Source organism: Panthera tigris, chromosome X, assembly GCF_018350195.1.
Source record: "Panthera tigris isolate Pti1 chromosome X, P.tigris_Pti1_mat1.1, whole genome shotgun sequence".
Lineage (NCBI taxonomy): Eukaryota > Metazoa > Chordata > Mammalia > Carnivora > Felidae > Panthera > Panthera tigris.
The window spans coordinates 82,279,372-82,351,460 of NC_056677.1; the positions used below are offsets into that span (position 1 = coordinate 82,279,372).

The 72,089-nt window shown below is 38.8% G+C and overlaps 1 long non-coding RNA gene, 1 other non-coding gene and 2 pseudogenes across 2 annotated transcripts; 2 read left to right on the forward strand and 2 right to left on the reverse strand.

Moving 5' to 3' along the window:
* The first annotated feature begins 2,199 nt into the window (after positions 1-2,199).
* Positions 2,200-2,354, forward strand: LOC122235603. The gene has a single exon (XR_006213645.1). It is a non-coding gene; the product is annotated as a small nucleolar RNA SNORA62/SNORA6 family (small nucleolar RNA).
* Positions 2,355-11,941: 9,587 nt separating this feature from the next.
* Positions 11,942-29,821, reverse strand: LOC102966958 (annotated as a pseudogene).
* A 3,133-nt stretch (positions 29,822-32,954) lies between these two features.
* Positions 32,955-33,228, forward strand: LOC122235534 (annotated as a pseudogene).
* A 21,881-nt stretch (positions 33,229-55,109) lies between these two features.
* LOC122235446 lies at positions 55,110-58,067 on the reverse strand. The gene is made up of 3 exons (XR_006213526.1): positions 57,834-58,067; positions 56,481-56,590; positions 55,110-55,512 (listed from the first exon to the last, which is right to left on the reverse strand). It is a non-coding gene; the product is annotated as an uncharacterized LOC122235446 (long non-coding RNA).
* Between the last annotated feature and the right edge of the window lie 14,022 nt (positions 58,068-72,089).

Below are 72,089 nucleotides of genomic sequence, written 5' to 3' on the forward strand. Positions count from 1 at the left end.
ATAATCTGTTAAATGATAAATTTTCAAAAATGGAAATGCTGAGACAGAGAATATACTATTTTTTTAGATGAAAAGAGTGTTGACAAACAGGTCTTTATCGTATACTCCACAGTTTTATAATTTTGTTTCACTTGACATAATCCATTAGAATTTAAAATGCTTATATCATTTGTATAAAATTTAAAGTGTTTATATCCTGGGACCACTGTGTGACTCAGTTGGTAGTCTGACTCTTGGTTTTGGCTAAGGTCATGATCTTGTGGTTCGTGGGATTGAGCCCCACATCAGGCTCTGTGCTGACAGCATGGAACCAGCTTGGGATTTTCTCTCTCCCTATTTCTTTGCCCCTTCCCTGTTCATGCACTTTCTCAAAATAAATAAACTTAAAATTAAGTGTTTATATACTTTGAGGAATATATGGCATAGAAGGAACCACAGGTTGCTGATGAGGGCCCATCCCAGAATGGGCTCCTTTAGAATCTCTCCTTATGGCTGGTATCCCTGCTCCCATTGACTCAGCTGATGTCAAGGTTTGTGGTTAACATGTTTCCAGTGTAATGATGAGAAATTCTACATTAACGGTTCTGTGCAGAGGTTGACACTCAGACGTAGCTCCACATTTATATGTTTCTTTTTCTCAAAGCCTCTGTCTTCACATACTTTTCCCTGTGTGCCTCTTGAGTTTAGAGTTCATTCCATAACTAGTTCCCTAGATTTGTAGTAGCAAAGGACATGGCTTTATTGTCTTGTGTGTGAGCTGACTCTGCTCTGTGCACTCACTGAAACGAAAGCTCCTGTCAGACTACACTAAGATACTCAGTTTATGCCTCCCTTATAGACACACAAACACGGCTAGAGATACAGAAGAGACAAGGGGTATAATGCTTGAAGAAGGTGGAGATACATGAATGGTGGTCCAGATATCTATTGGAGAGCTTTGATTGTGACACATTTCACATATCACAGCCTGCACCCAGTGGTGGTTCTAACACTTACCTTGCTTCACATGGAGTTGTAAATGAGAGTTTTAAGCTCAAGAGAGGAGTGAGCTGGGCAACTAGTGATGTCAGGGCCTGGCATTTTAGATGATCAAGTTCATTAAAGCTGTTAAAATTTCTGTGTGCTCTTCCTTGAATTCTGGAAAGAGCAAGCCATTGGCTTTTCTGCCTGGAGATGTAGGGTGCCATTTAATTGCAAAGATTGAAGATGATTTCTGCTGCAGTGATGTCTTTAGTTGACAGAGGCATCATTAGGCAAAGTTTGTCTGAATACTTAGGAAAGTGAAACAAATAATAATTAACAGAAACACTGCTCATATTTCGATTCTGACAGAAGTGACCTCTGGACCTGAAATATCAAGACTGGCTTCTTAACATACAGTGCACTGTCTGCAACATTGCAAGAAGTGCCCTTTGGCTCTAGTCTCCATTAGAGAAAAATCCGTTTGCATGAGTATGTTCATTTGAGTCTGTGTGTATGTGAGAGAGACAGAAACAAAGAAAGAGAAAGAATGAATAAATGAGTGAATGAATAAATGGATACCACTGAGTACACTGACCAATTGGCAGTATTAACCACAAATAACCTGCTATGCATCCCCCAACAGGATTTATGTTCCATCTTACCCACACACATAAAATCACATATATTTGCTACAAAACTCCTTTTTAAATATATCATTTTAAAGGTTGCTTCCAAAGTATATTCCTTTATGTGAAAATAAAAGCTTCTAGGTTTGAGGCACCTGGGTGGTTCAGTCAGTTAAGCGTCCACCTCTTGGTTTTGAGTCCAGTCATGATCTCATGGCTCATGAGTTTGAGCACTGTGTTGGGCTCCGTGCTGCCTGTGCAGAGCCTGTTTGGGATTCTCCCTCTCTCCCTCTCTCTGCCCCTCTACTGCCTTCACACACACTCTCTCTCAAAATAAATAAGTAAACTCAAAAAAAAAGCTTCTAGATTATGCATGTTCCCCATTGCCATCTCAGGTTGGCTACCTGGAACAAGTTAATGTTCTCCCAGTTTCTTGAAACCAAAAACCCACTTATATTCCTGTTTTTGTTAGTAATGTCAGTACCAAAAATATTTCTACTTTTTTACAATTAAAAAAGAGTAATAGATTGAGTATTGGCAATGATAAATAGAAATGAGCACTCTGCTCAATTAATGAATAAAATCCAGAAAACAGAAATTAAATTAATAGCCTGCACATTATTGCAGCTTGGAGTTGAGGCCACTAGCTGGCCAATGAACTAACAAGTGTATGTAGTGTGTTACATGAGGGGCATGTCCTTTGCTAACACCTATAAGTGTCTCTGGTCCAATGAGTGGAATTTGATAGTAATTATTGCTACAAGTATGAGGCTTTTAAAACAAAAAAAAAAAGAGATTAATAGCATAAACAAAACCAATTTTATTTTTTTAATTTTTTTAATGTTTATTTATTTAGTTTTTGAGAGAGAGAAAGCTAGGGAGGAGCAGAGAGAGAGAGAGAGAGAAAGAGAGAAAGAAATCCCAAGCAGGCTCCACACTATCAGCACAGAGCCTGTCTCTTGGGGCTCAAACTCATGAACCGTGAGATCATGACCTGAGCTGAAACCAAGAGTCAGACAATTAACCAATTGATCCACCCAGGTGCCACAACAAAAAACAATTTTAAATCATGCTTTTAAAAGTTTTTTTGATGTTTATTTTTAAGAGAGAGAGAGAATGGGGGAGGGGCAGAGAGAGAAGGAGACACAGAATGTGAAGCAGGCTCCAGGGTCTGAACTATCAGCACAGAGCCTGATGCGGGGCTCGGACCAACAAATGGTGAGATCGTGACCTGAGCTGAAGTAGGATGCTTAACCGACTTAGCCACCCAGGTGCCCCTAAATCATGCTTTTTACAAAGAACTGGGAGACAGAGATAATAGAAAATATTTAATTTGTCTTAAGAATTCAGCTGTCAATGAAGCTGACAAAAATTGAAAACAAAAAACTATAAGTATCAAAAAATATTCAGTGATTAAAAATAGCAACAAACAATAGGACCCTAAAGGTGTAATTCAAATTCCGGTCTTGGCTACTGCCTTAAAGGACCTTCTGATGATTGGATAGTGCTTTTGATGGACGCTGATTCATTGTCCATACTCTCCCTTTCAATTAAGGAAATGCTGCTCCACAAATACTGGGAACACTGTCAGCAGGCAGGCTCACCACTGTAGATAGACACCTTAGACCTTGTCAGGTTGCTTACATTTATGACTGACCTTATCCCAAGTAGAGAGTACTCTGAAGAACCATTATAGCTCCAGAGCTTCCTGTGGGTTTGATTAAGGCTCTTGTTGGATTTGCATGACTGTTCAACTTCTCTGTCCACTACTGCTTCCTACCATTTACTTCAACAGGTATTGATATCAAGGACTGTCCTTAATGAATACCTTGTATGCTAGCATCCATTAAACAGATTGATTACAAGGAAACCTACACCCATTGTGTGATAGAGCTTCACAAATTATATTCTCTCATTTGACTCTCATAAGCTTCTGTCAGTGAGAAATAATCACCCCAAGTTTATAGCTCAGTTAATGTATTAGTTGGTTACTGCTGCATAACAAATTACCTCAAACTGTAGTGGCTTAAAAATAAAAGAAAAAACTTATTACCTTATAATTTGTGTCAGTCAGGAATTCAGGAGTGACTTAGGTAATTCTGGTTCAGTTTTTCTCACAGGTTGTAATCAATACATAAGCCAAATCTGCATGTTATCTAAAGGCTTTCCTGGAGCCTTAAGATCTGCTTCCAAGAAAGCTCATTGACATGGCCATTAGCTGGAGGCCTCAATTCCTTGCCACATAAGACCTCTCTATATATTGTCTGAGTGTCCTTACAACACAACAGCTATCTTTCTTTAGTGAAGTGATCTGAGGGCTGAGATGGGGCAGGGGGACAGAGACAAAAAGAGTGGAGAGAGAACAAGTTCAGGAAGCCATAGTAACTTTGTGCCTCACTACAATGCGTAAAAAGCCCAACTTTGACTACAGATGTGATTCTGGTATTTTCCTGGATAAAGAACGATGATAGCAGGATGGTCCTGAATTGGTTAGCCACACCAGTTTGACAATGCAGCCCTTTCACAGCCCTTTTCCTAAGCCCTTTCATTCCTTGTTTCTACAAGTATCTGGTATCCATGCTGAGCAAAGGTCTATTAGGGACAGAGACTACTGCAGATACCTATGTCAAGGAATAGGTAGATTGTGTGTGATATGGTATAGAGTGTGATATGGGAGGACTGATTAGGACAGAAAACAGCAAATGGAAGTGCTGGCCAGAAGGGTCCAGCAGCAGCTGCTGTGTTAATTTCCCTGATCCTTGACACATTTTATTTAGGGATAGGGTGGTAGGGAGTCTGGGGCTGTGGGACTAATGTGGAATCAGCTCTGCAAAGAGGCATTATTTCCATGTTATTTTTTTTTCTGACCCTCAGGCACAAAGGTATCAAAATACCTGGATACTTCCAAAGAGGCACAGTTCTTACATGGGTTGCTGGTGGTGGACCCCTCCCTGTCCATCATTAGGGCCCAGGATCCTCTTCAGGGAAGGTGCCCCAGAAGCAGCTGCAGGCCTTCAGAGGAGTGGCTTTAGTTATGTCCTTTTCTATCCCTCACCTCCAATTAAATTATGTGTCTTTCCTCAGAATATCTCTGGTTCTTAGTATTTTGTCCTATAACTTGTCTCTGAATTGATACCCTTATTCCTGGGATCCCGGACTGTAGTCCCCACCTCCAGTCCTAGTACATAACTCTGGAGTCTATTGATCCCACTCAGTTTCTTATAAGACTTTAATGGCATCATGCTCTTAATGATCACAGAATTCCCCTCCAGGCACTGCTGCTTGTGATCCCACCACTTTGTAACCTCTGTACCAGAGAAAGCAAGTGGTTGGATATAAACACTTCAGTAGCCATATCCAAGGGCAAAAACTTCAAACCTAGAAAAATCAATGTTATACACTGTCCTCCACCCTAACCAAAATAAAATAATGCAGGGTAAAAGGGTGTCCAGATGTTCTTAGCATCCTAACCTTCATCAAAGAAAGGAGGTAAAGTAATGGTAGGGGAGCACACTTTCTGGAGGTTGGGGAGGACAGTCATAAAGACGTGGCCTAAGATAGACCAACAGCCAGGGAATACCAGGACCCTCTATCTCCCCAGGAGAATGTCATTGTAGAGCATTAAATCCACAGAATTGCCTTATCACCAGTGCTCTGGCTGGCACCTGGTGGGCATTTAATGATTGCTCAATGCATGAATGGAGCTTTAGCTATCATCCAGTTTAATAATTCTGTATTTGGTACTATATTATTTCGCCAGGTCTTCCATAACAATTACCACAAACTAGGTGGATAAAACACAGAAATTTTGTTTTTCACATTCTGGAGGCCAGACGTCCAAGATCAAAGTGTCAGCAGGTTTGGTTTCTTCTGAGACCTCTCTCTTCTTGACTTGCAGATGGCCTCCCTATTGCTGTGTCTGCACATGGTCATCTCTCTGTGCTTATTTATCCCTAGTGTCTCTTTCTGTATGTCCTAATCTCCTCTTCATATAAGGATATCAATCAAATTGGCACACCTTAACAGACTCATATTAACCTAATTATCTTTTTAAAAGCCCTATCTTCAAATACAGCCACATTCTTAGACAACAGGAGTTGAGGATTCAACATATGAATTTGAGGAGAAAACAATTCAGTTCATAACAAGTGGTGCCACTCAAGTACAGAGGATGGAAGGAGCTCCCAATGATATAGTAGCAGAAGGTTTTCCAGCTTCTAGAAAAGTATCTCCTAAGTCTTGCAAGGCCTTGATATTGCCCTGACTTCCTCCTTATCAACACGTTTCCCCTATTTACCAAGCTTTCCATCTGATAGCTTTTCTGAAATGCCCCCCCCACCATTTTCCTCTTGAGGATACCTATGCCTTTCTTGGGAAAATGTTTTCTGTCCTCAAATTTTTACTTCAGCTTGTTTGTGGATACCATTGGCCTCTCTGAAGAGGGATCACATCCTTACACCCCACAGTGATTTGAAAGAGAAATAACGACAGAACCCATGAAACAAGGATGCCCTCTATTCTGTGTTGAATTGTGTCCCCTCTCAAAATTTGTATGCTGAAGTCCTAACATCCAGTACCTCAGAATGTGGCATTATTTGGAAATACAACTTTTGCAGGTGTAATTAGTTAAGATGAAGTCATACTGGAGTAAGGTGGACTCCTGTCAGATATGATTAATGTCCTTATAAAAGGGAGAAATTTATACACATATTCATACAGTGAAGATGATGCAAAGAGACACAAAGAGATGATAGCCATCTATCAGCCAAAAAAAAAAAATGTCCTGGGATATATTCTTGCCTCACAGCTCCCAGAAGGAATGAATTCTGCCAATACTTTGATTTCAGATGTCTTACCTCCAGAAATGTGAAACAATAAATTTCTCACTTGTCTTGTGTTAGTGAGGTTGGGAATACAGGCTTTAGTAACAGAATGCCGCTGTTTGATTCTGACTTCTTCTACTCACTAGCTATATGATATTGCACAATTTAGCTTCATTCTGTGCCTACATCCTCATCTGTGAAAACGAGGATATAATATAACCAATCTCACGTTATTTTAAAAATTAAATGGGGGTAATTTAATTATAGATCATGTAATCGTAGCTCATATTGTCAGTGTAATTTGTTATCTAGATGATGCCTGTGCCTGTGCTCTTTGTAGGTGTATGTGGACAAGACAGACATTTAAGAAAGGGAAGTAGCTCCTAAATTCCAGATTCTATTGGTTTTTATGCTTTACCTCAGTATCTAACTTGTGAGATCATCCTGAATTTAAGACATATATTTAAGATGGCTTATCAGCTAGCCCTGAAGGCCCAGAAATCCAGGGCAATGAGCATCTCTGCAGCTGGGAACTCAAAACAAAATCTCCCAAACTAGTGCTGAAGATTCAAGTTGGCATTAAGAAATAAACAATACATAGACCCCAGTCACCAAGACTCTCTAGTCCCTCTCTGACTCTGGTATTTGAGTTCTTCAGGTGAGGTTTCATGCAAAGAAAGTCTTCTGACACTTTCAGACAGCTTGCTTCTCAGAGAAACTGCCCCCTTAACTTATTCCACTATCCAGGTCCTAGCCTTGGGAAGACAAAGTATACAGTTGTCAGCCCCAGTTCTCTCCCTTGCCTGGCTCACCTCAAAGCTAAGGCCCCCTGAGGCCATAAGGAATATGGCTCACAGAGAAGCCATTGGAAACATAGATTCGTGGTTGCTAGGAATGGAGGCAATAGGGAAATGGGACTGACTGGTAGTTACAGAGTTTCTTTTAGGATGATGGAAACGTTCTTGAATTAGAATGTGGTGATGACTACAACATAATGAATATCCTAAAAATCTATTAATTTTAAAATGGGGGAAATTTATGTTATATAAGGTGTATCTAAGTAAAAAAAAAAACATAGCAGAAGGAGGTGACTTGCGTGACATAGAAAGCCTAGGTCACTTTAGAGAATACCTAAATTATCATAAACTTTTGATAGAAATATAAATGTTAAAGGCACTGCCGGTGAGAGTTCAGAAGGAAATAAGGAACATGTTTTTAAAAACAGGAGAAAAGGATAACCTTGTTATAAAGTGGTAGATAGCTCAGCTTAATTGTGTCTTCCATTTGTGTAGAAAGCAGAATTTGTAAGGAATGAACATGATATTTTGAGGAGAATGCCAAATAAAATGTTAAAGGTGTAGCCTTTTTTCTCCTTGCTGCTTATAGTAAAGAAGAAGGAACACATAAACTGAAGGAAGAATGTTAAGAATAAAAAACCCTAGACTTAATTATTTGGGAAATTCTGAGCCTATTCAAATTGTAAAAGATGCTAAAACTAAGGGATTCACTATGAGGAAATCATTCCCTAAAGAGAAAGCAATGGGTATGGCTGAACAACCTTTGTTAGAGCTTCTAAAGGATGAAAAGATCAAAGTATTTATTCATACAGAGGGCCCTTTGAGGAGATTAAACATGTGACTCATGGATCCCATCAACTATCTCAGCAGATTCCAGTTACAAAAATATGTTTATCCAGGAAAGATCTGTGAAAGCTCTTCTGGTCAAATGCAATGAATATTTGACATATAAACAGTTGACTCATAAGGTTTTTGAGAATGTTATATCAGCAGAAACACTGCCAACTTGAACTGAATGGGAAAAAGAGAGGATCAAATGAAGGAAGGCTGTTGGACTCCCAAAATTCTACAGGCAGGAAACAGGCTGATAAAAGTACTCAGCTTCAAACATGTATTATCCTTCAAGGAAAATGGAAGGATAACTCTGAGGACAGAGCCTTGGATATAAAGGGTGGAGCCTCAGGCATAGAAGTCAGAGCCTCTAGCCATAGAGAATTATTCCTAGGCCTTTAAGCCTAGTGAAGCTTGTCTGGTTGGATTTCAAAATTCCTTGGAGCCAATAACTATTTTCTTTATTTTCTCACACTTGGAGTGGGAATGTCTGTTAATTATCATATTCCTATCCTACCACTGTAATTTGGGAAGAGGTAATGTTTTTACTCCCTCACAGGCCCACTAATAGTTTTTCCCAAGGGAGTATCATACTCAGTTTCTCACGTATCTGATTAAATGATTTACAGTTGATATTGTGGACTTATATTGATATGTAATGTGTTAAGACTTTGGGGGATATTGGGATGAGGTGAACACATTTTGCATGTAGAATGGATATAAATTTTAGGGGGTCAGAAAGCAGACTATATGGTAACCTGAATAATAGCCTGTAAGGATATCAATGTCTCAGTCCCTGGAACCTGTAAATGTTGTCTTATATGGCAAAAGGGACTTTGCAGATGTAATTAAGTTAAGGATCTTTAGATGGAGAGATTATTCTGGTAGGCACTAAATGTAATAACAAGTATCCTTGTTAAAAGGAAGGGAAAGGGAGATTTGACGCAGAAGAAAGAGGCAATGTGATGACTGAAGAAAGATGCTATGCTGCTGGTTTGGATGATGGAGGAATGGATCACAAGCCAAGGAATACAACAATGCAGCTCTAGAGGTAGAAATAGAAAGTCAACAAATTCTTTTCTAGGGATGCCAGAGGGAGGCTCTGCCAATACCTTGTTTTTGACCCAGTAAGACTGATTTCGTACTTGGACTCCAGGACTATAAGAGAACAAGTACATGTTGTTTTAAGCCACCAAGTTTGTGGTAATTTGTTACAGCAGCCATAAGAAAATAGTACTGGAACCTTTAGAGATCATCTAGTGAAGTGGTTTGCAAGCAATCCTCAAAACTACTTTTTACAGCTCTGCTTCAACTCAAGGTGCCTAGTTTTTATCTTATTCATGTCCATCTGGAAAAATTTCATTTTTTCGAAAAATGAACATATAGGATATTTAAAAATACAATCACTGATTTAGTCTAATACACAGTTTTATAGATGAAGAAAAAGAAAAATCCCAGAAAGTGAAAAGATTTTCTCATATTCCAGAGCAGACAAACAAAAAACACCAAAACAAGTTCCAATTAGCGTTTCTTCTGCTACACTGCACTAGAACTGGAAAAATAAATTGGAGATAAATTGTAAAGGAGTAAATCATATATGTAGAGAGCATAGAAAAGTGCCTGGGACATATATGCCCACAAATGTTATAATATGTACTTGAATTTGCAGAGAATATCTCTGGAAGAATACACAAAAATCTGGCAACAGTGGTTTCCTCTATGTAGGAGAAATGAGACACAGGAGTGGGAGAGAAATGGATTTTTCACCATATGCTTTTTTTTAATTTTTTAAGTTTATTTATTTATTTTGAAAGAGAGAGTAAGAGGGGTAGGGGCAGAGAGAGATATGGGAGAGGTAATCCCAAGCAGGCTCCACACCGCCAGCACAGAGCCCAATGCGGGGCTCGAACTCACAAACCATGAGATGATGACCTGAGCCCAAATCAAGAGTCAGATGCCTAACTGACAGAACCACACAGCCACACCCACCAAATGCCTTCTTTAACCATGTGCATATACTATCAATTTCTCTATACATAGAATCCCTAAATTGTGAGAAGAATTAAATGAAGCTATCTTTCCTTGTTTAGAATTAGGGTTCCTATCTCCTCCATGTGGAGATATGGAACCAACTCAGAATCTCTAAATTAGTCATGCCAAATTGTACTTATAGAGTATAATATAGCAAAGGTTCATTTCAGTCCAATGTCTGTATCCACCAGTCATCTCTACAAAGATACCTTCAGAGCACATTTTTCAAAGACAATTAGACTTCCAAAATTAAGATTTTTTAAAAAATTTTTATAAATATTTGCAAATCATATTTGAAAATCCAACTAGACAAGGTTCACTACCTGCTTATTACATACACCATATTCACCAGCCTTAGTCTCTTTCCTGAGACTTAACTAAGTCACAAGAATAGACTCCTTGAATGGTCTATTCCCCAGCTCCTCTGTGTTTCCTATATCTAGCCAAAGTAAAATTATTACTCCAATCACCTAGCTGTGTTACCCATTTGGGATCCAATCTCTGGAGAAACTTCCCTGGGACTAATGGAACACAGATCCCATCTGTTATATTTCTTGGGTTAAGTAAGTTATCCTCAGCTCTTTCCATTCCCTGAAATAGTGAGGACATTGGATAACCCAGTTATAATGTCCCATTGGTGAATTTCTATTTTCCCCTGCCCATTCCAAACAAGTCAAATTCCAAACTGAATTTTTTCCTTAATCTCCTAGATTGCTATTGGTCTGTTGCAGTTGGCCTAAGGGATGAATCTCCACAATCTCAGAAAACAAGCCCAGGTCCTTGTGGACCTAGAACATTTGTCATGTGTGATTCCAACTGAGTTTACAATCATAACCTGGAAGTTAGAGTTCCAGAGTGCAAGTGAGAATTATGGTGGCTGCTTCCACCCTTGAAAACCCACATCATTCTGTCAAGAAGAATGGGTTGTTCTAATCCTAGAGATGTTGAAACAGGATATTAATTCAGCTACAGAACAGGACCAAGGATGAACTTCATACAAGTCAGTCACTGACTTAACTGCTTTCATTTGGTGTTACTACCAAAGACTCCAAACCTCACCCTTATGATCACTTGAGTGACATGAATCCTATAGAGTCTGAGAACTGTCCTCAACTGAATGCTTGTTAGCAGACAATATCAACTTTCATCCAGTCCCCAGTTTTCATACTGCCTCATTCCATAGACCAGAACAGGAGGTGGGGGCTCTTACTATTGCTACATCCTTTAAAATTATAGGGAAGGGCACCTGGGTGGGTCAGTTGCTTAAATGTCTGACTCTTGATTTCGCCTCAAGTCATGATCCTAGGATCATGGGATCAAGCCCTGTGTCGTTCAGCGTAGAGCCTGATTAAGATTCTCTCTCTTTCTCTTCCTCTCTTTCCTTCTGTCCCTCTCCCACACTCACACACTCTCTCTCTTTAAAATAAAAATAAATAGGAGCACCTGGGTGGCTGCCAGTTAAGCGGCGACTTCAGCTTAGGTCGTGATCTCACGGTTCATGGGTTCAAGTCCCACTTCAGGCTCTGATTTTCTGACTTGCCTTTATATTCATACTCTGGATAATTCCATTCCAAAAAGGGTTTTCATAGCCCTCAAGGAAATTATTTTCCATTATACAAAATAATGTTAGCACCTGATGCCTTGATTCCTGCTCAACCACTAGCATACTCTGAAGGAAAGCTGAGGGTTCACTGGATTCTCAGCTAGTTAGGATATAAGGGCACAGAACCCATAATCAGTTGCAAAACAAAAGGAACTAAAGTTTTCTTGCAGCTCAGAAGTTTATTAACTGAGGTTGGACCACTTGGTGTTACTTGCTTGACCTTGCATCTCTGTGTCCTGGTTGTAGTGAGGAAGAGGACTAGCTGCTCTATTGACCACAGGTGATGTCATCCCAGGAACATGGTGAGCCCTCTCTCCTGGTTCCCTGTTGCCATATCTGGGATCCATCACTATCAGACCCCACTTCTGTTTCTTGTGCCTGAGCTGAAGGGATGATATATTGTTTTTTTGTTGTTGTTGGGTTTTGTTTTTGTTTTCGTTTTTTAGGATTTTGGCATAGTAGGGGCTAAATACTTGCTGATTGTGATGCATCAGATTGAAAAATTTCCAGCCTAGTTCTGTCAACTCCCCTTTGATGAGAATAAAGCCTCCAGGAAAGTCTAGCAGAGACTCCTGCATGCCATGAACCAAACATTTGAGAAACAAATGGATTGATTCATTGATCTGTAAGCAAGATAAAACAATGAAAAGAGGAAGATCAAAGAGGTTTCAGAAAAAAATTCACAATGTCCTTGCACTTTTTGCTCACCAAAGATTAAGTTAACTGAGATATTCACTGACCTACCCATTCATCTGGATAAACTGTATAAATGAGAATTATCTACTTCATTTTTGAGGAGGGAATGCTATCAAGCTCCCAAAGACAATGCATGTTCAAAATATGTTGACCTAGCAAATTTCTGGATATTCATAAGATTATATGGTTTTAAGTGAGTTCCTTGTATGCATTGACCTACCAAGAGGATCCCAGATATTGTAGATGAAATTATAAAGGCATGCATTGCAACAGTGCACAAAATTCAGTCCTACACATCCAAATCAGTTGATGTTAAGATGCAAAAGTAGAAGCAAGCTGGCCAAGTTTACTGCTTCCATTGCAGCATGGAATATGTCCTACAGCCTAAGTCAGTATTAGTTCCTTGGAGGTGAGTAGGAGCCCACAATGTAACTTTTAAAACATAGGCTAGAGGAAAGGTCTCCCATCATAGATCTTGGACTATATAGTTAGGAAAATGACCAGGGATGACTTGGTAGGGTTGATGGGACAGTATTTCATACCTGAAAGTTACATATCTTAGCTATGGGTCCACTTTAAAACCATACAATCACTCTTCAAACTGAAAGAGATCTATTTCAACCCTGCATATTATAGATGAGAAAACTAAAGCCAAAAGTCTTTCCCAATGAGCATGCTTTTCTATTTTTAAATAGTTAGCTAACTGGCTTCCAAGGTTATGTTTATCTCTTCATCTTCCACATTCTTTTTTATTTAGTTTATTTATCTTTTTTTTTGAAATAGAAAGATAGAGCATGCAGGAGGAGCAGAGAGAAAGGGAGGAAGAGAGAGAATTCCAAGTAGGCTCCATGCCACCAGCACAGAGCTGGACATGGTGCTTGACCTCACAAACTGTGAGATCATGATCTGAGCTGAAATCAAGAGTCAGACACTTAACCAACTGAGCCACCAAGGTGTCCCTTCATCCTCTACATTCTTGGCACCTCTCCCTATCACTACTATGGGACTCTTACCAATGATGTTATGAACACAGTTCTCCTTGGCAATATTCTGGAGTTAGCCTAAAAGAGATGCCATGTTTTATCTTCTCAGGGCAGTAAGGTCCATGTCTTTGAGGCCTTGATGGATTTCCTGAGACACTTGTTCACTCACACTCAGCATAGCCTCTTGAGGCCTAGATAATGAAGGACAGAAAGCAGAGTGGCCTTGACATAGGGTCAGAGCAGAGTGGCCCTGACCTAGGGTCAAAGCCCAGAAAGCCCCTAATAGAAGACAGGTCCTCAAAGGATAATTCTAAGTCACCACTACTGGTAGACAGCAGGACCCCATGTACAGATTAAAAACCTTCATTGTTATCCTCAAGGGGCCAACTAATTCATACATATAGTATTATATTCATCTTCAAGTAAAACAACATAAATTGGAGAAGGGTTCAGTTCTATAGTTGGATTCACTCAGTATTCTTTAGTCATATAAACGTTATTTAAATCTTGTTTTAAGATTTTCTTAGGTATTTTCCTGGTTGTTCTTTTCATATTTCACCAATTAAATTATAAATATGTTAAGAGACCTGGACTTCTAATTCCTCTTTTTATTTTCATTGTGGTGCTCTGCATGCAGTGATGATCAATCAATATTACTGATCAACTAATATACATACACAAATCCAACATCACCCATTCAAATATCTAATGAATTATTTTTAGAAAACATGATAATGAATCATTTGTAGCAAACTAGCCTCCACACCCTTCTCTTTGGAACTAAGTTTTATTACTCTATTCCAAGACTTGACTTATCAAAAGACACCAACAATCTTTGCCAGTGGTCCCCAAGGTCCTTTGTGTGGTTTTTGATGACAAATAATCAATAATATATTACCAAAAAACACATATTATTTTCAATTCTAAGAAAGATCTGCCTATGAAGCTTACCTAGAGTTAAATTCCTCTGTCATGGCCTTGGTTATGCACTTCAGTTTATCCACAAATTCAGAAAACCTGAGTAAAGCATTACCAGAGAAACTTCTGGCTATTAACAAGACTGAGGCTAGGATAGTTAACTGGTGCAGCTGGGACTCCATCTCCCACAGCCAGATTTTGTCCATCAGCAAAGTCTGTTGAGAGAGGGAAGAGTGGGTTAAGAGAGGAAAGTTCTGGTAGAGATGTTAAATACAAAACAAAAAGGCAAAGCTCTAAAACACATTTGTACCTCAGGGAACTCATAATTATCAGGATCCCGGAGAAGGTTCATATAACTCTGGAATAGCACCCTTGTGGAATTGGGGACATCTGAGTTTTTAGCTACCCAACTTGGAGGTGAACAGGCCAAGCTACAGGAGCTGGAAGATCCATGAGAACTTGGAGATGGTATAATGAGATCTGTTGCTACTTTGGTTAGCCATTTTGTGGTGTAATCAAGGAGATCTATGACATAAAAGTGAATATGTGAGGCTTAAAGACTAAGACTTGGTCAATAAAAATTATTTTGTTGGACTTTCTGTCCTAGTGAAATATTCCTTTTCCCTACCCTTTACCCAGAAAAGAAACTTTCTATTCAAAAATTAGAAAATACTTTATCACTGTAAGAAGGCAAACCCAAAGTCAAATCTCCCTCTCCTGCACTTAAATTTTAAACATACTGGGATGCTTGTCAAGGAGTTCTTGAAATTTAGCTCATTCATACTGGACATAATGTTCCTGCAGGCAGGGTCAAAGGCTCTGGATAGTATAGCTCACCATGTCCATTTTCACCAGGACGAGAACATGGAAGATACTTCTGTCATAAGAAGAAATCAAACATTTACACTATGAAAGGAAATCTAGTGTGGAAGGGTGGAACTCAAGCAAGAAGTTCTAAAATCACAGTATTTTAGAGTTAAAGTGGGCCTTAAAAACAACCATCTAACTTGAGTTTACATATAAAAATACTGCAGTTAGGGACCCAAGACCACAAAGTGATTGTTGTCAGAAGTAAAGACAAATATGTCTTTTGTCCTTTTAGTTACCAGTCTAGAACTCTTTCCAATGTAGCCACTACTTTTTAGAAAGAGTACTCAGTGGAAGGGAAATGATCAAAGCCCTAATAACTAACTATGAGTAGCTGGAGTGATGGTGATTGAATTTCTAACTCATTGGTCACATCACTTTACCGTTCTGAGTCTTGGTTCTCCTAGCTATGAAACGGGGATAATCTTCATTTATGTCCCCTCACAGGGTATAAGTTAAGATACATAGGAGAACACCTGGGAAAGGGCTGTTTGAAATCTCTAGAAGAAAGAATTACTATGCTATGTCTTAGCATCATTTATTAAAAGGAGCCCAAATGATCTAAAGATCACCAAAAAAGACCCCAAGAGACTATCCTTGGAAAACAACAGCCACTAGTCTAGGGAGGAAAATAAGAGATATTAGTCAGTTCATCAGTATAGAAGAGCAAGATAAGGCAGGAGCTACAACACAGTATCCAGCCTAGAGTTTTCTGGCATAGTTGTCTAAGGCAGATTTCAGGGTCACTACATTTAGTTTCTTACCTCAGTAACTGCACAGGATCTGTTATGCTTTCTACTTTCTGCACAGCTTCATCTTGGACTGGTGCACACAGTCAATGGAATGAAATTGTTTAGAAATCCTAACACTCTCCAATGAACAGCCTTCTTAAAACAAAGTCATCACAGCCTATGTCTTTTTGGAGTCTCAAAAACTAGGTCTCTAATTTTCTTGTAGGAGAATATTATTTCTTTCTGTTTAGGGACCAATTATAACACAAGGCTTCACTGGGATCAGTAATAACAATAGTGCAATATTATTTCTTCAGCACAATGAGGTTAAAATATAAATAAAAATAGGAGTATCATAAAAAGAAGTGCAGAATATAAAATATAAAAAAAAATACACACCACCACAAGGTGATTGAAGCACTCCTAATGAGGGATAAAGACATTTTGATTGTTTTACTTGAAAGGTAAAAGATAATAAGCAAAGGAACCATTAAAGATCATTTGAAATTGCTTTCTGACTCAAAAGTATGAGATCTTTGTGGGCAAGGGCTCTTTTATTCACTTATGTGCTTCTGAAACATAGAAAAAGCTCAGTGAAAATCTTTTTAATTGAACAATATACTGTGATATTATAGCAAGATACCAACTTTCAAGCTTCATATCATACAAATAAAATGCTTCTCTAGATGGTCTATTTAAGTAATGGACCATGTTCAGAAAGGCAGTATGCAACTTAGGATATTGGTAGCCATCAACAATCCAAAGATTTGGTCTGCCCAGAAACTTAACATCCACAAATGAGAGGTTGGTTACTCAACTCCTTAAATTCTTTTAAAAGTTCAAGAGCATAAGTGAGGTCAGGGGAGTACTGGATAGCTGCGCTTTCAGATGGTCCCAAAAAGCATTGTACATTGTCTCCATGAATCTGCCTTCCAAACTATAAGAAGTTTAAATGAGCAAATTGCTCTCTACCCAGAGAACTGATACAGGATCATAATGTCCTAAATCCCAAACAGCACTTTTAATATCATTAAAGATCATTAAATTGACAGGCCAAGAGCTATATGTAGATGGGCAGAGTTGAATAAACTGAGTTTAGTATCAGATGCAAAGATGTTAACCAAATCATCTCAGAAGGGACCTCAGGGATCCAGAGAAGCTCTCCTGCAGTAGAAAGAACCATGAACTAGGGGTTGAGCCCTTGAGTTCTAGTCCTGGTTCTGCATCTAACCTAAATGTATACCTTAGTTTCTGTGTCCATATAATTATACTTTACACTAGATATTCTTTTTATTTCAGTTTTGAAACCCAAGAAAAAATTTCCTTCTTGATAAAACTTGAAAGTCTTAGGTACACCTCAAACTCAGCAAGCTGAAAATTCAACTCATTATCTCCCCCGTTCAGCCCTGTTCCTTATTCATGAAAACCAGAGAGTTTAGCTCTTTTCATCTTAAAAATATAATAATAATGCATGTTTTTTTAAAAAAATACAAGAAATACAAAAACAAGTGGGTAAAAATGTCAAAGTTCATCCCCCAACACAACAATCCCACTTGTGAGATGTCACCAACACATAACTCTGGTGTGTACTGGATTCCTTCTAAATTACTTTCCCCTCATCTATTTATCTACTGGGTCACAAAATTCCAGAGATTTTGTTTCCTAAATATCTCTGTAATCCATCCCCATCTACTATAAATTCCTACCTGGACTATTTCAATAAGTCTATTAAATGGTCCTCCTGCCCCCAACAAAGTCTTACACACACCATGCCACATATTCATGCTAAAATAAATGATTTTTTTTAAGATACAAATGTGATCATGATGGCATGTTCATTTAAAGTTCTTGAGGGTTGGGAGATGGCAGCATAGGAGGATGCTGGGCTCACCACGCGTCCTGCTAATCACCTAGATTCCACCTACACCTGCCTAAATAACCCAGAAAACCACCAGAGGATTAGCAGAACGGAGTCTCCAGAGCCAAGCACAGAAGAGAGGCCCACGGAAGAGGGTAGGAAGGGCGGCGAGGCGGTGCGCTCTCCATGAACTGGCAGGAGGGAGCCGGGGCGGAGGGGCAGCCTGCCGGCCAAGCAGAGACCCCGAGTCTGGCTGGCAAAAGCGGAGGGGCCGGACAGAGTGTGTTCCGACAGCAAGCTCGATTTAGCGACTTAGCGTCTGGGAGGTCATAAGTTAACAGCTCTGCTCAGAAAGCGGGAAGGCTGGAGGACAAAGGGAGGGAGAGCTGCTGAACCCCCAGATGACAGAGCTCAGTTTGGTGGGGAACAAAGGCGCTCGCCAGTGCCATCTCCCTCGCCCATCCCCCAGCCAAAATCCCAAAGGGAACCGGTACCTCCCAGGGAACTTGCTTGCTCCGCGCAAACACCCAACTCTGTGCTTCTGCAGGACCAAACCTCCAGCAGCGGATCTGACTCCCTCCCGCTGCCACAGGGCCCCTCCTGAAGTGGATCTCCTAAGAAGTGAGCTAAGCCTGCCCCTCCTGCTCCTGTGCACCTTGCCTACCCACACCAGCTAATACGCCAGATACCCAGCACCACAAGCCTGGCAGTGTGCAAGTAGCCCAGATGGGCCACACCACCCCACAGTGAATCCCGCCCCTAGGAGAGGGGAAGAGAAGGCACACACCAGTCTGACTGTGGCCCCAGCAGTAGGCTGGGGGCAGACATCAGGTCTGACTCCGGCCCCGCCCACCAACTCCAGTTATACACCACAGCACAAGGGAAGTGCCCTGCAAGTCCTCACCACTCCAGGGACTATCCAAAATGACCAAACGGAAGAATTCCCCTCAGAAGAATCTCCAGGAAATAACAACAGCTAATGAACTGATCAAAAAGAACTTAAACAATATAACAGAAAGTGAATTTAGAATAATAGTCATAAAATTAATCGCTGGGCTTGAAAACAGTATAGAGGACAGCAGAGAATCTCTTGCTACAGAGATCAAGGGACTAAGGAACAGTCACGAGGAGCTGAAAAACGCTTTAAATAAAATGCAAAACAAAATGGAAATGACGACAGCTCGGATTGAAGAGGCAGAGGAGAGAATAGGTGAACTAGAAGATAAAGTTATGGAAAAAGAGGAAGCTGAGAAAAAGAGAGATAAAAAAATCCAGGAGTATGAGGGGAAAATTAGAGAACTAAGTGATACACTAAAAAGAAATAATGTACAGATAATTGGTATCCCAGAGGAGGAAGAGAGAGGGAAAGGTGCTGAAGGGGTACTTGAAGAAATAATAGCTGAGAACTTCCCTGAACTGGGGAAGGAAAAAGGCATTGAAATCCAAGAGGCACAGAGAACTCCCTTCAGACATAACTTGAATTGATCTTCTGCACGACATATCATAGTGAAACTGGCAAAATACAAGGATAAAGAGAAAATTCTGAAAGAATTTAGGAAGAAACGTGCCCTCACATATAAAGGGAGACCTATAAGACTCATGACTGATCTCTCTTTTGAAACTTGGCAGGCCAGAAAGGATTGGCACGAGATCTTCAGTGTGCTAAACAGAAAAAATATGCAGCCGGGAATCCTTTATCCAGCAAGTCTGTCATTTAGAATAGAAGGAGAGATAAAGGTCTTCCCAAACAAACAAAAACTGAAGGAATTTGTCACCACTAAACCAGCCCTACAAGAGATCCTAAGGGGGATCCTGTGAGACAAAGTACCAGAGACATGGCTACAAGCATAAAACATAGAGACATCACAATGACTCTAAACCCGTATCTTTCTATAATAACACTGAATGTAAATGGATTAAATGCGCCAACCAAAAAACATAGGGTATCAGAATGGATAAAACAACAAGACCCATCTATTAGCTGTCTACAAGAGACTCATTTTAGATCTGAAGACACCTTTAGATTGAGAGTGAGGGGATAGAGAACTATTTATCATGCTACTTGAAGCCAAAAGAAAGCTGGAGTAGCCATACTTATATCAGACAAACTAGACTTTAAATTAAAGGCTGTAGCAAGAGATGAAGAAGGGCATTATATAATAATTACAGGGTCTATCCATCAGGAAGAGCTAACAATTATAAATGTCTATGCGCCGAATACCGGAGCCCCCAGATATATAAAACAATTACTCATAAACATAAGCAACCTTATTGATAAGAATGTGGTAATTGCAGGGGACTTTAACATTCCACTTACAGAAATGGATAGATCATCTAGACACACGGTCAATAAAGAAACAAGAGCCCTGAATGATACATTGGATCAGATGGACATGACAGATATATTTAGAAGTCTGCATCCCAAAGCAACAGAATATACTTTCTTCTCGAGTGCACACGGAACATTCTCCAAGATAGATCACCTACTGGGTCACAAAACAGCCCTTCATAAGTTTACAAGAATTGAAATTATACCATGCATACTTTCAGACCACAATGCTATGAAGCTTGAAATCAACCACAGGAAAAAGTCTGGAAAACCTCCAAAAGCATGGAGGTTAAAGAACACCCTACTAAAGAATGAGTGGGTCAACCAGGCAATTAGAGAAGAAATTAAAAAATATATGGAAACAAACGAAAATGAAAATACAACAATCCAGATGCTTTGGGATGCAGCGAAGGCAATCGTGACAGGAAAATACATCGCAATCCAGGCCTATCTCAAGAAAGAAGAAAAATCTGGGGCGCCTGGGTGGCGCAGTCGGTTAAGCGTCCGACTTCAGCCAGGTCACGATCTCGCGGTCCGTGAGTTCGAGCCCCGCGTCAGGCTCTGGGCTGATGGCTCGGAGCCTGGAGCCTGTTTCCGATTCTGTGTCTCCCTCTCTCTCTGCCCCTCCCCCGTTCATGCTCTGTCTCTCTCTGTCCCAAAAATAAATTAAAAACGTTGAAAAAAAAAAAATTAAAAAAAAAAAAAAAAAAAGAAAGAAGAAAAATCCCAAATACAAAATCTAACAGCACACTTAAAGGAAATAGAAGCAGAACAGCAAAGGCAGACTAAACCCAGCAGAAGAAGAGAAATAATAAAGATCAGAGCAGAAATAAACAATATAGAATCTAAAAAAACTGTAGAGCAGATCAACAAAACCAAGAGTTGGTTTTTTGAAAAAATAAACAAAATTGACAAACCTCTAGCCAGGCTTCTCAAAAAGAAAAGGGAGATGACCCAAATAGATAAAATCATGAATGAAAATGGAATTATTACAACCAATCCCTCAGAGATGCAAACAATTATCAGGGAATACTATGAAAAATTATATGCCAACAAATTGGACAACCTAGAAAAATGGACAAATTCCTAAACACCCACACTCTTCCAAAATTCAATCAGGAGGAAATAGAAAGCTTGAACATACCATAACCAGCGAAGAAATTGAATCGGTTATCAAAAATCTCCCAACGAATAAGAGTCCAGGACCAGATGGCTTCCCAGGGGAGTTCTACCAGACGTTTAAAGCAGAGATAATACCGATCCTTCTCAAGCTATTCCAAGAAATAGAAAGGGAAGGAAAACTTCCAGACTCATTCTATGAAGCCAGTATTACTTCGATTCCTAAACCAGAGACCCAGTAAAAAAAGAGAACTACAGGCCAATATCCCTGATGAATATGGATGCAAAAATTCTCGATAGGATACTAGCAAACCGAATTCAACAGCATATAAAAAGAATTATTCACCATGATCAAGTGGGATTCATTCCTGGAATGCAGGGCTTGTTCAACATTCACAAATCAATCAACGTGATATATCACATTAATAAAAAAAAAAAAGAGAAGAACCACATGATCCTGTCAATCGATGCAGAAAAGGCCTTTGACAAAATCCAGCACCCTTTCTTAATAAAAACCCTTGAGAAAGTCGGGATAGAAGGAACATACTTACACATCATAAAAGCCATTTATGAAAAGCCCACAGCTAACATCATCCTCAATATGGAAAAACTGAGAGCTTTTTCCCTGAGATCAGGAACATGACAGGGATGCCCATTCTCACCACTGTTGTTTAACATAGTGTTGGAAGTTCTAGCATCAGCAATCAGACAACAAAAGGAAATCAAAGGCATCCAAATTGGCAAAATTGAAGTCAAGCTTTCGCTTTTTGCAAATGACATGATATTATACATGGAAAATCCGATAGACTCCACCAAAAGTCTGCTAGAACTGATACATGAATTCAGCAAAGTCGCAGGATACAAAATCAATGTACAGAAATCAGTTGCATTCTTATACACTAACAATGAAGCAACAGAAAGACAAATAAAGAAACTGATCCCATTCACAATTGCACCAAGAAGCATAAAATACCTAGGAATAAATCTAACCAAAGATGTAAAAGATCTGTATGCTGAAAACTATAGAAAGCCTCTGAAGGAAATTGAAGAAGCTATAAAGAAATGGAAAGACATTCCCTGCTCATGGATTGGAAGAATAAATATTGTCAAAATGTCAATACTACCCAAAGCTATCTACACATTGAATGCAATCCCAATCAAAATTGCACCAGCATTCTTCTCAAAACTAGAACAAGCCATCCTAAAATTCATATGGAACCACAAAAGGCCCCGAATACCCAAAGTAATTTTGAAGAAGAAAACCAAAGTAGGAGGCATCACAATCCCAGAATTAGCCTCTACTACAAAGCTGTCATCATCAAGACAGCATGGTATTGGCACAAAAACAGACACATAGACCAATGGAATAGAATAGAAACCCCAGAACTAGACCCACAAAAGTATGGCCAACTCATCTTTGACAAAGCAGGAAAGAATATCCAATGGAAAAAGACAGTCTCTTTGACAAATGGTGCTGGGAGAACTGGACAGCAACATGCAGAAGGTTGAAACTAGACCACTTTCTCACACCATTCACAAAAATAAATTCAAAATGGATAAAGGACCTGAATGTGAGACAGGAAACCATCAAAACCCTAGAGGAGAAAACAGGAAAAGACCTCTCTGACCTCAGCCGTAGCAATCTCTTACTCGACACATCCCCAAAGGTAAGGGAATTAAAAGCAAAAATGAATTACTGGGACCTTATGAAGATAAAAAGCTTCTGCACAGCAAAGGAAACAACCAACAAAACTAAAAGGCAACCAACGGAATGGGAAAAGATATTTGCAAATGACATATCGGACAAAGGGCTAGTATCCAAAATCTATACAGAGCTCACCAAACTCCACACCCGAAAAACAAATAACCCAGTGAAGAAATGGGCAGAAAACATGAATAGACACTTCTCTAAAGAAGACATCCGGATGGCCAACAGGCACATGAAAAGATGTTCAACGTCGCTCCTTATCAGGGAAATACAAATCAAAACCACACTCAGATATCACCTCACGCCAGTCAGTGTGGCCAAAATGAACAAATCAGGAGACTATAGATGCTGGAGAGGATGTGGAGAAATGGGAACCCTCTTGCACTCTTGTTGGGAATGCAAACTGGTGCAGCCGCTCTGGAAAGCAGTGTGGAGTTTCCTCAGATAATTAAAAATAGACCTACCCTATGACCCAGCAATAGCACTGCTAGGAATTTATCCAAGGGATACAGGAGTACTGATGCATAGGGGCACTTGTACCCCAATGTTTATAGCAGCACTCTCAACAATAGCCTAATTATGGAAAGAGCCTAAATGTCCATCAACTGATGAATGGATAAAGAAATTGTGGCTTATATACACAATGGAATACTACGTGGCAATGAGAAAAAATGAAATATGGCCTTTTGTAGCAACGTGGATGGAACTGGAGAGTGTGATGCTAAGTGAAATAAGCCATACAGAGAAAGACAGATACTATATGGTTTCACTCTTATGTGGATCCTGAGAAACTTAACAGAAACCCATGGGGGAGGGGAAGAAAAAAAATAAAGAGGTTAGAGTGGGAGAGAGCCAAAGCATAAGAGACTGTTAAAAACTGAGAACAAACTGATGGTTGATGGGGGGTGGGAGGGAGGGGAGGGTGGGTGATGGGTATTGAGGAGGGCACCTTTTGGGATGATCACTGGGTGTTGTAATGAAACCAATTTTACAATAAATTTCATATATTAAAAAAAAAGAGTCTGTTTTATGGTTTGACTCTCTTTTTCCCCTATGTTCACCTGTTTTGTTTCTTAGATTCCACATATGAGTGAAATCATATGGCATTTGTATTTCTCTGACTTATTTCACTTAGTATAATACTCTTTATCTCCATCCATATCTTTGCAAATGGCAGGATTTCATTATTTTTTATGGCTGAGTAATATTCCATTGTATATATATACACACCACATCTTCTTTATCCATTTATCAGGAGATGGACATTTGGGCTCTTTCCATAATTTCGCTATTTTTGGTAATGCTGCTATAAACATCAGGAATAAATTCAATGAAAGACCTAAATTTAAGATAGCAGCCTATCAAATTCTTAGAGAAGAACACAGGCAGTAACCTCTTTGACATTGGCCTTAGCAACTTCTTACTGGATATGTCTCCTGAGGCAAGAGAAACAAAAGCAAAAATAGACTATTGGGACTTCATCACAATAAAAAAAAACAAAAACAAAAACAAAAAACTTCTGCACAATGAAGGAAACAATCAACAAAGCTAAAAGGCAACCTACAGAATGGGGCAAGATATTTATAAATGACACTATCTGATAAAACGTTAGTATCCAAAATATATAAACAACTTATAAAACTCAACACCCAAAAATAAGTAATCCAATTAATAATGGGCAGAAGACATAAACAGACAGTTTTCCAAAGAAGACATCCAGATAGCCAACAGACACCTGAAAAGATGCTTAACATCACTGATTGTCAGGGAAAAAGAAATCAAAACTACAATGAGATATCACCTGACACCTCAGAAGGGCTAAAATCAACAACATAAGAAACAACAGGTGTTGGTGAGGATACGGAGAAAAAGGAACCCTCTTGCACTGTTGGTGGGAATGCCAACTGGTGCAGCCACTGTGGAAAACAGTATGGAGGTTGCTCAAAAAGTTAAAAATAGAACTACCTTAGGATCCAGTAATTGCACTACTAGGTATTTACCCAAAGAACACAAGAACATGAATTTAAAAGGACATATTCACCTGTATGTTTATATCAGCATCATTTACAATAGCTCAAATATGAAAGCAGCCTAAGTGTCCATCAATAGATGGATAAAGAGGATCAAGCAAAATAAGTCAGCCAGTGAAAGACGAATACCATATGATTTTACTCATGTGCAAATTAAGAAACAAAACAAATTAGCACAGGGGGAAAAAAGAGAGAGGCGAATAAAGAAAGATTCTTAGGGCACCTGGGTGGCTCAGTTGGTTTAACATATGACTCTTGATTTCAGCTCAGGTACTGATCTCATGGTTTGTAGGATTGAGCTCTGTGTTGGGCTCATGCTGATAGTACAGAGTCTGCTTGGGATTCTCTTTCTCCCTCTCCCTCTGCCCCTCCCCCACTTGCTCACGTGCTTTCTCTCTCTCTCTCTCTCTCTCTCTTTCTCTCTCAAAATAAATAAATAAACTTTTTAAAAAATAAACATATTTTTAATTATAGAGAACTGATATTTACCACAGGGGACGTGGGTGGGGGAATGATTAAGTAGGTGATGGAGATTAAGGAATGCATTTGTTGTAATGAGCACTGGGTGTTGTATAGAAATGCTGAATCACTAAATTGTACACCTGATAATAATATTGCACTGTGTGTTAACTAGCTGAAATTTAAATAACAATTTTAAGAAAAAACACTACCAAAAAAGAAAACTACATGCTAGTTTCTCTGATGAACGTGGATGCAAAAATCCTGAACAAAATATTAGCAAACCAAATCCAACAATACTTTTAAAATATATGCAATACAATCATGTGGGATTTACTCCTGGCATGCAATGATACAATGTTTGCAAATCAGTCAACTTGATACATCACATTAACAAGGGAAAGGATAAAAACAATATCACCTTTTTAATGGATTCAGAAAAGCATTTGACAAAGCACAACATCTACTCATGATAAAAACTGTCCAAAAAGTAGGTTTGGTGGGGGGCGCCTGGGTGGCTCACTGGGTTAAGAATCCAAGTCTTGATATCCGCTCAGGTATCCGCTCATGGTCCATGAGATCGAGCCCCTCATTGGACTTGGTGCTGACAGTGTGGAGCCTGCTTGAGATTCTCTGACTCTCCCTCTCTCTCCCTCTGCCCCACCCCCGCTTGCTCTCTGTCTCAAAATAAATAAATAAACATTGTGGGTTTTTTTTAAACTAGGTTTGGTGGAAACATAACTCAACCTAATAAAGGCCATATATAAAAAACCCACAGTAACATCATACTCAATGGTGAAAAACTCAGAAATTTTCCCCTAAGAACAGGAACAAGACAAGGATATCCACTCTCACCACTTTTATTCAACATAGTACTGGAAGTCCTAGTTACAGCAAGTAGACAATAAAAAGAAATAAAAGACATCCAAATTAGTTAGGAAGAAATAAAACGTTCACTATTTGTAGATGGCATAATACTATATATATATATATATATACCCTAAATATTCCACCAAAAAAACTATTAGAACTGATAAACGAATTTAGTAAAGTTGAAGGATACAAAGATCAATATACAGGAATGTCGCGACCGGCGCGACAAACACCGAGGTCAGGGTCCTGAGGGTAGGGGAATGCAAGAAAAAAGAGAGAGAAGAAAGTTTGGGAACAGGAGGGTCTCCTGGGCTGATGGCCCAAGTGACGGCTTTATTGTTGCTGTACACAATCTTTTATATCCAGACTCTTATGGGTCAGGCCATTCTAAGAATAAACAGGTTTCACATAATCGCTGCCAACCAAAACATTTAGTTCTGTGTTTCTTGTGCATTTTCTAGATGGGTCACAACAAGACCTTGTTGATAAAATTGCTAGCAAAACACAATTCCCATGTTTGTTTCTATCTGACTCGGGGTAGAAAAAGGGAGGTAGCATTACTGCCAACACCTGCAGACCACAGGCTTCAGGAATTAACTTTCTCAGCCTTGACAAGGCTTTCGTATGCCCTTGAAAGTGGGGGAATGGGAGGGAGAACCACCGGGTTGGCTGAGTCAACAGGGAACATTGCTCGACCAGGTCTCAGCCTGGCACCGGGCCCTGGCCCCCCACACAGGAATCTGTTGCATTTCCATACTCTAATAATGAAGTAACAGAAAGAAATTAAGAAAACAATCCCATTTACAATTGCACCTAAAAGAATAAAATGGCTAGGAATAAACTTAAAGAAGGGAGTGAAAGACCTGTACTCTGAGGATTATAAAACACTGATGAAAGAAATTGAAGATGACACAAACAAATGGAAAGATATTCTATGTTCATAGATTGGAGGAACAAATATTGTTAAAATGTTCATACTTTCCAAAGCAATCTACAGATTCAACGCAATCCTTATCATAATACCAACACCATTTTTCACAAACTAGAACAATCTTAAAATTTGTATGGAACCACAAAAGACTTCTTGAGAAAGAACAAAATGGGAGGTATCACAATCCAAGGTATACTAAAAGCTATAATAATCAAAATATAATGGTATTCACACAAAAATAGACACATAGATCAGTAGAACAGAATAGAGAGCCCAGAAATAAACCTACACTTTTATGATAAATTAATCCATACAAAAAAGACAAGAATATACAATGGGAAAAAGATAGTCTCTTCAACAAATGGTGCTGTGAAAACTGGACAGCCACATGTAAAAGAATGAAACTGGATCACTTTCTTACACCACACACAAAAAGTCTAAATGGATTACAGGCCTAACAGTGAGACCTACAATTTCTAAAATAAAACATAGGCAGTAATCTTTTTGACACAGAAACATTTTTCCTGATATATCTCCCTTGGCCAAAGTAAACAAATGAAAGTTAAACTATTGGGACTACACCAAAATTAAAACTTGTGAACAATGAGGGAAACCATCAATAAAAGAAAAAGACAACTCACCTAATGGGAGAAGATATTTGCAAATGATGTATCTGCTAAAGGGTTAATATCCCAACTATATAAAGAACTTATACAACTCAATACCCCAAAAATAAATAACCCAATTAAAAAATGGACAGAAGACATGCATAGACATTTCTCCAAAAAAGACATCCAGATGGCCAACAGACACATGAAAAGATGCTCAACATCACTGATCATCAGAGAAATGCAAATCAAAACCACAATGAGTATCACTTCACATCTGTCAGAATGGCTAAACCAAAAACACAAGAAACAGCAAGTGTTGGCTAGGATGTGGAAGAAAAGGAACACTCATGCACTGTTGGTGGGAATGCAAAGTGGTGCAGCCACTGTGGAAGAAAGTATGGAGGTTCCTCAAAAAACCAAAAATAGAATTTCCCTATAATCCAATAATTCCACTACTAAGTATTTACCCAAGAGTATGAAAGCACTAATTCAAAAAGATATATGCACCTCTATGTTTATTGAAAAATGATTTACAATAGCCAAATTGTGGGAGCAATGTAAGTGCCTATCAATAAATGAATGGAGAACGAAGATGTGGTATATATACATAATGAAATATTACTCAGCCATAAAAAGAAAAAATCTTGCTATTTGCAACAACATGAATGGATCTAGAGGGCATAATGCTAAGTGAAATAAGTCAATCAGAGAAAAAAATACCATCCAATTTCACTGATATGTGGAATTTAAGAAACCAAAGGACAAATGGAAAAAAATAGAGAGACAAACTAAGAAACAGACCCAACTATAGAGAACAAACTGATGGTTACCAGAGGGAGGTGCATGGGGGGATGGGTGAAATAGGTGAAGAGGATTAAGAGTACACTTACCATGATGAGCACTGAGTAATGTATACAATTGGTGGATCAGTATATTGAAACTAATATAACATTGTATATTAACCATACAGAATTAAAATCTTAAAAAACAGTCTCTTAAATATAGAGAATAAAACGGTGGTTGCCAGAGGGTAGGTGGGGAGGGGGATGAGTGAAACAGTTGAAGGGGATTACAAGTAGATTTATCTGTCTGTCTCTGTCTCAAAAATAAATAAACATTGAAAAAAGTTGTTGAGGCACTGGGTGGCTCAGTCGCTTAAGCGTCCAAATTCGTTCAGGTCATGATCTCATGGCTTGTGGGTTCGAGCCCCGCATCGGGCTCTGGGCTGACAGCTTAGAGCCTGGAGCCTGCTTCGGATTCTGTGTCTCCCTCTCTCTCTCTGCCCCTCCCCCACTCATGCTCTGTCTCTCTCTATCAAAAATAAATAAACATTTAAAAAAATTTTTAAATTGTTGAAGAGTAGACTTATCATGATGAGCACTGAATAATATATAGAATTATCGAATCACTGCATTGTACACTGGAAGCTAATATACACTGTATGTTAATTATTCTGGATTTTATAAATAAGTAAATATGTAATCTATTTCCAAAGACTCTCAAGGATTGTCAAACACAAGTTATTATGCTTTGTTGGCCTCTTTCTCTACAGCCAAAATGTCTTTCAATTTTACCTGTTGGTAAAGTTCCTAGGTCCTATATGTAAATATTCAAAGGGGAAAAAAAACAACAAAAATAATAATCCAAAAGAGGAGTAGTGAAAGGATGAGGAAGGAAAAAATGCAAGGTTGCAAGAGACTTCTATGCTCCTTAAAGACACTTAAGCCACAGGCAGTCTATTCCTTTAATGTAACTGCTATCAAGCACTACCCAAGGATGTGATGGTAGAATTCTAGACGTACCAGGAGAATGGTCATCTAAACAGAAACTCTTGTTTTCCTGGCTCTTCCCTGGCGTTTTAGGCTTATAAGCCCCACTCTCTGCTTCACGGGGATCATTTTGTAGCACAGTTTCTTCAATCTTGGGCATCTTGATGTTATCTGGAATGAGGAAGACAAGAAGAGGTAAGCTGTTGGTAGTATAAGATCTGGCTCTGACCAGGGATGAGGGAGAGGAGGGCTCTTCAGCTGCCATTGTGTGCCTTGATGACAGAACCTACTTCTCCCAGTTAAGGTGGTTAGGAACAAAGGCTTCAAGAGCCTCTTATTGCAATAGATAAGGTCCTCAAACAGCCTTGGAGGAAGGAGAACTTGAGATTAGTAGGACTGCCTTTCCTTAAATCAAAGCAGTTAAGTATAAGGCAAGCAAAAGAGGAAATCAAGACCCAGAGATGGACAATGACTTGCCAAAAAGCACTGCACAGAAAGAGTGGAGCTAGGAGAGGAAACTTCCTCAACTCTGACTGCCTTTTATTAGTCCAGGAATGAGCCCCTTCCTCCTTAAATTTTACCCCAGACCCGCCTTTGACTATGAAGAGAGTAGTGGCTAGACTCATGCAGCAAGAGACCCCCTTGGGGACCCTGGTACATCACCTCCTCCCAGCCCTCGACCTGCTGCCCCTAGGCAGCTGCTTCTGTTAATGAAGCCCTTCTGCCTCATCAGTCTGGTCCTGGAGCATACCTTGGTAGGGCAGGAGGGGAGATTAGCAGGAAGGGACTGAGTGGAACCATGGAAATGATGAGACCTACCTGGAGCACACCCCTGCCAAAGATGCCAGGTAGAAGGGTCCAAAGCCTAAAAACAAAGGGTAACCAGTATCACAGGTAGCAAGAAGGGTTTTGTGCCCCGGGTACTATGGAACCAAGAGACCAGGAAAGGCAAGCAGGGAGGCATCATTGGTGATAAAGAATGGCATTCTTCATCTTATGAATTCCGTGCTTCTCCATTTCCCTGTGGATGGTTTTGGGGAAGAGTTGTTCTTGTGAAATTCCCTGTGTGAACTTTCACTCTTTCTCTCTCTCTCTTTCTTTCTCTCTCTCCTCTCTCTGTGATTAGGGCTCCCTCCTCATCATAGCACCTGAAACTCTTTTCTCCCCCAAATAAACTCTCCACAGCTCCTACCTTCCAGGATGTGGCAGTTTTTTCACCTTTAGTTATATCCTTTTGCTCTCTCAGTCTTCACATCAATTTCTTGGGTGTTCAAAATGATTTGATATTTAGCTGTGTTTGAGGAAGGAAGCAAGCCTAGGGTCTCCCTAACCCTCCACCATCTTAACTCCTCTCCTACACTTTTGATTCATTATATTGCACACCTGAACTAATATAACGTTGTATGTTAATTGTACTTGAATTTTAAAAAGTAAATTAATTTTAAAAATAGAGCTGAAATTCCTCATGTAAAAAAGAGGAGAGAGAGAGTGACATTCTCATTTTTGGCCACCCCAAATTTCTTTCTCAGTTTGGTGTCCTGGGGCTTGAAATTCCTAACACCTTAGAGGTATTTCCTTCTAATTATTCTTAACCCCAGGAAGTTCCTTTTTTAAAATGCACATATGTCCTGGGAGAGGTCACCTGGGCCCAGGTTCTGGTCTTTTGTCATCCCAGGGTGTTATCTATCAACCATCAACAAATTCCATAGTTGTGCTATACATATCCCACATGATGTAGAGCTGCACATCTGAAAACTTTTTGAACATTTCAAAGAGAAATGTAAAAGTAAAGGATTGTTATAACTCATTGCTAAAGGTTTTTTCAATTATACGCTCCATATTATTGAAAATGACTCTTGAGAAAAACAGAAGACTCTTTAGGTCCCAAAGCAATGCAGCACTAACGTTAAAATTTCAAATTCCAAGATAACATGAAAGATATTTGAGGTAAGAGGGGATGATGTTTTTCCAGAGCATCTCAAAGCCCACTTCAAAGGTAGCCACCCACTTAGCCAATTTCTAGGCCACGTTTGACCACTGGTATCTTGGGGGGGGGGGAGATCAGCATGACTGAGATAGAGATTTGCAGAATCTGAGAACCAGGAGACATCTTGGAAGTTTCATTTTAAAGGTGAGATAACTAAAGCCCAGAGAGAGGAAATTCCTCTCTCATTCAGAGTTGAGGAGCCCAAGAAGAAAATTTTGATGTGGTGGTGCTAAGGGTCAGGAGGATCAGAATATGACAGAGGGGAGGATGGTGAAACTATATTAAGGACTCTGCCCTCTTGGCAACATTGGCTCCTCTCAGGGAACTGCTATTGCACAAGCCCTGCCTAATCAGACAGAAATGGCTAGTCATCCTCTCAGTTGGCTGGTCACCTTTCCCAAGCCCAGTATACATCCTTCTTACGCGGAGCCACTCTGTCCAGGAGAGGCCTCCCAATCCCAGTCCCTTGATTCAGTGAGAGAAAGTCTAGAAATAATACTTTTAAACTGAAAACATTTTGTTTTTCTTCACAAAAAAGTAGCCATTAAAAATCAGGGATCTGGAACAGAAATAAAATGCAAACCTCAGGGGCTCGAAAGTCTAGAAAAGGCATGAAGTAAGAAAAGAATTGAAGGAGGGATAAGAGGTCTGGGGAGAATATCTTTCCAATATCTCTCTGTTTCCTAGCCCTACAACATCCTTATATTCCTCCCAGGGACATGAAAGGGGAGCATCTGACCTCATTTAAACCTAACTTTATTCCCACTTCATCCCCTCATGGGATTGTCAAGGGATGATGAGCTGTAGCATGCTAACATTTGATCTATTTCATTTTTAAAATCTATGCCATTCTGCTGATTCCTTTTTTATTTTTTTTTACATTTATTTATTTTTGAGAAACAGAGTGAGACAAAGTGTGAGAGGGAGAGGGGCAGAGAGAGAAGGGACACAGAATCCAAAGCAGCCTCCAGGCTCTGAGCAAGCGGTCAGCACAGAGCCTGATGCGGGGCTCAAACCCACAAACCTTGAGATCATGACCTGAGTCGAAGTCAGACGCTCAACCGACAAAGCCACCCAGGCGCCCCTACCATTCTTCTGATTCTTAATACATTTTTGTCATGAACTAAAAATTATCGATTTCACCATAATATTTTTGTAGTACAATTTGTTCAAAGGAAAATCGTGGATTTTTTCAACAATATCAAAATTATCTGTTCTACTAAGTAGTCATTTCTATTAGTTAATTTTCTAGGATTCTAACATTCAATATCAAAGGCTTTTTTCAGAAATGGCTACATTTTTATAATATGAATTATAGTATCCTAAAGTTTTATGTATTTATCTATTATTTGGCCTTGTGGCATGACAAATTTAAAAAGTAAGGAGTCAGGCCAGGAAGGTGATGGGCAGGATGGAGACAACCTTGGAGCAGTACTTGGAGGACACAATGAAGAATCCATCCATTGTTGGAGTCCTCTGCACAGATTCCAAGAATTTAATCTGGGCTGCTGCAGGACTTTGTCACATTGGCATGCTGGGTGATCTCTGTTCTAACTCAGCAAGCAGCTAAGCTAATCTCAGACCCCACTAATATTCCTGTGGTGTTTCTAGAATCAGATAATGGGAACATTATGATCCAGAAACATGATAGCATCATGGTGGCAATGTAAAAAATGGCCTCTTGACATCTCATATCAGTTCTCCAGCAGCATGTCATTTGGGGTTGATCCTACCTTATGTTAATTATCTTGTAGAACTATTAAGGTTCTAGTAGTTAGGCCATTTATTTAGTGTTCATTGGGCACTTTTCTGTTAGTTTTAGAGTAAGCTGCTTTTTAAATAATTTATTGTCAAGTTAGCTAATATACAGTGTATACAGTGTAGTCTTGGCTTCAGGAGTAGATTCCCATGATTCATCACTTACATACAACACCCAGTGCTCATCCCAAGTGCCCTCCTCAATGCCCATCTCCCATTTTCCTTCCCCCCCAACTCCCACCACCATCAACCCTCAGTTTGTTTTATGTATGCTGCTTTTTGACACCCAATGGACTGACTCATCAAAATATTAGTAAGAAAGGATCATGTTTTGAAGCAGCAGATCCAGGTCAATTGAGGTCATAGAATTTTGTTATATTCAATAAATCTGGTTGGAGGAAAGCTTGGATCTTTTCTGGATTCTTTTTTTAAAAGTAAGAATACAAAAAAGATTTCATATGGGTTATATCTGCCAATATTTATTTTATTAATTATTAAAGCTCAATTAAAAATGTTTTTGTTAATTCATTTAAAAATTACCCTAATACAGGAGTACTGATGCATAGGGTCACTTGTACCCCAATGTTTATAGCAGCACTCTCAACAATAGCCAAATTATGGAAAGAGCCTAAATGTCCATCAACTGATGAATGGATAAAGAAATTGTGGTTTATATACACAATGGAATACTACAGGGAAATGAGAAAGAACGAAGTATGGCCCTTTGTAGCAATGTGGATGGAACTGGAGAGTGTGATGCTAAGTGAAATAAGCCATACAGAGAAAGACAGATACCATATGGTTTCACTCTTATGTGGATCCTGAGAAACTTAACAGAAACCCATGGGGGAGGGGAAGGAAAAAAAAAAAGAGGTTAGAGTGGAAGAGAGCCAAAGCATAAGAGACTGTTAAAAACTGAGAACAAACTGATGGTTGATGGGGGGTGGGAGGGAGGAGAGGGTGGGTGATGGGTATTGAGGAGGGCACATTTTGGGATGAGCACTGGGTGTTGTATGGAAACCAATTTGACAATAAACTTCATATATTGAAAAAAAATAAAAAATAAATAAAAAAAATAAAATGCTACCAGAGGAAAAAATAAATAAATAAAGTTACCATGTAATCCAGAAATCCCATATCTGGGTATACATGCAAAATAATTGAAATCAGGATCTTGAAGAGATATTTGCACGCTTGCAGCATCATCCATTATAGATAGCCACAATGAGGAAACAACCTAAACATCTGTTGACAGTTGAATGGATAAAAAAAAAATATGGTATATACATACAATGGAATATTATTCAGTCTTAAAAAGGCAGGAAATCCCTGCCACATTGGCATAATATTGATGAACCTAGAGGAAATTATGCTAAGTGAAATGAACAACTCACAGAAGGAAAAATACAGCATGATTCTACTTACATGATGTATCTAAAATAGTCAATGTATCTTAGAAACAGAAGTAGAATGGTGACTGCCAGGGGCTGAGAGGAGCGGGGAAATGAGGAGTTGCTGTTCAATGGGTATAAAGTTTCAGTTATTCAAGATTAATAATTGCCAGTGAACTGCTCTCCAACATTGTGTCCATGGTTAACAACACTTTATTGTGGACTTAAAATTTTTCAGGAGAATAGGTCTCACATTAACTGTTCTTACCACAATAAAAAAATTAATGCTATACTGTAATAGTGATCATCTGTAAGATGATCATCACATTGTTTAAAAATATGTTTTGGGGCACCTGAGTGGCTCAGTGTGTTAAGCGTCTGACTTCAGCTCAGGTCATGATCTCACGGTTTGTGAGTTTGAGCCCTACGTTGGGCTCTGTACTGACATAGCCCGCTTTGGATTCTGTCTCCCTCTTTCTCTGCCCCTCCTCCACTCCTGCTCTGTTTCTCTCAAAAACAAATAAACATTAATTTTAAAAAATACCCTAAATATCAATTATATCACTTAAACATGAATTAAACTTTTACATGAAAAATATGAGGAAATGATCATTTTTTATGTACTTAAAAATCTTCTTCATATCTGTCCTAATAGAAAGCCACTGTATTCCTGTATCTGCTTCACACTAAATACCTAGCCATATGATATATACTATATCTATGAAAATGCCCACCTTGTGGAAAATGAGATTTAAAAAGGTAAATAAGTTTATTATGGAAGTAGTTTATACCTTACAGACCCTTCAAAAAGCTAACCTAGAAAGTCTCAGAACTGACCATTTAGTAGCTCATTATTTAGCAAATCAACTCATCATCAGGGAAATACAAATCAAAACCACAATGAGATACCACCTTACACCTGTCAGAATGGCTAACATTAACAACTCAGGCAACAACAGATGTTGGCGAGGATGCGGAGAAAGAGGATCTCTTTTGCATTTTTGGTGGGAATACGAGCTGGTGTAGCCACTCTGGAGAACAATATGGAGGTTCCTCAAAAAACTAAAAATAGAACTACCCTATGACCCAGCAATTGCACTACTAAGCATTTATCCAAGGGATACAGGTGTGCTGTTTCGAAGGGACACATGCACCCTCATGTTTATAGCAGCACTATCAACAATAGCCAAAGTATGGAAAGAGCCCAAATGTCCATCAATGGATGAATGGATAAAGAGGATGTCATTATTTAGCAAATCAATTATGGAACAAACTCACTATTTCCTTTTGAGCAAATTGCACTATAGATACATTAAACTAAAGCTGATAATACTTAGTTCATTGTAAAAGAAAACGATATTTTAAAATCATAAGGTCATCACAAGTCCAAAAAGTGAAGTAGATAAAACTCTACTGGGCTACAGTTCTTATTATGAAAACTTAGGTGGTTCCAAAAATAGCTTTTGGTTTTTGATGCTCAGATCCCTCTGAGTACACTTCACTTACAGCTACTGTTCTTGGTGATAGAATTTTTGCCTTCAGACCTAGTGTTCTTGGCCAGCTCCCTGGCCAGCTGTTTGGACCCCCTTGAAGGTGATAGTCAAAAGTCTTTGTAATGAGACAACTGGGGAGCCTTGTCTGAGATGCATTGGAAAATACTATTAAGAAAAGAGTTCATTTTATACCTGGCCTCTTATAAAATGATGATACACCTGTCTCAGAGCCTTGTAGACATAGATGAAATAATTGTCTCAGTGACATGTATTTTGCTTCTATTCCTTCAGGGTTTTAGAGGCATCTTCATCAGATCCCTTGTTGTTACATAGAAAATTTAGCAGAAAGTCCAGGTATTGTGTAAAAAACTTTTCAGTACCTTGGAAAAACATCAGTGCCTGGGGACAGGGTAGGGCGTATTTATAGGCCTTGTATTCACATGAGTTATTGAGTAAACTCAATATCTAATTAGGTAAAATGTAATGCAACAAAGCCTGCCAATAAACTACACCATGTTAAATGTGATTGGATACTCTTCCTATTTGGCATGAGCCAATTAGAAAGCAAGGAATAATCAGATTAATAGAAGCTTCCTGTGGCTTCCATAAAAACATTTTGAACAGACCTCTGCCTACAGTACCAAATTAATGTAGAGATATAGCTAGCTCTACATATTGTTTGGGGACTGCATTACATTACTGATCTGCATGAATCTTCTCCCAGCCCTCTTCTACAAAGCCCCCTCCTCTGCTCTGCACTTTTTTTCCTATCTCTATACAAAGCTGTTTGTCCTTGTATTAAGCCCATGAGGATGGGAACATATATTTCCTCCATGGTCTGCTTAGCTCAACTGAATTTTCCCAATAACCTTTTGTGGTATAGACTCTTTTTAGCCTCATTTTTAGATGAGGTAGGAGAAGAGACAGAGAAACTAAGTAACCTTTCCAAAGATGACACTGCTGGTACATGGAAAATCATGTACCAGGTTGGTCTGAGTCCAAAGTCCAAGCACTTGAACACTGCCCTCTGTCATACTCTCTGTCAGACTGTGGTGGTATCTTCAATGCATGGATACCCAGACAATCTGAGGTGATCCCGTCTTTACAACAAGCTTTTCCATAGCCTTATCTTTTATTCAAAGGCTTTATTATCAGCTCAGAGGCATAAAAACAAAAACCTCAAGTCAATATCCCTGCAAAATATTTTCTTGTGCAACCACTGGAAGTTTTTTGAGCAGTAGTTAACACGTTCAACACTTCCTGTGCTCAATTCTATATTGCAATAGCTGTCTTAAGCATATGCAAAGCCATTAAATGTTTCATAATTGTGTCCAATATACTGTGGAGGTAATTGTGGGAAGCAGAGAGTGGAAAAAGTTTCCATGTTGGGATTAAACTGCTATTATTTGATGACCCACATTCAGCTCTCTACACTTAAACATTGTTACAGAAACCTGAATGTTGTTCCCATATGTAGAATATACAGTTATACAACAGAGGAATTGGTGATCCCATCAACCAATGCTTTTGCCTTTAATTAGTTACCAGAGTTATGTCAGCATCCCTTCCTGGATCTTTGGAGATGTTTCCTCGCCATTTGATATTACTGGAGAGAATAAAATATTCAGTGAAATGGTCAAGTTGAGGACTTAATTATAATTATTACTGAAAAGGAAAATTTATTGAACATTGGAGTCCGTGTCATACCTATTAAAAAGAAGATTTAATGAACCAGAACTTTCTCTACCTCTAACATTGCCAGTTTACCACCCTTATAGATTAGATTCCTGTTTCAGTTGGTGTTGTTTAAACCAGGCATTGCTAAACTACTAAGAGTCACCATTGACTAATTTATGGGGAATACTTCAATTATCTTTCATGACATATCTGTGAAGTAAATATTATCTCCATCTTTATGGATGAAGAAACTGAAACACAAAAGATCATCATTTGCCCAAGATCATACAGATGGGAAGTTGGACAGCCAATAATAAAATATATTTCAAAGTATTTAAGTGTCCAGGGGCAAGATATTTTTGTCAGACGTGAATGTGAATTCATTAAATTTTAGGGTATTTATAAAACTCACATACCTCTGCCATGTCATAAGTATTTTAAATCATGACACTAAATGAGATTTTTGATCTTTTGCACAGATGGAGCAGGAATGAAATTGTTTGACTTTTCTCTTTTGATTAACTTCCTGCACCTTTTTTTCCAGCATATATTATTTCTTTAAGACATTTTGCCCTTTTATATTCTTGGTAATTAGGGCCATATCTCTCTGTGTACATTAATGGGATAAATGTGTAAAAGCACTGTCCAAGTAATTCAGTTACCTTTGCAAAGGACGTGGATGAGAAGACAACCATTTAACCTGTGGAAGTAGCTACTGATTACAAAGTTTAACTATAGAAGTAGAGGAGCTGAGCTACAATCTGTCAAACTTACTGTGCACACATACAGTCTGAGCCGAGGCTGAGGGAAAGACCCTGGCTTCCAGTTTTTGCTCCACTGCTGTCTCTAGGAAAATAGAAAAGTAAACTTAAATTGTCATGTATTCAACAAGATGTCTAATGAATCAGAATGAATTAGGTTCAGGACACTGGAACAGCCAGGTACCAAGAAAAAGCATTTATATCCATAGGCAGTTCACTTATAAGAAAGCCTACGTTAGATTGGGAAACCTGGGGTTCTGAAGCAGGTGGAAAAGCCCAGGGCTTGATTCAGGAGACATAACCACATGATTCTCCACCCCCCATGTAAAGCAAGAGATCAAAGGGAGAAATATTCATATCCTCTTTGTCAATATGGTGGTAATAAAAAATAATAATAATAATAATAATAATGCAGCTCCTTTCTATTCTCTCCCACATCTGTCCCTGCCACCACTAATTCTCTGTTTACCAATTGCTTGTCCTCTTATAATTCAGGCCCAGCCTTTGTGAAAATACTTCTGAATTCAAAACCTAGCTGTAGAGAAACCTATCATGGTTGAAGCATGTGCAATACACATTTTCCCTTCTATGACTCACTAAACAGAGTTTATTATTTTTAACTTTATTTTGAACCTCCAACAATGGTACTCTGCCCATGGATCATTCTAAGTCGATACAGCTTAAAGAAGCAGAAGAATGTACAGCACAAGGACCTGTAAAGGCTGAATACACACCCCAAAATGTGGCTCTCCCTCTTTTTAACCCTCTTTTCTTAAGATCTTCACACAGTCACAAAGTCACTCATTTGAATTCTTGCCTTATTCCTTATATGAATCTATAAGTCCTTGGAGAACAGAATTCTCTTTTCCTTGTCTCCCATATTCCATATACAGATCCTTAGACTTAACAGGCTCTTGCCAACGGCTGGCTTAATTGAAGAAATGCTTTACCCTTTAAAGGATAAAGTCTGTGCTATCCCAGCCTCAAAAGAATTTTAAGTGGTAAACCATTTATCTAAAGCAGTGTTTTTTTTTTAAATGTTTATATATTTTGAGAAAGAGAGGGAGAGAACACACATGAGCAGGGGTGGGGCAGAGTGTGAGGGAGAGACAGAATCCAAGCAGGCTTTGCACTCTGATGCAGGGCTCATGAACTGTGAGATCATGACCTAAGCTGAAATCAAGAGTTGGACGCTTAACCTACTGAGCTCCCCAGGCAGTGGTAGTTCACCCCTGAATCAGTGATACTTAAACTTATTTATGTATCAGAAATCACCTGGAAGACATGTTAAAACAGAGTACTAGGTCATTCCCTTAGACCTAATTTAGTAGGTCTAAGATGGGGCCTGAGAATTTGTATTTCTAACAAGTTCCCTGGTGAAGCTGATGCTGCTGATTCAGAGACCACACTTGGAGAATAAGTGATTTAAAGTAAAAGTCTTGCAGACTAATCACTCCATCAGTTTCCTGTAAAGACATCAATAATATTTACCCATATCCAGTAAACAAAGACCATACATGAAAGAGGCCCAGAAGACAGATATTGGAAACATCTGAAGCCATGCATCACAAAAAGAGAGAAGTGGTCATATATACACCATCACTTTTCAAAACTATGACATAAGAACATCCCTTGACTCACTGAATCTGAATCTCCTGGGGCAAAGCCTAGGAATACTCACTAATCACTAAGAGTTATTCTCAGGCTCATGACTCAGGGACCACACTTTTAAAAGTTCTGCTGTATATATTCTCAAACAATTATCAAACAGCCGAGGGAAATTATGTATATCATCCTAAGTTACCTTCTTTTCTTGAGTGGCACCTTCTCCTGTGTGACCTAAAATGTCTCTTTTCCAGAGAGTGAAGAAAATCATAAGAGACTATTAACAACCCTAAGCAAACCATAAGAGACTCTTTTTTTCTGTTATAGAGAACAAACTGAGACTTGATGGAGGGAGGTGGACAGGGGATAGGTTTAAATGGGTGAGGGGTATTAAGAAGGGCCCTTGTGATGAGTGCTGGGTATTATATGTAAGTGATGAATCACTAAATTCTGTACCTGGAACCAATTTTACTATATGTGTTAACTAACTAGAATTTAAATAAAAACTTGAAATAAAAAAAGATTTAAGTATTTCAAAAAGTCTCTTCTGAGTCTCAGTTTCTTCACTTGACAAATGCAGCTCCACCATGCAGCAAGTTCTAGTTCTGCTCTAGGCTCTGCCATCAAGTAACTTTTTTTCTTTCCCATAAATGTAACTGCTGCAGCTAGAACTTAGTGATGTTGATTTTTCAGTTTTTCCAGGTTTATTGAGATATAATTGACATATAACATTGTAAGTTTAAGGTTTACAACATAATGATTTGACATATCTATATATGGTTAAATGATTGCCACAATAAGCTTAGTTAACAGATTTATCACCTGACATAATTACATTTATTTCTTTGGGGGGTGAGAATTTTTAAGATCTACATTCTCAGCAACTTTCAAATATACAATACAGTATTGTTAGGTAGAGTCACCATGCTGTATATTACATCCTCAGGACTCATTCATTTTATAAATAAAAGTCTATATCCTTTGACTACCTTTACTCATTTACTCCACATGCCATCTATCTCTGGGCCCTGCAAACCACCAATATGCTCTGTTTCTATGAGTTCAAGTTTTTTTAGATTCCATATATAAGTGAGATCATATAATATTTGCCTTTCTCTGTGACTGATTTCATTTAGCATAATGCCCTCAATGTTCAACCTTGTTGTCACAAGTGGCAGGATTTCCTTCTTTTTTTTTTATAACAAAATAGTATTCTATTGTGTATATATGTGTATATATATATCACATTTTATTTATCCATTCATCTGTCAACAGACCCTTAGGTTGTTTCCATGTCTTGGTCATTGTAAATAATGCTACAATAAACATGAGGATGCAGCTATCTCTTTGAGATTGTGATTTCATTTCCGTTTGATATATACCCAGGGATGGAATTGCTGGATCAAAAGGTAGTTCTACTTTTAATGTTCTGGGAAACCTCCACACTGTTTTCCATAGTAGCTGTATTAATTTTCATTCCCACTGATATGAACAAGGATTCCCTTTTCTTCACATGCTCACCAACACTTGTTATATCTTGTCTTTTTGATAATAGCCACTTTAACAGGTGTGAGGTGATATCTCATTGTGATTTTGATTTGCATTTCCCTAATAACTGGTGATGTTGATCACCTTTTATGTGTTTGCTATTCACTTGAATGCCTCCTTTGGAAAAAACGTCAGTTTAGTTCCTTTGCTCATTTTAAATCAGATTATTTGCTTTTATGATATTGAGTTGTAGTTCTTCATATATTTGGGATATCAACTCCTTATCAGATATGTACTTTGCAAATATTTTTTTTCTAATTCTGTGGTTGCTTTTTAATTTTATTGATCATTCTTTGGTTGTACAGAAGCTTTTTAGTTTGATGTACTCCTACTTGTTCACTTTTGCTTTTATTGTTTGTGACTTAGTGTCAAATCCATGAAATTATTGTCAAGACCAATACAAAGAAGCTTTTTCTTATATTTTCTTCTAGGAGTTTTATGGTTTCAGATTTTACATTTAAGGTTTAATCCATTTTGAGTTATATTTGTGAGTAGTATAAGATATGGGTAAATTTTTATTCATTTACATAGAATTATTGATTTCCCCAATGCTACTTATTGAAGACACTCTCTATTCTCTATTTAGTATTCTTGGTTCCCTTGTCAAATATTAGTTGACCATGTATACATGGGCTTATTTCATTGATATCATTCTGTGCTATTGGTCTATGTGTCTGTATTTATGTCAATACATAAATATATTTGATTACATAGCTTTGTAATACGGTTTGAGATCAGGAAGTGTGATGTCTCCAGCTTTGCTCTTCTTTCTCAAAGTTTTGCTTTGGTTATTTTGGGGCTTTTATGGTTCCATAATAATTTTAGTTTTTTTTTTCTGTGAAAAATGGCATTGGAATATTAGTAAAGATTGAATTGAATCTGTAGATGGCTTTGGGTAGTATGGGCATTTTAAGAATATTAATGCTTATAATCCACGAACATAGGATACCTTTCCATTTATTTGTGTCTTCAATTTCTTTCATGAGTGTATTATTATATTAATGTATAGATCTTTCACTTTGTTGGTTAAATTTATTAAGTATTTTACTGTTTTTGATACTATTGTGAATAGGATTATTTTATTTACTCAGGTATTTAACTGTTACTGTATAGAAACATAACTGATTTTTCCATGTTGATTTTGTATCCTAACTTTACTGAATTTGTTGATTAGTTTTAACAGTTTTTATGGTGGAGTTTTTAGGGTTTTCTATGCAGAAGATCATATTATCTGTAAACAGAGACAATTTTACTGTTTTTCCCCCAATTTGTATGCCTTTTATTTATTTTTCTTGCCTGACTTCTCTGGCTAGGACTTCCAGTACTATGTTGAATAGAAGTGGTGAGAGTGGACAACTTGTCTTTTTCCTGATCATAGAGGAAAGTCTTTCAAACTTTCACCATTGAGTATGATGCTACCTGGGCATGTCGCATATGGCTTATATTGTGTTGAGGTACTCTCTCTACACCCAATTTGTTGAGATTTTATCATGAATTGATGTTGAATTTTGTCAGATGCTTTTTTGTGCCTCTATTGCAATGATTATGTTATTTTTATCTTTCATTCTATTGATGTGATTTATTAGATTATTTATTTCCATATGATGAACCATCTTTACATAACAGGAATGAATCCCATTGATCACAGTGTATGATACTTTTAATGTGATGCTGACTTCAGTTTACAAGTATTTTGTTGAGTATTTTTACATCTATATTCATCAATATTAATTTAGGTTTATTATATTTTAGTGTCTTTATCTAGCTTTGGTATAAAGATAATGCTGGCCATATAAACAAGTTTGGGAGTGTCCATCCTCTTCAAATTTTTGGAAGAGTTTGACAAATATTGGCATTAATTCTTATTTAAACTTTTGGTAGAATGAACTAATGAAATTTTCTGGTTTGGGGCTTTTCTTTGTTTGTTTGTTTGTTTTTTGTTTTTCTCTATAGGTTTCTTATTTTTTAAAAAAAATTGACTTTATTGTCAAATCGGTTTCCATACAACACCCAGTGCTCATCCCAACAAGTGCCCTCCTCCATGTCCATCACCAACTTTCCCCTCCCCCCACCCCCATCAACCCTCAGTTTGATATCAGTTCTCAAGAGTCTCTTATGGTTTGCCTCTCTCCCTCTCTGTAACTATTTTTCCCCTTCCTCTCCCTCATGGTCTTCTGTGAAGAGGTGATGCAATCAAATGGAACAATACCCATATCATAGGAATTCCAGAAGAAAAAAGAGAAAGGTGTGATTGAACAAATCATAGCTGAGAACTTCCGGAATCTGGGGAAGGAAACAGACATCTCTGTAGGTTTCTAGAAATTTTTCCATTTCCCCTAGGATGTCCAATTTGTTGGTGTATAATTGTTCATAGTAATCTCTTGTGATCCTTTGTATTTCTGTGATATCAGATATATTGTCTCCTCTCTATAATTTTCTTTATTTAGGGTTTCTATTTTTCTCTTGGTTAGTCTAACTAAAGATTAGTTTATTTTATTTATATTGTCAGGGGAACAACTCTGTTTTATTAATCTTTGTTTAATATGAAATTTATTATTGTCAAATTGGTTTCCATACAACACCCAGTGCTCATCCCAAAAGGTGCCCTCCTCAATATCCATCACCCACCCTCCCCTTCCTCCCACCCCCCATCAACCCTCAGTTTGTTCTCAGTTTTTAAGTCTCTTATGCTTTGGCACTCTCCCACTCTAACCTCTTTTTTTTTCTTCCCCTCCCTCATGGATCTGTTAAGTTTCTCAGGATCCACATAAGAGTGAAAACATATGGTATCTGTCTTTCTCTGTATGATTTATTTGACTTAGCATAACACTCTCCAGTTCCATCCACGTTGCTACAAAAGGCCATGTTTCATTCTTTCTCATTGCCACGTAGTATTCCATTGTGTATATAAACGACAATTTCTTTATCCATTCGTCAGTTGATGGACAGTTAGGCTCTTTCTATAATTTGGCTATTGTTGAGAGTGCTGCTATAAACATTGGGGTACAAATGCCCCTATGCATCAGTACTCCTGTATCCCTCGGGTAAATTCCTAGCAGTGCTACTGATGGGTCATAGGGTAGGACTATTTTCAATTTTCTGAGGAACCTCCACACTGTTTTCCAGAGTGGTTACACGAGTTTGCATTCCCACCAAAAGTGCAAGAGGGTTGCCATTTTTCCACATCCTTGCAAGCATCTATAGTCTCCTGATTTGTTCATTTTAGCCACTCTGACTGGCATGAGGTGATATCTGAGTGTGGTTTTGATTTGTATTTCCCTGATGAGGAGCGATGTGGAGCATCTTCTCATGTGCCTGTTGGCCATCCGGATGTCTTCTTTAGAGAAGTGTCTGTTCATGTTTTCTGCCCATTTCTTCCCTGGATTATTTGTTTATCAGGTTTGGAGTATGGTGAGTTCTATATAGATTTTGGATACTAGCCCTTTGTCCAATATGTCATTTGCAAATATCTTTTCCCATTCCGTTGGCTGCCTTTTAGTTTTGTTGATTGTTTCCTTTGCCGTACAGAAGCTTTTTATCTTCATGAGGTCCCAATAGTTCATTTTTGCTTTTAATTCCCTTACCTTTGGGGATGTATCAAGTAAGAAATTGCTGCAGCTGAGGTCAGAGAGGTTTACTCCTGCTTTCTCCTCTAAGGTTTTGATGGTTTCCTGTCTCACATTTAGGTCCTTTATCCATTTTGAGTTTGTTTTGGTGAATGGTGTAAGAGTGGTCTAGTTTCATCCTTCTGCATGTTGCTGTCCAGTTCTCCCAGCACCATTTGTTAAAGAAACTGTCTTTTTTCCATTGGATATTCTTTCCTATTTTGTCAAATGTTAGCTGGCCATGCTTTTGTGGGTCTAGTTCTGGGGTTTCTAATCTATTTCATTGGTCTATGTGACCGTTTTTGTGCCAATACCATGCTGTCTTGATGATTACAGCTTTTTAGTCAAGGCTAAAGTCTGGGATTGTGATGCCTCCTGCTTTGGTCTTCTTCTTCAAAATTACTTTGGGTATTTGGGGCCTTTTGTGGTTCCATACAAATTTTAGGATTGCTTGTTCTAGCTTTGAGAATAATGCTGGTGCAATTTTGATTGGGATTGCATTGAATGTGTAGATAGCTTTGGGTAGTGTTGACATTTTAACAATGTTAATCTTCCAATCCATGAGCATGGAATGTTTTCCATTTCTATATGTCTTCTTCAATTTCCTTCATAAGCTTTCTATAGTTTTCAGCATGCAGATCTTATACATCTTTGGTTAGGTTTATTCCTAGGTATTTTATGCTTCTTGGTGCAATTGTGAATGGGATCAGCTTCTTTATTTGTCTTTCAGTTGCTTCATTATTAGTGTATAAGAATACAACTGATTTCTGTACATTGATTTTGTATCCTGTGACTTTGCTGAATTCATGTATCAGTTCTAGCAGACTTTTGGTGGAGTCTTTCGGATTTTCCAATATAATATCATGTCATCTGCAAAAAGTGAAAGCTTGACTTCATCTTTGCCAATTTTAATGCCTTTGATTTCCTTTTGTTGTCCAATTGCTGATGCTAGAACTTCCAACACTATGTTAAACAATAGCGGTAAGAGTGGACATCCCTGTCGTGTTCCTGATCTCAGGGAGAAACCTCTCAGTTTTTCCCCATTGAGGATGATATTAGCTGTGGGCTTTTCATAAATGGCTTTTATGATGTTTAACTATATTCCTCCTATCCCGACTTTCTCGAGGGTTTTTATTAAGAAAGGATGCTGAATTTTGTCAAATGCTTTTTCTGCATCGATTGACAGGATCATATGGTTCTTTTCTTTTCATTTATTAACGTGATGTATCGCATTGATTGATTTGTGAATGTTGAACCAGCCCTGCAGCACAAAAATGAATCCCACTTGATCATGGTGAATAATTTTTTTATATGCTGTTGAATTCTATTTGCTAGTATCGTATTGAGAATTTTTGCATCCATATTCATCAGGGATATTGGCCTGTAGTTCTCTTTTTTCCTGGGTCTCTGTCGGGTTTAGGAATCAAAATAATGCTGGTTTCATAGAATGAGTCTAGAAGTTTTCCCTCCCTTTCTATTTTTTGTAATAGCTTGAGAAGAATTGGTATTATCTCTGCTTTAAATGTCTGGTAGAATTCTCCTGGGAAGCCGTCTGGTCCTGGACTCTTATTTGTTGGGAGATTTTTGATAACTGATTCAATTTCTTCGCTGGTTATGGGTCTGTTCAAGCTTTCTATTTCTTCCTGTTTGAGTTTCGGAAGTGTGTGGGTGTTTAGGAATTTGTCCATTTCTTCCAGGTTGTCCCGTTTGTTGGCATATAATATTTCATAGTATTCCCTGATATTTGCTTATATTTCTGAGGGATTGGTTATAATAATTCCATTTTCATTCATGATTTTATCTATTTGGGTCATCTCCCTTTTCTTTTTGAGAAGCCTAGCTAGAGGCTTATCAATTTTGTTTATTTTTTCAAAAACCAACTCTTGGTTTCGTTGATCTGCTCTACTATTTTTTTTCAAATTCTATATTGTTTATTTCTGCTCTGATCTTTATTATTTCTCTTCTTCTGCTGGGTTTGAGGTGTCTTTGCTGTTATGCCTCTATTTCCTTTAGGTGTGCTGTTAGATTTTTGTATTTGGGATTTTTCTTGTTTCTTGCGGTAGGCCTGGATTGCGATGTATTTTCCTCTCAGGACTGCCTTTGCTGTATCCCAAAGCATTTGGACTGTTGTCTTTTCATTGTCATTTGTTTCATATATTTTTTTAGTTTCTTCTCTTATTCCCTGGTTGACCCATTCATTCTTTAGTAGAGTGTTATTTAACATCCATGTTTTTGGAGGTTTTCCAAACTTTTTCCTGTGGTTGATTTCAAGCTTCATAGCATTGTGGTCTGAAAGTATGCATGGTATAATTTCAATTCTTGCATACTTATGAAAGGCTGTTTTGTGATCCAGTATGTGATCTATCTTGAAGAATGTTCCATGTGCACTCGAGAAGAAAGTATATTTGGTTGCTTTGGGATGCAGAGTTCTAAATATATCTGTCAAGTCCATCTGATCCAATGTATCATTCAGCGCCTGTGTTCTTTATTGATCCTGTGTCTAGATGTTCTATCCATTGTTGTAAGTGGAGTATTAAAGTCCCCTGCAATTACCACATTCTTATCAATAAGGTTGCTTATGTTCGTGAGTAATTGTTTTATATATTTTGGAGCTCCCATATTTGGCACATAGACATTTATAATTGTTAGCTCTTCCTGATGGATAGACCCTGTGATTATTATATAATGCCCTTCTTCATCTCTTGTTACAGCCTTTAATTTAAAGTCTAGTTTGTCTGATATAAGTATGGCTACTCCAGCTTTCTTTTGACTTCCAGGAGCAGGATAAATAATTCTCTATCCCGTCACTTTCAATCTGAAGGTGTCCTCAGGTCTAAAATGAGTCTCTTGTAGACAGCAAATAGATGGGTCTTGTTTTTTTATCCATTCTGATACCCTATGTCTTTTTGTTGGCGCATTTAGTCCATTTACATTCAGTGTTATTATAAAAAGGTGTGGGTTTAGAGTCATTGTGATGTTTGTAGATTTCATGCTTGTAGTAATGTCTCTGGTACTTTGTGATCCTTGCAACATTTCTCCCACAGGATCCCCCTTAGGATCTCTTGTAGGGCTGGTTTAGTGGTGATGAATTCCTTCAGTTTTTGTTTGTTTGGGAAGACCTTTATCTCTCCTTCTTTTCTAAATGACAGACTTGCTGGATAAAGGATTCTCAGCTGCATAATTTTTCTGTTCATCACATTGAAGATTTCCTGCCATTCCTTTCTGGCCTGTGAAGTTTCAGTAGATAGATCCGTCACAAGTCTTATCAGTCTCCCTTTATCTGTTAGAGAATGTTTCTCCCTAGCTTCTTTCAGAATTTTCTCTTTATCCTTGTATTTTGCCAATTTCATCATGATATATCATGCAGAAGATCGATTCAAGTTATGTCTGAAGGGAGTTCTCTGTGCCTCTTGGATTTCAATGCCTTTTTCTTTCCCCAGATCAGGGAAGTTCTCAGCTATGATTTCTTCAAGTAAGCCTTCAGCACCTTTCCCTCTCTCTTACTCCTCTGGATTCCCAATTATGCATATGTTATTACGTTTTGTTGTATCACTTAGTTCTCTAATTCTCCCCTCATACTCCTGAATTTTTTTTTATCTCTCTTTGTCTCAGCTTCCTCTTTTTCCATAATTTTCTCTTCTAAATCACCTATTCTCTCCTCTGCCTCTTCAACCTGAGCTGTGGTCGCTTCCATTTTATTTTGTAGCTCATTTATAGCCTTTTTTAGCTCCTCTTGACTGTTTCTTAGTCCCTTGATCTCTGTAGCAATAGATTCTCTGCTGTCCTCTGTACTTTTTTCAAGCCCAGCGATTAATTTTATGACTATTATTTTAAATTCATTTTCTGCTATATTGTTTAAATCGTTTTTGATCAGTTCAGTAGCTGTCGCAACTTCCCGGAGTTTCTTTTGAGGAGAATTCTTCCATTTTGTCATTTTGGATAGTCCCTGGAGTGACACAGAATTGCAGGGCTCTTCCTCAGTGCTGTCTGGAGTAATTTGTGTTGGTGGGCAGGGCCACAATCAGACATGATGTCTTCCCCCAGCCCACCGCTGGGGCCACAGTCAGACTGGTGTGTACCTTACCTTCCCGTCTCCCAGGGGCAGGACTCACTGTGGATTGGTGTGGCCCCTGTATGGGCTACTTGCACACTCCCAGGGTTTTGGTGCTGCTTAAATGGGATCTGGCGTATTAGCCGGGGTGGATCCACAAGGTGCACAGGGACAAGAGGGGAAGACTCAGCTCGCTTTGCCTTCGGTGGTCCACTTCAGGAGGGGCCCTGGGGCACCGGGAGGGAGGCAGACCCTTCAGAGGGATGGATCCACAGAAGCACAGCATTGGGTGTTTGTGGGGTGCAAGCAATTTCCCTGACAGGAACTGGTACTCTTTGGGATTTTGGCTGGGGGATGGGCAAGGGATATGTTGCTTCCCAGCACCTTTGTTCCCCACCAAGCTGAGCTCTGTCCTCTGGGGCTCAACAGCTCTCCCTCCCGTTGTCCTCTAGCCCTCCCACTCTCTGAGCAGAGCAGTTGACTTATAATATTCCAGATGTTAATTTCTGCTGGCTGTCAGAACACAGTCCCTCCGGCCCCTCCACTTTTGCAAGCCAGACTCAGGGGCTCTGCCTTGCTGGGCGGGCTGCCCCTCCACCGCCCCGGCTCCCTCCCACCAGTCCGTGTTGCACACACTGCCTCTCCGCCCTTCCTACCCTCTTCCGTGGGCCTCTTGTCTACACTTGGCTCCAGATGGAGAATCCATTCTGCTAGTCTTCTGGTGGTTTTCTGGGTTATTTAGGCAGATGTGGGTGGAATCTAAGTGATCAGTAGGACGCAGTTAGCCCAGCGTCCTCCTACACAGCCATCTTCCCCTGACCCTCTGTTTTATTACTCTTTTTGTTGTTCTTTTATTCTCTATTTCTGCCTAATCTTTATTATTTCCTTCCTTCTTCTAACCTTGGGCTTAGTTTCTTCTTCTTTTTTTAGTTCCTTGAGGTGTAAAGTTAGGTTGTTCATTTGAGATTTTTCTTTCTTCTTAATGTATGCATTTATCATTATAAGCTTTCCTCTTAGAACTGTTTCTTCTGCATCCTGTAAGCTTTGGTATGTTGTGTTTCCATTTTCGTTTGTCTTAAAATAGTTTTCTATTTCATTTTTTTTTCATCCTTTGGTTGCTCAGTAATGTGATGGTTAATTTTCATGTATTTGTGAATTTTACAGGTTTACTCCTGTTATAGATTTCTACTTTCTTAACATTGTGGTTGCAAAAGTTACCTGATATAACTTCTTTCTTCCTGAATTTGCTGAGACTTTGTTTGTGACCTAACATATGGTATAACCTAGAAAATGTTCCATGTGCACTTGAGAAGAATGTATGTTCTGCCGTTGTTGGATGGAATGTTCTGTATATGTCTTTTAGGTCCATTTGGTCCATAGTGCTGTTTATATTTGCAGTTTCCTTCTTGACTTTCTGTCTGGATGATCTGTCCATTGTTGAAAGTGGGGCATCAAAATTTCTATTATTGTATTGATGTCTATTTCTCCTGTTAGTTCTGTTAATATTTGCTTTATATATTTAGGTGCCCAATGTTAGGTGCATAAGTGTTTATAATTGCTCCATCTTCTTTTTTTAAAGGCTTATTTATTTATTTATTTTAAGAGAGAGAGAGAGAGAGAGAGAGAGAGAGAGAGAGTGGGGGAGGGACAGAGAGAATCCCAAGCTCTGTGCTGCAGCAAAGAACCTGAAGTGGGGCTCTGATCCCATGAGCCATGAGAACATGACCTGAGCTGCGATCAAGAGTCAGATGCTTAACCAACTTAGCCTTCCAGGCACCCCAATTGCTATATCTTCTTGATGAATTGACCCCTTTATCACTATATAATAACCTTCCTTTTCTCTTTTGATCATTTTTAGCTTAAATCTATTTTGTCTTATATATGTATAGCTACTCTTGCTTTCTTTTGGTTACCATTTCCTTGAAATGTATTTTTCCATTCCTTCAGTTGCAGTCTATGTGTGCCCTTAAAGCTAAAGTGAATCTCTTATGGGCCAGCATATCATTAAATCTTGTTTTTTATCCATTCAGCCATACTATGTCTTTTAATTAAAGAGCTTAATCCATTCACATTTAAAGTAATTAATTATAGGTAAGAACTTACTAAGATTTTGTTGTTTCCCAACTGTTTTATAGATCCTTTCTTTATTACTTCCTCTCTTTATTATTTGTGATTTGATGACTTTGTGCAACATTATGCTTTGACACCTTTATCATAATCTTTTATGTACCTATTGCATGTTTTTTTCCTTTGTAGTTACCATGAGGCTTTCGTAATATATCTGATATTCATAGCACCCTACTTTAAGCTTATAACAACTTAAATTTGATGGCCAACAGAAACTTTATACTTTTACTTCTTCCCTCCTCACATTTTAGGTTATTGATGCTACAATGTATGCCTTTATGTACTATATATCTGATACAAGTTATTGTAGTTGTGGTTACTTTTAATACATTTGTTTTTAATTTTTTTTTTTAATTTTAGAGAAAGTGTCAGTGGGCGACAGGGACAGAGGGAGAGAGAAGGAGGATCTTACGTGGTCTTCATGCTCAGTGCAAAGCCTGAGGTGAGGCTCAATCCCATGACCCTGGATCATGACCTGAGCTGAAATCAAGAGTTGCATGCTCAACCAACTAAGCCACCCAGGCACCCCTGTTTTTTAACTTGTAAACTATAGTTGTAAGTGAATTGCAAATCACCCTCATAATATTAGAAAATCTAACTTTGAATATATATTTACTATTACCAGTGAGTTTTACCTATTCATATGTTTTTATGATGTGAATTCATATCCTTTTATTCCAGCTTGAAAAACATACTTCAACATTTCTTGTAAGGCAGATGTACTGGTGATAAACTTTCTTGGCTTTTGTTTGGGAAAATCTTTATGTCTTCTTCATTTATGAAGGACAGCTTTACGAGGTATAGTATTCTTGGCTGACAGCTTTTTCTTTGAATATTTTGAATATATCATCCTACTCTCTCCTGGCCTACAAACCTTCTGTTGAGAAATTTGCACACACATAGGGCTGACACATACATGATGAATCCCTTTTCTCTTGCTTTTAATAAGATTCTCTCTTTGTCTTTGACTTTGATGAGTGAATTATAATGTGTCTTGGTGTAACCCTGTACAGGTTCAACCTATTTGGGGTCTTTTGGGGCTCATGAATCTGAACATTCATTTCTATTCCCAAGTTTGGGAAGTTTTGAGCCATTATTGCTTTACATAGACTTTCTGTGTTTTCATTTTCTTTTCTCCTTTTGAGAATCCCATGATGCACGCATTGTTCCCTTTGATAGTGTTTCATAAGGCCCATAGGCATCTTCATTTTTTTCATTCTTTTTTCTTTATGCTTCTCTGACAGGATTTCAAATGACTTATCTTCTAGCTCACAGATTCTTTTTCTTCTGCTTGATCAAGTGTGCTGTTGAAGTTATCTACTGAATTCTTCAGTCATTGTATTCTTTAGCTTTAGAAATTCTGTTGGCTTTTGGGGGGGTTATTTTTTTGTTGAACTTCTCATTGTGCTAATGCATTGTTTTTCTTATGTCATTTTGTCTGTGTGTTCTTGTAGGTCACTAAACTTTTTAAAAGGATTATTCTGAACTGTCAGACAGTTCGTAGTTGTTTCTTTAGGGTCAGTTATTCAAGTGTTATAAGTTTCCCTTTGTGGTAGTATGTATACATAATTCTCTGTGATTCTTAATTTCTTGCATTGGTATCAGCACAACTGGGTAAGCTATCTCCTCTTCCAGACTTTACAGATTCACTTTGTCAGAGAAAGACCTTCACCAGTCAGCTCAGTTTGGGGTACTGGTAAGTCAGCTGGTAACATCAGTTGGAGAATGCCATCAAAAATATGTGACCACCAATTAACCCATAAGCTGGATCCAGGCATTTGGAGGCTCCACACCTCCTTCTGTCCTTAGAATGTGGGCTCATCTTGCTTTTCCCACTCTCAGAGGCTACTCCATGGACATAGTCTTGAGATAGTGATATGGTGTTGAGAACACCCACGTTATGTATGTGACTGAACCCAGTTAAGGCTTCTTTATAAACTTTTGAGATTTTACAGGTAAGTGTAGGGATCTGTCTCACTGACACCCCAAACAAGCCCCATATGTAAGTTCCCTTTGTATATTAAAATTTAACCTACTAACCTGGAGTGGCCTTCCTTTTTCTTCAGTCTCTCTCTATCCTATGTGTCTGGGTGCTGCTTACAAATTACACAAGGGAAGGTCCTTGGAGGGGTTATAAACAACAGCATTCATAAGTGAGAGAGCCTTGTTCTCACAGTCTCTTGTCCCATGCTCTGAGGCCAGGGGGCTGACATTGGCTGGCCTCCACATTTGGGTGGGCTTACCGGCTGTGTTCCAGATGTAATTCCACTGGATGGGCTTCCTGGTATATAACTTATGTCCAAAGGATATGAGAATTGTCATCAAGAAAACACCTAGAGGTATGGGAGGAGGCACACAACAGTAGACTTCAAATACTGGAGCAGGGATTAACTATGCTGTGTGAGTCTCCAGTCTGTAGTCCTAGGACTATTGGATACAAGTTAGAGGAAGGCAGATTTGGACACAGTATAAGCAGCAGGTCACTGCAAGGGGCTGAGTAACTCTATTGGACAGTTGCTTCAGGCAAGAGGTAAGGTGTTGGTGACCAATATGGTTACTTCCAAGTCTCAAATCCTGTGGCTACACTAAGCACTGTGATTGCATTACTTCACTGACACCTGATCAGAGTTGTCCCACCTACTCTTTTGCTTATGGAAGTTTATGGTCTAGCAAAGAAAACAGTTTCCACTTCCTGTGGTTATTTAAATATGTAAGCCATTAGAAAGGGGGTGGTAACACTTGAGGTTTCAAATACATATAAACAGCATAATATTTTTTGTAGGAAATGACATGTGTATTAGTAGACCACAGCCTGGATGATTATACACCCAAATGCTAACAATTGTAATTGATGGGATGATAAGGATTGATTTTTACAAATTAAAAGTTGATAAAAGTATTATTTAAGAGCAGGGAATGGAATACTCTCATTTACATGTATTCCTTGTGCTCACCATGAACACCAAAAGTATTTGGTTCACAAAACAATGAATTCTGTTCTGGACAAGAATGAGACCAGAGATTCAGTGCTGCAGATCATTAGCAGGTATTAGACATCTGAGTTTATGTTCAACAGATGTGATGTGCTTAGAACAATGTGTCCTAGAATGTGCCTTTCCCCTTCCCCCATCCAACCCCAGCCTTGAGTGTCTCCTCCTATCAAGCTGAAAGCACATTCCAGAAAGCAAGAGAGCCCAGTTTAAACATCTCAGCCCTATTCACTTTAGAAGTTCACTTCAGACCCTGTGTTGTCATTTTCTCACCTCCTACATAAGAAGGCTAGTCCACGTTACCTCCTCTCCCAAGGTTCTCATGGGAGAATCATGATTCTAACTCATGGAAAAGCATATAGCATTCTCAACTCAGAATCCACTGGACCCGGACAAAGGAGAGCCTTATCCCTCTGACCAATCTCCCAAAGTGGCTTTCCTTAAACTATTTTGTTTGGCTGTAAAGAGTACCTTTGTTGTACTTTCATTACTTAGAAGACCACCAAGAATGGACCACCGGAGTCTCAACACAATGATTATATTTATTATTTTATCGCTACATTAGAAATGAAAATAAACTGAGAAGGTGCAAATGTATGCCACTTCATGAATATTATGGAACAACAAATACAGCCACTATAGAAAGTTAAAAGTAGTTTAACCTTTGGGGGTGCAAGGACTACACACAGAAATGTCATCAATGGTAAGATTATTAACAGCATCTGCCAACTGGAACGTATGTACCAATGGAAAGTTTAAAAAAAGGGAACACTGGCTTCCCCTGACTTCTTGGCTAGGGAATATGGATGGGAAGACATCAGAAGATGCCTAAAATCTCTACAAACACATAAGTTTGCAAAAAACTAGCCCCAAACTAAGACACTAAAGCAATGTTGAAATTTTCTGTTGGGAGGAGATCCACATTTTATGATGTTTGAACACACTCTTTCTCTTGTTGGATAGCTAGGGGAAAAAACAAACACAAAAAATCATTAAGAAGGTATATTTCTAGAAGTTCAGTTTTATTCCAAGAGTTCTTTGCCAAGTTATTGAAGGCTGCCATATCTGCTTTAAATTTAGAAGGCCAAGGCACTAACCACAAATCCCTGTTCAAGTGTGTGTGTATATGTGTATGTGAGTGTGTGTGTTGTGCATGCATGAATGTTAACCACCTGAACATTCATTAGAATTTACATCAACTGTTTTTTTTTTTCCATTTGAGAGGGAGATTTATGCTGTTGCCATTTTTTCCATAGATTATTCTGAGACTAAAGAAGTGAAGCATTTTCCTCAGGTTTAACTATCACTATGTAATTAGTAAGTTATACCCTTTAGACAATTATGACCAACTGTGAAACTCAAGTAACACTGACATGGCAAAAAATGTCCCTCAATTTTGTGAATATGTTTGGAGTTTCTCTATCAGGCTAAAACTCCCAAGGGCAAACCTGATCCCTTGAGTCTGGGAGCCTTGAGTGCACCCAAGATCTAAACTTGTTCTCTGCCTTATTTTGTCATCAGGTAGAGAAAGCCAACACTGCAGTTTGTGTGGTTTTCTAGGAATGAAATCCTGGCCCAAATGGCTAGATGCAGAAAATGCCTAATAACCATTAAGTGGACAAAACAAAGATTTTTCTAGTACTAAGTCTAACATTCCAAGATTGATTGTAAAGATATTTTTAGTAATTTTCAACAAGAAATTAGTTTTTTATTCCCCCATTACTTCTTGGGTCTATCATGTGAGAACCATTTGTATAATTCAAGTAAGAAGACAACTATTTGGTATTTTTAACTGTTGCATTAAATACAGTGATACTATAATTATTTCTTACTTAGTGGCAAAATTTACTAGAAGAGTTTATTTACTGAGCCTATCAATGTTCACCATTGTTTTTCTCCATTAGAAACCCCCAGCCCCATCCATGACTTACTTTCCTTTGAAGGGAGAGTATTTTTTTTAGTGTTAGTTTTCTTCAGTTTTGACCAAACTTCTCCACTTCAGACAAGTCTGGCTTATTACTCATCTTGACTAAAAGAAAAACTAAAAAAAATTACATTAAAATACACAGAGCTATTGTCATACTAAGGAATCAGAGCCAAAAATTCTCATATTTAATATCAATGTATATTTTACCGGCTGATTTTCAAGACAACAGCACACATCTTAGAAAAGCCATGTTTTTATTAGAATACTCTAAATTACACATCACTGCCCCATTTGTGTTAGGTAGTAAAAGCCATTAAATCAGGATGCAATAGAAACCAAGATGCTCTAAAATCCAGAGTCAAAATGTCTAATTCTTTTCGATTACAGCTGGGGTCAAATGGAGGTGACAGAAGCACCTCCATATAGAATTAAAAGAAAAATAAGGACTGTGTTTAACCAGCTAATGATTTTGTGACAGGAGATAGCAGTAATTTGAGCAACTTCACTTTGCATTCAATTAATTTTGGGGGGCATTTTTCTTGGGGAGTAGGAATAAGCACACAAAAAGGGTTGGCATAAATTGTACTGGTTTCTTTCCATTTTATCTGCCCAGAGATAGATTAAGGAGTCACAACAAGAGAGGGAGGGGATTTAATCCAGTCATAACTAATTACATGTCTCATAATAACTCCTTATGACACTGGTTTGTAAATGTAGGAAGGCACAGCTGATTAGGATCATACCAAGGCCTTCAGCAGAATGGGGTAAACAAATAGAATTGATTTTTATTTCACCATGTTTTCTCTGCAAAGGGAGAGGTTAGGAGATGAGATGCCCTGTGACCATTCTGGTTTTGTACAGTAAGAGACAACAGGAGACCCCAGCGACCTAAAAATAGAGCTCTCAAGCATGCGCCTGGCCCCACCCTGGTGGGGTAAGGCACGTCTAGTGCCCAGAGCAGAATGGAGAGGCCCCCAAGCAGCAAGAAGTCCTGAATATGCCTCCCTTCCGTCGACGTCACCCTAAAACCCTCCTTTGACAAGTGGTCAGACGCCAATCTCCAGAGGTAGGGAAATAGGGGCTAACAAATCATAAAGGGCTGGGCGCGTGGGGCATTTTGTCAGGAAAAGTTTTCTTACATTTTAAAATAACTATCATCCTTGTCAGGCCCGCAGCCTACCTTTTGGTCACAGGAGGAGAGAGCGCGAAGGGCCAGCCCCAGATGGCCCATTCCAGGGAGCCCCCAAACTCCTCCTCCTCCTCTGGGCTGGCCTGCAGCCACAGCGGACCCGCCCCTCTCCCCACCTGTGGCCTTGCAGCTATAGCGGTCGCCCCCTCGGGCCTTCCAAGGACCTACCTGGGGAGGACTCGGCAACGCGCAGAAGGCGGCGCCACAGAAAACAAAGGCGCGGACTCGCCAGGAGGCAAAGTTACAAACGCCAGCTCCAACCTGGCCCCTCCAGTTACCGAAAGACCGACACCTCCCGCCGCGCAGCTGCTGCACCCTCCTGTCCCTATAGTCTTCTGGCTCCGGGCGGCCACACGTCCCCACCTAAAAGCTTGAAAACCGGTGAAAGACCTACAGCTAGACCAACGCCTCTCCACACTCAGTATGAGGTTAATGTTCCTGCGCAGAACCCTGAAATTATAAATCACGGAGCAGACCCCACCCCAGACCTTTCTGATTGGCTGGGAGGTCCCAGGCCCGCCTCTTCGCCCTTCCCCCCACTTTCTTCTTTCAGTAAAGTGGCTGTCCCTCACTGTCTCCTCTCTACTCTGAACCTCGGCCCTGCAACAGTGTCTTGGTGACGTTATACCCAAGCTGCCTCGCCAGACCCCGTCCAGGCCTTCTCCGATTCCGTGAGGAATAGCCTGCCTGCCTCTTCCGCCTCTCCTTCTATGTTCGTGCTGAAGATTTCACTTTCCTTTATTCCAAGTTTATTCACCCCTCCAAGATAATTGGGGCTGTTATGCCCAGAATTCGTGATCCCCAAAGACCACCAGGGAGCCGAGTCCGATGCAAAAGCAAAAGAACCTTTATTCGAGCTAGCTCGAGCTCAATCCCCTACCTGCACCGACGCAGCGGTGAGATACCAGGGAGAGAGAGCGAGTTTCAAAAGCACAAAGGTTTTATAGGGGTCTAGGGGCAGTTGGTGAGGTAATGGCTGTGGCCTCAGCCGATTGGCTGGGGAAGGGTCGTGGTCTCGGCCGATTGGCTGGGGAAGGGTCGGAGTCCTATTACGCAGGTCGCTGGGCGTGTTTTGATCAGAAAGTTTGAATGGGTGAGCGGGAGGTTGCTCAAGGGGAGGAGGCGCAGTCTGAGGTTTCTGTGATTTTCCCGGAAAAGGGGTCATGTCGGGGACATAGTCACTCAAGGTGGAGAACACAGAACAAGATGGAGTCGGCCGGCATAGGCCCGCCCTTTCAGGGGCCTCTATAGTAAGCAGACACTTATTGTCCAGTTGGCTTTCAACGTCTGGAACTGGGAGATCCAAGCTGAAGGAGCTGTAATTAGGCTCTCTGGGCTTTATATAGCCAGCCATAAAGCCTAAGTACACTGTGATAACCAAACAATGGTTTGGAAGCAATGCTCAGTTGTGTCTGTTCTAATCCTTGTCTAGGCCTTGGAGGAGGGGCGCTCATTGAGAGGGTGGGCAGTTCAGAGTCATTCACCCCCATAGCTGGACATTTCTGTGACAGAGGTGCTCTCCTATGTAAAAGTCACATTTTCAGTTTTTTCAACCACTGAACATGGTAGTAATCAGTTTAGGGTAATCACAGGAGAATCCAACTGAGGCTATTCATCTTTATCTTCCCAATCCATAGCACTCTCTTGGCCCAACAGGAGACACTAGATAAATAATGGTCTAGAGATTGCAGTAATACAGCCATGATAGAGCAGAAATTTTGTACAGCAGCACCACCCAGTGTCCATGATGGGGGATAAAAGTGAGAATCCAGTATTAATTTAAAGGACTAACTGTTCAAAGTCATTTTCTTGAAACTCCTCCAGAATCTTAGAGCATTAAGGTAATATGGACATAGGACTATGTCATTAGCTTGCATCCCATATTTTCCATATGACTCATGTGTGGCGGTAGAGATCTACATGGATCAGCACCCACTTTCTCCACAAGGATTTTTCAAGCCCTCCCCACCTCTCTCCATTCGTTTTGTTTTCTATGCTTTTGTAGGACTTCATGTTAGTTTGAGAGTTTTGTAGCACTTCATATTAATTTGAGAGATTTGTATGTTTGCTGGAGAAATCTTTAAAGGAGAAAGCCATCCTCATTCAACAAATAATATTTATTGAGTACCTACAATGTCACAGGCATTAAATATAATAACCACCAGTGTTTCCACAACTCAGAGTTGAATGTTTTTAACATTTGGGTATATTTACTGTCACCCCTCAACTCCCTCATTTTAACCTCCATAAAGCTATGACCATATCCCTTCTCTAGTTCACTTCTCACACCCCTTCCCTACTTCTAAAACATAATGCACTCTCAGTAATTCCCCCATATCCTCAATTTCTTCTCTAAATGTGTCCTTATTGTCTTCCCCTAACAGAAACCAGGCTCTCCACCTGAGGACCCTTTGTCCCCTGAAGCCCACTCAAGCCCATTCAAGAGTAGTATATGACTTTTCTCTCCCACCACCATTGTACCACAGAGCCTGAAGTTTGAGTAAATGTCTTTCTTGCTTCTCATTATTGCCTTTAGACAATTCCTTTCCCACATCCTTGAAAACTGTCAGCTGTTGGCAGCTTGTCACCAAAACTAGCCTTTATTTTTGTCATCTACCAAATTTCATTTTCCCATCTCTCTTGATTTCTTGAAGATTTTAACTCCTGGAGCACAGTCACTCTCAATGAAATAGTACTGTCTTAATTCCTGGTGAGTTCAAGAGCAACCATTCTGACACACTGACTTCTTCGGTTCCTTGAACATTTCTCCTTCATGACATTGTCTTTGACCCCACCTCAGGTACTCACTTGCATGTCCACACCATAGGGTTTATTATAGCAATTTTAACAGCCCCTCCATAATCTCAATTTCAAAAATCCCTCTTTCTATCACCGCCTCTCTTTTCAGCCCACTCAGAACCTCACCTTCTCTCAACCTCACCAAAATCTCCAACCCATTGATCTTACCAGATTCCATCATCTTTTGTTTCCTTATTTTTTTTCTCTCCTCTCCTTCTCCAGCTCAAATGTTATGTTCAGTCTTCATTAGCACTTGTTTACATATACCCCATATTCTCCTGTCCCTCTCTCACTTTGTATTATTTTCCTGGAAAAATCATAACCCTGGCTAAACTTCAAAGAGCCTGAACTCGCACAGCTAAACCTGGCTCGAGGAAAATGCACAACCACATGACCAATTTCAGCTTAAATTCATGATTATGAGTTCAATGGTGAATCTCAATCTGTCCCTAAAGCTGCCAGTCAATCACTCAATGGGCCTCCTGTCCCTTAACTTTCCAACTTTTCTAAATTATTAATTCATGCCTTCTCTCTCCTCAAACTCCCAACACCATTTCCCCAAGCCAAATTTTCTGTTACTTTATATTTTACTAGAAAATTGTAGCTATCAATGAGAACTTTCACAGACTTCTACCACCATATAATTTTGTCTACCCACAACTACATCTGTATATATAGCCATCTTGTTAATACCTTTATTAGTCAGATTTCTCCAGAGAAACAGAACCAATATGATAGATAGATAGATAGATAGATAGATATGTAGAAGATTTATTATGAGGGATAGACTCATAATTATGAAGGCTGAGAAGTCCCACAATATACTAAATGCAAGCTGGAGGCCCAGGAGGGCCAGTGAGTCAGTCAGTCCAAGCCTGAAAGCCCAAGAACCCAGGACCTGGGGTGTGGTGATAGGTGGCAGGGGACAGACAATGGTATATGTTACAGTCCAAGTCCAGTCCAAAGGCCTGAGAACAGAGTGACAATGCCAAGGGAAATAGAAGAATGTCTCAGCTTGAGCAGAGAGAGTAAATTTGACCCCGTCTGCATTTTTTTTCTATTTGAGTCCTCAACAGATTGGATGACACCCACTCACATTAGAGAGGGCAATTATTTTTACTCAGTCTATTAATTAAAATTCTAATCTCTCCTGGAACACCCTTGAATACACACCCAGAAATAATATTTTAACAGTTATCTGGGCATCCCTAAGCCCAGTCACGTTCACATATAAAATTAACCATCACAGAAATTCTCATATAGAAATTAGCTAAAACACTCTTTGACAGGAGTTAAATAGGAAAGGATATGCTTGAAAGGATGCCAAAAATGTCTAGGAAATTTAAAATGTGCTAGCATAGAACAAATGCTGTTAAATTTTAAATGCTTTTTAGAAATAAAAGAATAAAACAGGGACACCTGGGTGGCTCAGTTAGTTATGCTCCCAACTCAGTTTCGGCTCAGGTCATAATTTTATGGTTAATGGGTTCAAGCCTCGCATGAGTCTCTGCACTGAAAGTGTGGAGCCTCCTTAGGATTCTCTCTCTACCTCTTTCTGCTCCTCCCCTACTTGTGTGCATGTGTGCACTCTTTCGCAAAATAAATAAAAACTTAAAAAATAGAAATAAGAAAATAAAACGGTTGTGTCCTAAAATCGACTAAAGACATTTATGTAATATTTAGATTGTCAAAATATAAAAAGAAAACTAAAAAAGATACTTTAAATTCTCAGAACGAATTAAACTAACCTACCATAAATAAAATAAATTTTGGTAAAATGGGTTTTAGATAACTTTGTCATTAAATAAATTAATAAAGAAATAAGCCAATATATTCCCCCATATGGTATAAAGTAAGTCAAATATTTAAAAGACTGGAGAAAGAATATCATTTCAAAAAGACTTTAAAGGTATGTAGCACATATTATCCTATGAAGTATTAAGCCAAAGATCCCTAAGTGGCTGTATAAGTCAGGGTTCTCCAGAGAAACAGAACCAGTAAGATATATTTCTTTCAAAGAATTTTATTTCAAGAAATTTATTTCAAGGAATTGGCTATGGCAGATCTGAAATCCACAGAGCAGACCAAAAGGCTCATGCAGGAGTTAGTGCTACAGCCTTGCAACAGAATTTCTTCTTCCTCTGGGAAACCTTACTTTTTGCCCTTAAGAACTTTAAGTAGATTGGATGAGGCCTACTCACAGTGTTAGGGATAATCTTTATTTAGAGTCAACTGATTTCAGATGTTAACTACATCCACAAATACCTCCACATCAATGCCTAGACTGATGTTTAATTAAATAACTAAGTACTATGGCCTAGCCAAATTGACACATCAGAGTAACTAAAACACCTTCATCAAGAACTGTCTCTGGAAGACCAACTAAATTCCTTCTGAACTTCTACTTTTAATAATCTTATGTCTGCTCCAGTGATTTTTCCAGACATAATGCCACACACCATTCTTTCAATTCAATAAATAGTATTGAATTTCTATGATATGGTAGGTACTATTGGAGTGTCTGTCCCTAAGTAGCTCCATGAATTTGAGGTTTCACAGGCAGTGAGTTTATTTTATCTATCATTACCATTCTTTATTACCTTAAAGAAAATGTGTCAGCATTAAAAGAATGAATCTGAATAGACTATTGAAAAAGTTTTACCAATAAGATTTGATAGATTTCTTATCTCTCAATATATCTCTTCAAGTTCAGCATTAAGAGTCCCTTCACAGGCTCAAAGTTTCTGTTACTGTGTTGATTGTAATTTTTTTTAATACGAAATTTATTGTCAAATTGGTTTCCATACAACACCCAGTGCTCATCCCAAAAGGTGCCCTCCTCAACACCTATCACCCACCCTCCCCTCCCTCCCACTCCCCATCAACCCTCAGTTTGTTCTCGGTTTTTAAGAGTCTCTTATGCTTTGGCTCTCTCCCACTCTAACCTCTTTTTTTTTTCCTTCCCCTCCCCCATGGGTTTCTGTTAAGTTTCTCAGGATCCACATAAGAGTGAAAACATATGGTATCTGTCTTTCTCTCTATGACTTATGTCATTAAGCATAATACTCTCCAGTTCCATCCACGTTGCTACAAAAGTCCATATTTCATTCTTTCTCATTGACATGTAGTATTCCATTGTGTATATAAACCACAACTTCTTTATCCATTCATCAATTGATGGACATTTAGGCTCTTTCCATAGTTTGGCTATTGTTGAAAGTAGCTGCTATAAACATTGGGGTACAAGTGCCCCTATGCAACAGCACTCCTGTATTCCTTGGGTAAATTCCTAGCAGTGCTATTTCTGAGTCATAGGGGAGATCTAGTTTTAATTTTTTGAGGAACCTCCACACTGATTTCCAGAGCAGCGGCACCAGTTTGCATTCGCACCAACAGTGCAAGAAATTTCCCATTCCTCCACATCCTTGCCACCATATATAGTCTCCTGATTTGTTCATTTTACTCACTCTGACTGGCGTGAGGTGATATCTGAGTGTGGATTTGATTTGTATTTCCCTAATGAGGAGTGATGTTGAGCATCTTTTCATTTGCCTGTTGGCCATCTTGATGTCCTCTTTAGAAAAGTGTCTATTCATTTTTTCTGCCCATTTCTTCACTGGATTATTTGTTTTTCGGGTGTGGAGTTTGGTGAGCTCTTTATAGATTTTGGATGCTAGCCCTTTGTCCGATATGTCATTTGCAAATATCTTTTCCCATTCTGTCGGTTGCCTTTTAGTTTTGTTGCTTGTTTCCTTTGCAGTGCAGAAGCTTTTTATCTTCATGAGGTCGCACTAGTTTATTTCTGCTTTTAATTCCCTTGCCTTCTGAGATGTGTCAAGTAAGAAATTCCTGCGGCTAAGGTCAGAGAGGTTGTTTCCTGCTTTCTCCTCTAAGGTTTTGATGGTTTCCTGTCTCACATTCAGGTCCTTTATCCATTTTGAGTTTCTTTTTGTGAATGGTGTAAGAAAGTGGTCTAGTTTCAACCTTCTGCATGTTGCTGTCCAGTTCTCCCAGCACCATTTGTTAAAGAGACTGTCTTTTTTCCATTGGATATTCTTTCCTGCTTTGTCAAAGATTAGTTGGACATACGTTTGTGGGTCTAGTTCTGGGGTTTCTATTCTATTCCATTGGTCTATGTGTCTGTTTTTGTGCCAATACCATGCTGTCTTGATGATGACAGCTTTGTAGTAGAGGCTAAAGTCTAAGATTGTGATGCCTCCTGCTTTGGTCTTATTCAATACTACTTTGGCTATTCAGAGTCTTTTGTGGTTCCATATGAATTTTAGGATTGCTTGTTCTAGCTTTGAGAAGAATGCTGGTGCAATTTGATTAGGATTGAATTGAATGTGTAGATTGCTTTGGGTAGTGTTGACATTTTAACAATATTTATTCTTCCAATCCATGAGCACGGAATGTTTTTCCATTTCTTTATATCTTCTTCAATTTCCTTCATAAGCTTTCAATAGTTTTCAGCATACAGATCTTTTACATCTTTGGTTAGGTTTATTCCTCAGTATTTTATGCTTCTTGGTGCAATTGTGAATGGGATCAGTTTCTTTATTTGTCTTTCTGTTGCTTCATTGTTAGTGTATAAGAATGCAACTGATTTCTGTACATTGATTTTGTATCCTGCGACTTTGCTGAATTCATGTATCAGTTCTAGCAGACTTTTGGTGGAGTCTATCGGATTTTCCATTTATAATATCACGTCATCTGCAAAAAGTGAAAGCTTGACTTCATCTTTGCCAATTTTGATGTCTTTGATTTCCTTTTGTTGTCTGATTGCTGATGCTAGAACTTCCAACACTATGTTGAACAACAGCAGTGAGAGTGGACATCCTTGTCGTGTTCCTGATCTTAGGGGGAATGCTCTCAGGTTTTCCATATTGAGGATGATATTAGCTGTGGGCTTTTCATAAATGGCCTTCATGATGTTTAAGTATGTTCCTTCTATCCCAAATTTCTCAAGGGTTTTTATTAAGAAAGGATGCTGAATTTTGTCAAATGCTTTTTGTGCATCAATTGACAGGATCATATGGTTCTTTTCTTTTATTACTGTGATGTATCACATTGATTGCTTTGCGAATATTGAACCAGCCCTGCAGCCCAGGAATGAATCCCACTTGATCATGCTGAATAATTTTTTTTTGTATGCTGTTGAATTCTATTTGCTAGTATGTTGTTGAGGATTTTTGCATCCATATTCATCAGGGTTATTGGCCTGTATTTTTGCTGGGTCTCTGTTTTGGGAATCAAAGTAATGCTGGCTTCATAGAATGAGTCTGAAAGTTTCCCTTCCCTTTCTATTATTTGGAATAGCTTGAGAAAGATAGGTATTATCTCCAGGGAAGCCATCTGGTCCTGGACTCTTATTTGTTGGGAGATTTTTGATAACTGATTCAATTTCTCACTGGTTATGGGTCTGTTCAACTTTTCTATTTCTTCCTGTTTGAGTTTTGGCAGTGTGTGGGTGCTTAGGAATATTTCCATTTCTTCCAGGTAGTCCAGTTTCTTGGCATATAATTTTTCATAGTATTCCCTGGTAATTGCTTGCATTTCTGAGGGATTGGTTGTAATAATTCCATTTTCATTCACCATTTTATCTATGTGGGTCCTCTCCCTTTTCTTTTTGAGAAGCCTGACCAGAGGCTTATCAATGTTGTTTATTTTTCAAAAAAACAACTTTTGGTTTCATTGATCTGCTATACAGGTTTTTTTTAGATTCTATATTGTTTATTTCTGCTCTGATCTTTATTATTTCTCTTCTTCTGCTGGGTTTGGGGTGTCTTTGCTTTTCTGCCTCTATGTCCTTTAGGTGTGCTGTTAGATTTTGTACTTGGGATTTTTCTTGTTTCTTGAGATAGGCCTGGATTGTAATGTATTTCCCTCTCAGGACTGCCTTCACCGCATCCCAAAGCATTTGGATTATTGTATTTTCATTGTCATTTGTTTCCATGTATTTTTTAACTTCTTCTCTAATTGCCTGGTTGACCCATTCATTCTTTAGTAGGGTGTTCCTTAACCTCCATGCTTTTGGAGGTTTTCCAAACTTTTTCCTATGGTTGATTTCAAGTTTCATAGCATTGTGATCTGAAAGTGTGCATGGTATGATCTCAATTCTTTTATACTTATGAAGGACTGTTTTGTGACCCAGTATGTGATCAGTCTTGGAGAGTGTTCCATGTGCACTTGAGAAGAAAGTATATTCTGTTGCTTTGGGATGCAGGGTTCTAAATATATCTGTCAAGTCCATCTGCTCCAATGTATCATTCAGGGCCCTTGTTTCTTCATTGATTCTGTGTCTAGATGATCTATCCATTGTTGTAAATGGGGGTATTAACGTCCCCTGCAATTACCACATTCTTATCAATAAGTTGCTTATGCTTGTGAGTAATTATTTTATATATTTGGGGCCTCCCGTATTCAGCACATAGACATTTATAATTGTTAGCTCTTCCTGATGGATAGACCCTGTAATTATTATATAATGCCCTTCTTCATCTCTTGTTATAGCCTTTAATTTTTTTATAGCCTTTAATTTAAAGTCTAGTTTGTCTGATATAAGTATGGCTACTCCAGCTTTCTTGTGACTTCCAGTAGCATGATAGATAGTTCTCCATCCCCTCACTTTCAATCTGAAGGTGTCTTCAGGTCTAAAATGAGTGTCTTGTAGACAGCAAATAGATGGGTCTTGTTTTTTTTTTGTTTTTTTTTTTTATCCATTCTGATACCCTATGTCTTTTTGTTGGAGCATTTAGTCCATTTACATTCAGTGTTATTATAAAAAGGTGTGGGTTTAGAGTCATTGTGATGTTTGTAGGTTTCATGCTTGTAGTGATGTCTCTGGTACTTTGTGATCCTTGCAAATTTTCATTCACAGGATCCCCCTTAGGATCTCTTGTAGGGCTGGTTTAGTGATGATGAATTCCTTCAGTTTTTGTTTGTTTGGGAAGACCTTTATCTCTCCTTCTATTCTGAATGACAGACTTCCTGGATAAAGGATTCTCGGCTGCATAATTTTTCTGTTCATCACATTGAAGATGTCCTGCCATTCCTTTCTGGCCTGCCAAGTTACAGTAGATAGGTGTGCTACTACTCTTATGTATTTACCTTTTTAAATTAGGGCCTGTTCATCCCTAGCTGCTTTCAGAATTCTCTCTTTATCCTTGTATTTTTCCAATTTCACTGTGATATGTCATGCAGAAGATCGATTCAAGTTACGTCTGAAGGGAGTTCTCTGTGCCTCTTGGATTTCAGTGCCTGTTTTCTTCTCCAGATCAGGGAAGTTCTAAGCTATGATTTGTTCATGTACACCTTCAGCCCCTTTCTCTCTCTTCTTCTTCTGACATTCTTATGATACAGATATTTTTCTGTTTGCATCACTTAATTTTCTAATTCTCTCCTCATACTCCTGAATTTTTTTATCTCTCTTTTTCTCAGCTTACTGTTTTTCTATAATTTTATCTTCTAATTCACCTAATATCTCCTCTGCATCTTCAATCTGTGCTGTGGCCACCACCATTTTATTTTATACCTCATTTATAGCATTTTTTAATTCCTCATGACCATTTTTCAGTCCCTTGATCTCTGTAGCAATACATTCTCTGCTGTCTTCTAAGCTTTTTTCAAGCCCAGCGATTAATTTTATGGCTATTATTCTAAATTCATGTTCCGTTATATTGCTTAAATCAGTTTTGATCAAGTCGTTGGCTGCCGCTACTTCCTGGAGTTTCTTTTGAGAATTCTTCTGTTTCATCATTTTGGTTAGTCCCTGCGGTATCTCCAAAATGCAGGGCACTTCCCCTGTGCTACCTGGAGAAACTTGTTTTGGGGGGTGAGGCTGCAGTCAGATCCAATGTCTTCCCTTAGCCCACCGCTGGGGCCACAGTCAGACTGGTGTGTACCTTATCTTCCTCTCTCCCAGGGTCAGGACTCACTATGGAGCGGTGTGGCCCATCTGGAGCGGTGTGGCCCCTGTCTGGGCTGCTTGCACACTGCCAGGTTTGTGGTGCTGCTTCAACGGAATCTGGCCAAGGGCATATCAGCAGGGGTGGATCTGTCAGGTGCACAGGGGTGGGAGGGGCAGGCTTAGCTAGCTTTGCCATAGGTGGTCCCCTGTGGGAAGGGCCCTGCAGCACAGGGAGGGAGGTAGGCCTATAGGAGGGATGGATCCACAGAAGCACAGCATTGGGCGTTTGCGTGGTACAAGCAAGTTCAGTGACTGGAACTTGTTCCCTTTGGAATTTCTGCTGGGGAATGGGAGAAGGAGATGGCATTTGCCAGTGCCTTTGTTCCCCCACCAAGCTCTGTCCTTCTGGGACTCAACAACTCTCCCTCCTGGCATCCTTTTACCCTCCCGTCTCCAAGTGCAGAGCTGCTGACTTTTAACATTCCAGATGTTAAGTCCTGCTGGCTGTCAGAACTCATGGAGTCCGGCCCCTCCACTTTTGCAAGCCAGACTTTGGAGGCTCTGCCTTGCCTGGCAGGCTTCCCTTCCACTGCCCCGGCTCCCTCCCGCCAGTCCATGTAGTGCGCACCACCTGTCCACCCTTCCTATCCTTTTCTGTGGGCCTGTTGTCTATGCTTGGCTCCAGAGAGTTCATTCTGCTAAACGCCTGGTGGTTTTCTGGGGTATTTACGCTTATGTGGGTGCAATATAAGTGATCAGCAGGAGGTGAGCCCAGCGTCCTCCTCTGTTGCCATCTTTTCTCTTTCCTCCCCATAAAGGTTTCTACAGGCTTGGTTTATGGCTCATATATGATATATTCTGGAATGTTACATGGGTTGTCATGTGCAGTGTTCTATGTCAGTTAAGTAAGTTTTGCTACGCATTTAAATCTTCTTTATCTGATTTTTTGTCTGTTTATTCTGTAACTCAAGGAAGTGTATTAAAATTTCCTACTGGGACTGGATTTTTCCATTTCTCCTTTTACTTCTGTCATTTTTTACTGTTTATATATTCTCCATTTACTTCTATCACTTTTTGCTGTATATATTTGGGCTCTATATTAAAAGGTGCATACAAATTTAAAATTGTTTTATTAATATTTTTATTTTCAATTAAACATTCCATCATTTGCAATCTCCCTTTTTCTCTAGTAAAACTTTTACTTGAGGTGTATTTTATCTCTTATGAATTGTTATACCAGCTTTCAGTCAGTCATTGCTTAAGTGGTATATTTTAGCCATCTTTTTTTTTTTTTTCCAAATTTTCTATATCCTTACATTTTATATACGGCCCTTTTAAGGATCATTTGATTGAATGAATTTTTTTAATCTAGATTTATGATCTCTGCTTTTTAATTTGAAATCTTCAGGCCATTGACATGTAATTTAATTTAAGATATAATTTGGTTTAAATTATCTTACTGTTTCCCCTGCATGTATTTTCCTGTTCTAGTTTCCTTTTCCTTTATTTTGTTATGTTTAATATTATTATAATTTTTTTAATTATTTAATTTTTACCCATTTAGCTTGGTAGTTAAATATCCTTTTATCATTTTAGTTGTGCTTACCTTTCAGATTACAACATATATTTTTGCTTTATCACAGTTTAATATAAATTAGTTCTTTTGCATTTCATTAGATAACACTAGCACCTTTCAGTATTAAACTCTGTCAATGCACCTCCTGATTTATTGATATGTATTTTAATTATATATATAATATATGTATAATATAATTTTTATATAATATATATAAATTATTCAAAGAAATCATCAAACGAGTCAATACTCTTTTAGATTTTCCTCCATATTTTCAACTGCCATTATTCTTCACTCTTCTTGCATTTATATGCCTTCATCTCAGGTCATATTTTTTATCCTGAGCATAAACCTTTAGTTTGAGTTGGCTCGTGACAAATTTGCCTAGCTTTTGTTTGCATTAAGGTATTTATTTCTTTAACTTCCATTTTCGAAAGGTAAGTTTTTTATAGACACAATATTCTAAGTATGCAGTTATTTTATTTCAGCAGTATGAAGTTAGAATTTCACTTTCTTTAAACTATCATTTATTTTCAAAAATTATGTCTATCTTATTTTCACTCTTTTTAAGATAATTTGTTGTTTTTCTTTCCTCTTTAAATATTTTCTCTCTTTGGGGCACCTGGGTGGCTCAGTCAGTTAAGCATCTGACTTTGGCTCAGGTCATGATCTAGTGGTTCATGGGTTCGAGCCTCATGTTGGGCTCTGTACTGACAGCTCAGAGCCTGGACCCTGCTTCGGATTCTATGTGTGTGTCTCTCTCTGCCCCTCCTCTGCTCACTCTCTCACTCTCAAAAAATAAACATAAAAAAATATTTTCTCTCTTTATTTGGGTTTCAACAGCTTTACTATGATGGTCATGGATTCCCTCATACCCCAGTATGCTTGGCATATATACTGCTTCTCACATCTGTGACTTGATGTCTTTTGTTACTTTTCCAAATTTCTGAAGCATTCTATCTTGCAATACTATTCTGCACTATTCTCTCTCCTTTATAGGACTCTAATTAAACATGTTTGATTTATTTTTTTTTCATTTTGTAATCTTTATGTATTTTTGAAAGAGAGAGAGAGAACAAATGGGGGAGCAACAGAGAGAGAAGGAGGCACAGGATCCGAAGCAGGCTCCAGGCTCTGAGCTGTTAGCACAGAGCCTGATGCAGGACTCAAACTCATGATCTGCGAGTTCATGACCTAAGCCGAAGTTGGACGCTCAATGAACTAAGCCACCCAAGTGCCCCTAAACATATGTTTGATTTATTTACTGTATCCCCCTTAACTTTGTTCCATCTCTTACTATATCATTCATAATGTTGTCTCTCCATACTTCATTCTGGATAGTTTCTTCACACTCTTCATTTATTTCTCTAACTCTTCCTTCAGTGTGTCTCATATGCTACTAATACCATAATTATTCTTAATTCCAGGTATTGCTCTTTTGAGTTCTAAAAATTTCATTCATATTTTATATTATCAAATTGTTAGCTAAAATTTTCAATGTTTTAGGGTTTCTTGAAAATTATAAGCATGATTGTTTTAAAGTTTATATCTAATAATGCCATTATCTGGATTTCATGTGGATTATTTTTAATTTCTTTTTTTTTCACTCCTTGATTTTCAATCATTATTTCTTTTTAACCTAGTTATTTAAAATTTTCAGGGAACTGTATGTAATAAATTGTAGATTTATTTCCTTCAGTCATAGAATGAAGTTATCTTTCTTCAGGAAAAAGGTTTTTTGTTTGTTTGTTTGTTTGTTTGTTTTTCCTGATAAACTGCCAGACAGCAACAAACAACCCCAAATCCCTTTAATCCCATTAGTGGTTGAGATTATTAATCTGGACTTCAGACACTTGGGGGGGTGTGCTGGTCTATTTCCAATTTACCCTTACTTGCCTGGCATAGCTTTCAGAGATCCCTAAGCATGAGTGGTTTTCCAGGGTCCCTTCCCTTCGGAAGCCCCACCTTCAACATTTATGTACTTAGCCCTATGACTATAGAAAATCTGGCATGAATTTTCAGCATTTAAGCATCTTACCTGTCTCCTTAGGAGTCATCAATTGCTGCTAAAGGAAAAGGAGCCAAACATTAGGATTTTCTTTTTTCCTCTTACCTTTGATCCATAACATCTTACAGCACC